We start from the raw sequence: 69576 nt of genomic DNA, 5'->3' as shown, positions 1-69576 counted from the left end.
CTAGCAGATTTAGTGCAAATCAGAGACGAAAAATGAAGAAACACCATCATTTTACAATGGTTTTGGTGCTTTCTCTTCTGTTCAGGATGCAGATAACACAGAACATGGCTGATGTTCTGGCAAGACATTAGTAATTGTCTTCTACATTTATAGCCACAGAAACAACAGATACCAATGCACCTTAGGTTGCATTGGTTGCATAATGCACTTGACCAAAACGTTTCTACCATCATTACCAATATTAATGTTTCCACTTATCCTTGTGGATACAAGCTGTGGGTCATCTTGTGCACTTGATTGCTAGAGTCTGCACTCATGAAGAGTCCCAAGACAAATGTTGTGTGGGTATATGTGCGACTTTGTGGGCTGCAGATATAAATAACAGGTAGAGTTTAGACTCTGTGGCTTAAAACTTGATGCTTTCACATATTGGCCCAGATAAATCTTCATTCCTTGCCCTTAAAAGGCCAGATCCTGCCTCCGATAAGAACTTCCCCTGCCTCCCACTTCACACCCCACCTCCTTCCAAACCTTCCCCACCTCCAAGTAAGTGTAACTGTGCCCTCCCTCTGGTTTCACTCCTGCCTTTTCTCCTGGACTCAACCCTCACTTCTCACTATTTCACTTCCATCTGCTTCAATTCATTAGGTTGGGGTCTGAAGGAAATTCCCACCTCGGCACAATGGATTAGAGTGTGAGGGATTGAACAGACGTGGGAAAGGTTAAACAAATATGCTGAAATGAGTTTGCTGGAAGGAAGAGTTCAGGTTCTTTGTTACTTTTTTGTTCTGTCTCACAAATGCCTATTTTGGGTCCCTTTTCTTTCCCATGCTTCCCAGCTATATTGGACAGTGAATGTTGGTTACAGTAATCTTGAAACTTCTTATAGGATCTCCTTATGACAGGCACCAGGAGCAAGAGAAGGACAGGGAGAAAACAAACTACTTTGCCCAAAGCGGGTGATGAGCTTACACAGTGAAAAAGCCACCTGTTGATCTTTGACTCAGTCAACAAAGAAGTCACGTCTAATACTAACCTGAAAAATTCCTGGTAAGTGATTAAGCCCTGAAACAATGGCGTATTTCTGCCTCTTGACGCTGTCAGAAACCACAGGTACACTCACCGAAATTCTCCTTTTGATGCTTTGAGATCAAAAGTAATTTTGATGAAAAGCCAGAGGAATTACCCCAAACATATTCATGCTAGAGGACATTCTTTGTTTTGGTCTTTAGTTACTCGCAGAACCTTTGCATACTGTTTGAGATCTCAAAGACTTATGGATAAATTAAAATAAATGCATTCCAAATTTATTTAATTACAAAATCACACTGATTTGGACAGAGAATACTTTCATGGAACTTGTCCCAGTTTAAACCAGAACAAAACTCTGGTCACGTTGAGCAAACTTGGACAGCGAATAGATGTGGGTTTGTCTATTTTGCAGGTCTGCATTGGGCAGAGATCACAGCTGATGACAACCTGCCAATACTGAAGGTTTCTAAACCTGTAAAAAGAAATAGCTGATATTTCATCTGCCAGCAGCAGAATATTTAATCAAATATCTTCTACAGAAGGTCAGCATTTTTAGGCTCAGTGTTCACATTTCTGCTGTACGTTTTGTATGTAACTCTTTCTGTGTATGATGGAACTCCTTTACATACATTCTCACAGTTTGATTTTCAGAATCCTCTAGTGATCTTTTATGCTTCATTTGTTGGGTGCTAGCTTGAGATACCTTAAAAAGGGATCTGATTTTCAGAAAGAGCTATGCAAGAAAACAAAGAGAGTACTTTGCTTCCAAAATTTTGTCCTCTTTATGATTTATGAGTTGGATTCTTAAGAAATAACTAGTCATTCTTGGAAAACTAGACCATTCAAATGTGGTCTTTCACATGAAACTTGGAAAGTGAAGAACACTGGAAATTTTCAAAACCTCTAGACACAAATTACAACTGGACAATGTTTAGGAATTGTTTTTTTCCCACAGATGTGTGAGTTCTTTTGATTAGTGTTGATGTGAATGCCCACGAGGAGCAAGTGGAGCACCCAAACATGGTCCTTCATCATTTCTGTTTCTGTATGTCCTTCAGTGAACTAGTGCCCTTCTGTGTTCAGAGGGACATACAGTCCCTGCCCAAAGTGATGTCCTGAATGATTTTGAATTATGTCTTCCCCTTTTGCTTATCAGATGCTTATCAGTCATCAAGAAAAGAGTAATTCATGTCACTCATGCAATAAATTGATTTAGCAAGAATGTTGGCTATTAGTTATGCTGATTATAGCTGTGTTCATTTTCAGAAAGGTCACATGCCAGATTTTCACCAGCTCACAGCATCCGACTGCATGAACGTATATGGCCCAGGCTTTCTAAAGGAGTTTGACTTCTCACTTCACCTGTAGTTCTGAATATGTCCATTTAATTTGATTCCTAAATAGCAGTTTTTAAGCCAAAAATGCTTAAACTGAATGTTTCTGGCTAAAAACTGAATAATGCTTGGCTTTTGGATGTTATGTTGATTTTATTGTCTTTGAGTTTGGGCAATTTTCAGCCTGAAACATTTTTTTCTTGGGGGGGGGAAATGTTTTCAGCTGAAAACGTCAGCCAAGCCCTCTTCCCCCCAACACTCTGACCAGCCCTGCCAGGAACCTTGCTGATGTTGTCACCATGACTCAGAAAAGCACTTTGCAATTATATAAACAGGTTCTATTATTATTCTAGCTACGTGGTGAACCATGAGTGCATTGCAGTGCTAGTAAAGTGTGCTGCAACCCACCAGACAGTGTGGAGCGCATCTTGACCACTATTTGTGTGTTGATCTTTGTGGGTCCCAACAGTCACATAGTCATGAGGCTAAAATGAAAGGCCTTGTGCAAGGGCTGTGGGGATTGAAACATGGCAAATGCCAAATCTTCAGTGCATTAGTTGCTAATCAAAGTGAAACAATTATGCCCTTCTTTACCATTTTAGGGTAATCCTGTAGAGGTGATGGCTTATCAGGCTCAGTGCTGGCTGCTCCTTCTGGCCCAGCTTTCTGTTAGGTGGGACCTAGGTCCTGAGCAGTCTGGCAGTGAAGCATTTCTGAGTGGGATCCTTTCTCTGCTCCTTCCCTATCCATCCTGTAGAGCTGTCATAACAAGTTGTCTCCTCTTGACTCTACAAAGTAGTTTCCCAAAACTTAAGTTAGGCTCACAAGGTGTGATTCCTCTCACCAGACCTAAGATGCCTGCAAGGTCTAAGTCAGAATTAGTCACTCTGAGCTCTCTTACAGTCAATAGGCAACAGTCCAGGAAGCTCAGATGATCAAATGTAAGTGACTAGTCCAGGGTAAGATATATGTCATGCCAAGCTCCCTCACTAGGTCTCTGTGAAGTATGGAGGGTGTCTGAGGTGACCACATGCAGGTGCCTACTTCTAGACACTCACATTAGATCAGCACAATCCCTCCCAGTCTGCCCAGAGGCAGGAGGGCTGATGTGGTTTTCCTGGAAGATTGCCATGTTACAGGAAGCTTGTAGCTTAGGTGGGGATGCCTGGAGTGTGATCTCTTATTAATTTAATTCACAACTTAGACTGCATCATTGGTCTTCTCTGCTGGCTTCTTCCCATAGTCAGGAATGTACCAATGGTCATTGTCTTCAGATGGATACTTCTGTGCCAACACTTGGTGCCATACTGCTGTTCAGCACCTGCCGTGCAAGTACTTGCAAGCTCCTAGACGGCAGTTTTGTAGTGTTCATCCACATTTGCTTACAGGCCTTTCAAAATCACAAACTTCATCAAATCCTGCTTTCCAGGGATTTTAGGGAAAAATGGGGACTGAGTAGATGCAGTAAATTTGTAATCCTGCTTCAGCTGCTAACTAAGGTATGTGACTGAGGTAAATCAGTTCTTCTCCCTGCGCCTTCCTTATCTGTAAAACAGGGGCAATGAGACTTATTTCCTTTGTAAGGCCATTTGAGATCAGTGGGAAATAAGTAGTATGCGAGAGCGATTTTTGTTATCCTGATTGAAGTTAGTTAAGCAAAGTGTTTGTGATTGTTCACTGAGTCGGCAAAATATGTCCTTTTTGACTCTGCTCAGTCATACACACTTTTTTGGTACCCCTTGATGGACTTTGCAGACACTGGTGAGATGTGAGTGCATTGATGTGCTGACCGTATTTTGAAAACGTGGCTCCAAAATGACAGAAATAGCTGAGAGAAGCTGTTCTCAGTTTATGTGTGTATACAGTGCTCTACTCAGCGTTCCTGGTGTGACTGCAACAGAGAGAAAACAATCACATGGCTATATTAATTTATTTGTTGGTATTAATTAATAGCACCTTTAGTGGTAATAGTTTTATGTTCTAGTTCTGGCAGAACCGCGGCTGTATTCACGACCATGGAAAACTTCATGGCACCGCTGAGCACTGTCAGTGAGCTTGCGCTTCAGAAGAGCAAAGCTAAGCTCCTCCACAGCAAGGTGAGCGGTCCCTCCCGGCGCAAGCGGGAGTTCATGCCGGATGAGAAGAAGGACAACATGTACTGGGAGAAGAGGCGCAAGAACAACGAGGCAGCCAAGCGCTCACGGGAGAAGAGGCGCCTCAATGACTTCGCCATGGAGAGCCAGTTGGCTGCTCTCAGTGAGGAGAACGCCATCCTCAGGACAGAGCTGCTGTCCCTGAAGCTGCGCTTTGGGCTCATCAGCCCAGACACCAGCACCTACCAGGGCCAATCCCTCCAGGACTTCCTGGGAGTTTATTTCAGAGGGCACAGAGTGGCCTCCCCACTCCTTGAGGCTGAGCCCTTTGCTGGGGAGTCCTGCTTCTTCACAGCGAAAAGCTTTGTGCCGAAGGTGCTGGAGCCAGCTGACTTTTCCTGCAAAATCTTTGGCCCATCCAGAAACATCCTCGACTGTGACTCAAAGCCAGCTCCCATGGACACACCTGGCCTTCAGCAGCCGAAGAGGCTTGATGCAGCCTTCAGATCCACAGTTTGCTCTCCAGTCCTCAGTTACCACTGCCCGGACAAATATGCTTTCCATTTGCCTTTGTCAGGCAGTGCCTGCTTCTTGTGCCCTTCCCCCTGTCCAACTGAGGTGAGCAAAGAAAGCACCACAACTGTCTCAGATGAAGATGATGAGCAACAAGTGCCCAAAACTTCTCCTCTACCCCCATGCAGCCTGCCCTGCCCTTCAGAAGATCATTCGAAGGGCCGAACCTATGCTGCCCTACCTCACAAGCTCCGCATTAAGACCAAAGCCCTCAGCAGCTTGGAGGACAGTGGCCTGGAGTCCCACTGAGGCAGCTGTGGGGCCAATGCAAGACCTTCCAAAGACACGAAGGGTTTGGAAGGAGGGGTTGGGGGGGAAATGCCTTACACTTGAAAGAGGGAAGTCATTTTCTCTGCTTTGCATAAATGATAAGGGAGTTTATAGGGCTGGGCTGCATCACTACAGCATGACTGCAGCTGGCCATGTTGTTCATCTTGCTGGGTGAGACCTGCCAGTCCCTGTGGTCACAGTGTGAGTAAGTCTTGAGTTTCACCTGGCTGCTCTGCTCACACACCAAGCTAAAATTTGAGGTGTGAAGGGACCAGGCAGGAAGAGGGATGGTGTCCACACCATGTAACACAACTACAGCTGCTTGGGGTGGCAACCATTTTAATTACCTTTGCTTCATCATCGCCTTCACCCTAACGAATGTGCCTGAAGTCTTAATTGCTTGACATGGGAAACTGTTTCAGACCCGCCAGCTGTCTGGAGCGGGAAAAAGGGATAATGATAAAAAGGCAGTGGATTTACACTGGCATGAAATGAGAGCAGAACCTAGTCCATTTTATTCCCAGTTTATCATAATTTATCTTCAGAGAGAATGAACTCTTTTTCTCTTTGACCAGACACAGTGTGGTCCAGAAGATAGTTTCATTTATCTTTGCAACGATTATTTTGGAGGAGTAAATATTTGTTTTTTACTGAAATGCAAAACGTATTCTAGCTTTATTTCCTTTTTAAATAAGGCATTTTCAGAGATGGTATTTCTGTATTTGGAAATTGCCTTTATAAAACATTCTCTCACCTTTAGCTGAGTTGACTGAACCATTTCCTTTTTTGGAAATGAATTTCTTATAAAATAAAATAAGCAAAAAGACAACTTATATCAAAATTGTTAATTAACTGGGTAAAAAGCATTTCAACACTTTAGATTTTTTATTATTTTAAAATTATTTTACCAGCTTTAAATGCAAGTGAGCAACTCAGTTAACATCTGGCTGCTTATATTAATCAAGGTAAATCTCGCCTGGCCCAATGCTGGACTCACATTGGATGTACTCATCGATTATTTCTATTTATCAAACTGTGCAAGCTGGAGCGACTGAACTGGAGACCTAGCACTGAAGGTTTCTCTTGAGTTTCAGTGCCTGACATATTTGCAGCACTCAGAAATAATAGAGGAATGTAATACTCGTAACTGTAGCCTTTTGGGTCCCTGCTGTCAGTGTGCAGCACCACTGGATGAACTGCAGGTACGGAACAGAATGGGCTGGACTTTGCAAAAACAGTAAAGGTCACATTGCTCCTTCAGAGATCTCCTGGACATGGAGGCATTGATTTCCATGCCTCTGTGAAGAAGGGAGGAGACTTAGAAACGTACGGTGCCCAGGGCAGCGAGAGAGATTTCCCAACATGTTCTGCAGGTGGGTCCCCTTAACGGATATAAGGCTACCAGCTCACTCCCCTCCCGAGGCTTCACCCATGTCAGCTGGGCAGCGGGAAATGCTCCCTCCCAACCGAATTTGTACAGTGAGATGTGTTGGGAAGCTTCAGCAAAGCATTGTTGTTGGAAACCTGCTCTCAGGCTGGGTAAGCTGTTACTTGGTTCTCACGTGGTGCTTCTGCTCCATCCCCAAGCATTCAAGGAGCGTCCATGCTAAGACATTTCTAGCATTGTCTCCACATTGGTTTTAGCTATTCCTGGTGACAGGGGTTTCCATCGTGTGTCTCAAGAGACTGCTCTGTTCCAGATCTCCAAACTTTGATTTTATCTAATGCATTTGGGTTCAGCCCCTTTCCCCTTTTAAAGCATTTTGCTTCCTTTTACCTATGCACATGCTGCATATAGTGTATGTATTCTTTGGGGTATCTGCTTGGACACTTTCGCTGTCCATCCTGCCTTCTGACTGCTTAGCCTTTGGGAAAGCCTGTGCTGCAGCCCTGGCAGTGAGTGCGGAGTACGTGCGATACAGCTGGAGAACTTTAACCCAGCCGACCACGTAGCTCAGGGCTTAGTTGTAAGGCAGGAGGCATCCTGAGCTATAGCTACGTTGAGCTGAAAGCCAGCTGAGCCTCAGTGAGCAGTAGCCTCATGAAGGTCTCTAAAGCCTACTTCATGCTGTTCCTCAGTCACCTCAGTTTACAAGCCAAAGATAATTCTGAGAGATGTATTCCAGGTATACCTGTACCTTCTTGTCCTCAGTTCTCCTTTCATGTTTTGTCTTTTTTCCTAAGGAAAGGAGGCTAATGCAGTTCTGATATTTCTGTGTCTGTCTGTCAGCCCTAAACATTTTTTGACATGTTGGACAAATACAGCCCAATCTGATGGAAGAAGACTGATCTCAAAGAGAATAACTTCAGATTGTTCTCCTCTGCCCCAACCATACATTTTCATCTACCATGTCCCTACTGATAGAAAACCTGCATTGCCTGCTCAGCCCTACTGGAAGCCAGAGATGACAGTGGGAGCCCAGCCTCCTAGCTCAGATCCCTGGGAGTCTCCGCTTCACCAGTTCTGCTGCTCACAAGACTACCCTGTTCCTTTTCATGTTACACTGTTCTCACTAAAATTTCAGTCTCTGGAGAATAAGGACAATGGTCAAGAGTATTTTTCTAGAAATCATTTTATAGCTAATAAAGAAATGCACCAATAATAAGACTGTGTAAAAGGACAAACCTCGCTACCTGACATGGGATGTAATAATCCCTTGAACTGGTTTGGAAAAGAGGGCCCTTAATGTGGGCTGTACATAGGGTCATCTGGACTGTGGAGGTATATCAACGTGTTGTGCCTAATAAAACTCTGTTTCCAGAAGCTGTGAAAAATGTATTGGCCTGTCTGTTGGGACTGTATCTGCATCGAACTTTTCTCCTCAGGAGCGGCCAGCATGATAAATATATCCTGTGGAGAAAAGTCCTGCTCAGCAGGAGCACAGGTAGCTGCGATGAAGGGCACAGATTAAGCAGGTTGTGGGGCACATACCTTCCTGATTCCTCTGTCTATAAATGTGTTTTCCCCCTGTCTGTGTCTATGTTCTCACAGCAGGACCCGCAGTTCTCCACTGCAGAGTCCTCCTGCAGCTACCGCACCGCCGGTGTGCTGGCAGAGGGGCTGGTGCAGTGGGGCTCAGACAACTCACCACCATTTATAGCGATACCCCACAAGGGTCAAACCCGCTGACTGCCCACCTCTGGCACTTTTGTGCTGAGATCACTGCAGAGAAATGGGGAGACCTTCACGCTCGCAGCTGCCGAGGCTGGAGCCCCCGGGCTGCAGCACGAGGGGGGCGGCTTTACTGTACTCTCTGGCATGAAGGGAAACCAAAGCGCTGCAACCACTCTTCAGGTGTGAAACTTGACACAGTGATGCTTTCAGATTAAAAGAAACCACAAGTGGTTCGATTTCCTGTCCTATTCCCCCTGTCCTCTCTTCCCCTCAGAACAGGTAAGGACAGCCCATAGCAAGAAGGTGGCTTAGAAATTATTTTGCTGGAAGAAATTGCTTCCCCCCTACTCCTGCCCTTCCCCGTCACTGCTGGACCAGCTTTTCTCACCGCTGTGCAGGGCCCTTCTCTAGCTCCATGCGCCTGCAGCCATTTCAGGACGCAGCAAGCAGCTGTGAGTGAGCAATGTGGGGTGCAGGCAGCAGCCTGGCCATGGCGGCAGAGCTGGCGGTAGGTCACCTCACCCTGCTATGTAGGATGGATTCGGTGCTCGCAGGCAGGGAGCTAGCCCCCAGGACCTGCCTTCCCTCCCAGCCCTGCTGCCTGGGGCCCAGGGCGAGACTACCCTGAGAGGTTTAAACCTGCAGATGTCAAAGGTGACTTTTTGTAGGGAGCAGGCACGGTTCATCTGAAGACAATGAAGAAATGAGTAACGCTTCCTGTTTGTTGTGTCCCTGCTGTTGCACAAACCGAGGGAGCTGGGGTTCACGGTGGTGTAAGCTGCCAGGCCCCCGCAGAGGGAGCGGAAGGGTGCGACAGCAGCAGGAAAAGCAGCAGGAGAGCATGGAAGGGGGTGAAGTAAGCCAGCCCTGGCCCCACACCTGGCTCATCTCACACCTTCTTATAACCCCTTCGCCACTATTTCTCTTGCTCCAGGTTTTGCTTTTTCTCCCCTCCAGGGCCGCTCGCCTGGAGAGGATGGAGACCCCTTCCTCCACACTTGCATTTCTCCTTTGCTCCCTTGTCCTAGAGAGTTCCTACCGGTACCCAGGGGAGATCCAGCCATCTCTAATGATTACCCCATCCCCAAGTTGCACATCTAATAACATCTTCAAATAAGAGCCATTATTGTACTAATCGTTTCAGATGATAGCTGCAAGGCTTGCCTGGAAGGGAGCTGACCTATTTCCGCTCCTGCTCAGGCTTAGAAGTTAATTCATTAACGAGTCTTTGTTCCAAAGTAATCTCAGGTAGTTTTCAAGCTGGTTAATTACCAGGGTGAGTGTTATATAATAAAAAACTGTGCGTGTGTCCTAAGAGGGGGAGGGGAGGAAGATATTTCTTGCCTGTATCTCTTTGGAAACCTATTCTGGTATTTTTTTATCTGTCTACCAGAATATAGAATCATAGAATCATAGAATCATTAAGGTTGGAAAAGACCTCTAAGATCATCGAGTCCAATCATCAACCCAACACCCCCATGCCCACTAAACCATATCCCTAAGCGCCTCATCTACACGTCTTTTAAATACCTCCAGGGATGGGGACTCCACCACTTCCCTGGGCAGCCTGTTCCAATGTTTAACCTCTCTTTCAGTAAAGAAATTTTTCATGTCCAATCTAAACCTCCCCTGGCGCAACTTGAGGCCGTTTCCTCTCGTCCTATCGCTTGTTACTTGGGAGAAGAGACCGACCCCCCCCTCGCTACAACCTCCTTTCAGGTGGTTGTAGAGCGCGATAAGTTCTCCCCTCAGCCTCCTTTTCTCCAGGCTGAACAGTCTCAGTTCCCTCAGCCGCTCCTCATCAGACTTGTTCTCCAGACCCTTCACCAGCTTCGTTGCCCTTCTCTGGACACGCTCCAGCACCTCAATGTCCTTCTTGTAGCGAGGGGCCCAAAACTGAACACAGTATTCGAGGTGCGGCCTCACCAGGGCCGAGTACAGGGGCACGATCACTCCCCTACTCCTGCTGGCCACACTATTTCCGATACAGGCCAGGATGCCATTGGCCTTCTTGGCCACCTGGGCACACTGCCGGCTCATGTTCAGCCGGCTGTCGACCAGCACCCCCAGGTCCTTTTCTGCCAGGCAGCTTTCCAGCCACTCTTCCCCAAGCCTGTAGCGCTGCATGGGGCTGTTGTGGCCGAAGTGCAGGACCCGGCACTTGGCCTTGTTGAATCTCATACAGTTGGCCTTGGCCCATCGATCCAGCCTGTCCAGGTCCCTCTGCAGAGCCTTCCTACCCTCGAGCAGATCAACACTCCCGCCCAACTTGGTGTCGTCTGCAAACTGACTGAGGGTGCACTCAATCCCCTCATCCAGATCATTGGTAAAGATATTGAACAGAACTGGCCCCAAAACTGAGCCCTGGGGAACACCGCTCGTGACCGGCCGCCAACTAGATTGAACTCCATTCACCACAACTCTCTGGGCCCGGCCGTCCAGCCAGTTTTTGACCCAGCGCAGAGTCCACCTGTCTAAGCCGTGAGCCGCCAGCTTCTCTAGGAGAATGCTGTGGGAGACGGTGTCAAAGGCCTTACTGAAGTCCAGGTAGAGCACATCCACAGCCTTTCCCTCATCCACTGGGCGGGTCACCTGGTCATAGAAGGAGATCGGGTTGGTCAAGCAGGACCTGCCTCTCATGAACCCGTGCTGGCTAGGCCGGATCCCCTGGTTGTCCCACTCATGCCTTGTGAGCGCCCTCAAGATGAACCGCTCCATCATCTTCCCCGGCACCGAGGTCAGGCTGACAGGCCTGTAGTTCCCCGGATCCTCCTTCCGGCCCTTCTTGTGGATGGGCGTCACATTGGCAAACCTCCAGTCGTCTGGGACCTCCCCCGTTAACCAGGACTGCTGATAAATGATGGAGAGCGGTTTGGCAAGCACCTCCGCCAGCTCCCTCAGCACTCTCGGGTGGATCCCATCCGGCCCCATAGACTTGTGAGCGTCCAGGTGGCGTAGCAGGTCATTGACTGCTTCCTCTTGGATTACGGGGGGCTTATCCTGCTCGCCGTCCCTGTCTTCCAGCTCAGGGGGAAACAGAAAGGTCAAAGGCAACAGCCTAATTTGGTACCAACTGGCATTTAAGATTACACTGTTGATTCAACCCGTGGTTAAATATGTAAACCAATGCTACAGATTTAATATCGTCGTTATTTACACTGGCAAATACAGGCCTGTGTTTATCAGTACCACTTCGTGATGTTTATTCTTAGGGCAGAGGTGAAATTTAGAAATTACATGGGGCAGGACATTTGAAGGCAGAAGCTGTTAAATCCGGCTCTGCACTGTGCACTTCCACCGTTTTGCAGCTACCTCAGGCAGAGATGTTTTATTTATAAAATCAAAAATGTAGCTTTTCTTGCTGTGACAGCTGACAGGAGAACATCCCCCTGCGTGTGGCCGCTCACTCCACACCTCCGTGCACAAGGGATTTCGCATCATTACTGAGTCCCAGGTGCAGACTGGCAGCTTTTCGGGGCAGGAATAGGGCTGAGATGCGGGGCTTCTCCTTTGGCACCTGCATCCGTGACTGAGCCTGAGAGCATCACCCTCGCACACAGAGAGCCCGATATCCCCTGGGAGCCGAGCCCAGCCCCTGCTGCAGTTCTCCCTTGCTCCTTTGCTGGGGTCAGGAGCACGACTGCAGTTCCAGCATGGACCTTCTCTGGCGAGCAAGTCCTGGTGCACATGGCTAGCCTGGACTCCCCCGAGCGGCACAGCCTCCCCGAACACTTTCATTCGAAAGCACAACCAGCGAGGAAGAAATGGTATATAAATATCAGCCTTTTGTTTTGCATAGGAGCTGGTGGTTTCAGCACTTCCCCAGGAGATGAGAGACATCGCTTCGATTCCCTTCTCTGGCTGCAGGGATTCAAAACTGCTTCCCAAGAGAAGGGAAACTGCCTGGGCGGGCAGCTCGAGCAGAGTGGGGCAACCTCCTCCCTCTGCCGGGATCAGCGATCCCCCACGGTTGGGAACTCGAGGTGCTGAGGGCTGGAAAGGGAAAGGAGATGGAGCCAGGGACTGTGGCATTCCCCTCCTTGCAGTGGAGGGGAAGCATGTTGCAGCATTTAAACATTTCACGACATTTGCTTTGCTTTCAGAGCTTAATGCTTTTGTCAGTCACAGGTGAGTCTGGCTTTCTGACTCCTGATGTTGTTTCAATGTGTATTTTTAAAGCAGGCTTTACCCCTCTTCGCACCTCCAGCCTTCACAATCAATATATTTTTCTCAAATTAAAAAATATAGCCATATTTCTATAAAATTTTCAGGTGACAATTTTGCTGATTGTAATGAAAAGTGCTCAAAAGCCCCAAACAGATTCCAGGAAATTCAGCTTAGGTGTTAATTTGAGAAGCACCATGGTGGCATCTGTTTTCTAGTCAATGCATTTAGTAAGCGGTTGAGAAAAAAAAGCGGGAAAGAGTGAAATGAAAAAGGTGCTGGCATTATAAAGTTATTCAGGCTGGCAAAAGCTGAAAATGACAGTGACGCTCAAAGACTGCAGAAGATAATGCAGGGGCAATTTAATGATGATAAATACAAATTAATGCAAAAAGGAGAAAGCCATGACCTTAACAAATCACATTGTAACTGGTAAGTAACAACTCGCACTCTCCAAGGCAGCTCTGCTGTCCTGCTGAGCTCACATCTTCAATGCTGTTTGCCATTCTGCTCCTCCTGCCTCCAAGAAGAGGCAGCAAAGAGAGGGCAACGACAGCGAGCAGAAATGCAGAATGGCTCTGGTATGGAGCCTGGGATTTTGAGCTGGGAAGAGAGGGACATGCTAGAGGTATCTAAATATACATCATGGAAGACCTGCAGAATTTGAACAGGGAAAAATTGCTCACTGGTTTCCGTAACGCAGAGCGAGCTGGCACTGAGTAAAAGTGGGCAGCGGCTTTAAAAAAAACCCGAAGGAAGTATTTTTTCACACAGCACATGGCTAAACCATGCAACTTGTTACCACAGGATGCTGTGGATGTAAATGAGGTCAAAAAGCAATAAGACCGTTTCAGGGAGGATTAGTCTGTCAGGAGTAATTGGACACCGAGTGGTGGCGAGACCCTGGCTCAGGGCATCCCCGAAACACAGCCAGGGGAGCTGGGAGGGCAGGCGATGCTGCCGCTGCTCTCACAAGTTTTTGCTAAGCATCCACTAGCTTTGGAGACAAGCTGCAAGGCTGGATGGAGCTGAAGTCTGATCCAAATGCTTCTCCATCCCTGTCCATACCATTTACATCATGCTCAGGTCCCACACTATCCAATACAACCTCATTAACCACCACCCCCCTTCCCATCCTTTGATATAATACACAGATATCATTCCCTTGGTCTATGGACACCCCTGTAAAATGGCTATAAAATGCCCATAAAATGTCCACAAATGTCCACAAAATGTCCACTGAGTTCATTTAGTCCGTGACTTTGGGCTCCATCTGTTATGGTGGTCACTCAGGACAGGAGAGGTGGTGTGCTGCGTGGAGTTACTGGGCACCAAAGCCAGCTCAGGTCAGGTCACTGTATATTAGAGTCTAGTGCTCGTTAGTGGCTGCTTTTTGCTTTCGCTGCTTGCTGTAGTGCCGTACCGCTGATCACCTTACTCTGCTGGGCCTGGGAACATTTTGATAACAGCAGTGGCCACGCGCCTGGGCTGGCAGATGGCCAGGGCATCGCTGCTGTTCCTGTGCTGCTGTACCGGCCAGGCTGGAACTCCAGCGTGAACTCGAGTCGAAGGGACTGTGACCTGTGGACGAGTCCACATGGGAGCAGGACACCCCAAAGCGTCTGTGGCCGTGAATAAGTCCACACCGGAGCAGGTACATCTCGAAGCGTCTGTGGCCGTGGTTATGTCTGTGCCACAGCAGGTACGCCTCTGAAGGGATTGTGGCCCAAGGATAAGTCCACGCTAGAGAAGGCGCACCTCAAAGCATCTGTGGCTTGCGGATAAGTCCAGGGGTGGTCCATAGATTAAAGGAATGATATCTGTATTATATCAAAGGATGGGAAGGGGGGGGGTGGTTAATGAGGTTGTATTGGATAGCGTGGGACCTGAGCATGACATAAATGGTATGGAATAAGGGGTGGAGAATGTGCTGGGTTTGGCTGGGATAGAGTTAATTTTCTTCCCAGTAGCTGGTATTGGGCTGTGTTTTGGATTTGTGCTGGAAACAGCGCTGATAACACAGGGATATTTTCATTACTGCTGAGCAGTGCTGACACAGGGTCAAGGCCTTTTCTGCTCCTCACCCGACCTCACCAGCAAGCGGGCTGGGGGGGGCACAAGAAGCTGGGAGGGGACACAGCCGGGACAGCTGACCCCGACTGACCCAAGGGATATCCCACACCATATGACGTCATGCCTAGCATATAAAGCTGGGGAAAGAAGGAGGAAGGGGGGGACGTTTGGAGTGATGGCATTTGTCTTCCCAAGTCACCGTTAGGCGTGATGGGGCCCTGCTTTCCTGGGGATGGCCGAACACCTGCCTGCCCATGGGAAGGAGTGAATGAATTCCTTGTTTTGCTTTGCTTGCGCAAGCGGCTTTTGCTTTACCTATGAAACTGTCTTTATCTCAACCCACGAGTTTTCTCACTTTTACCCTTCCAATTCTCTCCCCCATCCCACCGGGGGGGAGTGAGTGAGCGGCTGGGTGGGGCTCAGTTGCCAGCTGGGGTTAAACCACGACATTCCGAAAAGAAAATTCTCTGCTGCCAGATACTGCAGAAAACCCCAACAAATCTCACACATTTCAGGCACTATTTTTCACACCTTTGTAGCGTTAGGTGGAGAGATGACTACAGAGTCTTCCCTTAAGAGCATGAGTTAATGATGACCTTTAGCTTAGGCTAAGGACCAAAACTGAATCATTACTGAAGTAGGAAAAGTCAGCAATGACTTCTGGAAATAGATGCTGAATTCAGAGTACCCCACTGCCTGACAGACTCTGTAGCCCCTGGGTGTATCTGTAAGGGCAATGGCATTTCAAAAATCTATTTTAGATTTAATCTTGGCTATATTTCCATCATTATAAAATAATTAGAAGGGAAAATTCCAAACCATACACAACTAGCAGTATCAATCACCTGTGAAATGAACTGCTCCCTGCATTGCATCGTGTCCCCCACTCACATAGGAGACCAGACACTGCCATGGGCAGCTAAGACTCAAACTCAAACTGAATTCCCCCATTCCCATCCTATAGGATTCTTCTAATTTAATCTTGTGCCAATCCTAGAAGGTTATTTCTAGATAAGTGGGTTGGGGTTTTTTTTGTGGAAAAGAAAATAATCGTCATGTTTCTGGTTGGCATTTCCGCCATCAGAAATCCCAGGTGACCTTGGCAGTGTCAGTGCCTGCAACTCCAGCTTGCACGGATGTAGCTGGTTTGCAAACCCCCGAGGGCAGAGGGCTCAGTTTCTTTACAAATGCCAGTCAGGGGCTGATGCCCAGTGTCTGGGGGGCTGTTTGCAGTGGGAAGGTGCTGGCATCCAGGTTAGCAGCGGTCAGCTGGGCAAGAGTTGGGGAAGGAGGATGCGACATCGCTTCTCTGCATTCCTAGTGATGCTCTGACCCTTGTGGTGAGTTGCAGGTTCTGGACACTGGAGTTAGGGCTGGTTTTTATCATCTCCTATGCAGAGAGATCATGTGGGGCTAGATTGAGTGGCTGTGGGCAGCAAGAGCATTTCTGCCTCTTATCTCTTGCTGGTCTTATCAGCTGCACGAGAGCTACTTGTCGCATGATCTGAGCTGCCTGGATTGTACCCCTATTTCTTTCCTGCTGAACCTAGCCCTTATCTTTATATCCAGGTGCCTTCTTTACATGCTCTCCTGCAGTGCTCTGTCTCTGCACTTCTGGCAGGCAGCCCTGTGTGTAAATCCCCTGACCACGCTTTGCACATCTTACCACTTGTGCCGACTGGTCCCAGTTCTCTTCCTAGCTTAGCTGCCCCACTGCTGTTTGGGCACCATCTGTGCAAACACGGAAAAGTATTTTGAAAAGCTGGGTTTTACAGAAATGGTATTAGAGGTTGTTTATGAAATACCACCAGGAAAACATACAGGTTTTTTCATGCCCACCTGCAGCATTTTCAGTAGGAATAGGCAGAAACTGATCATCAGAGCCTCAGTAAGAGTTTAGTGCATAGTAAGTTGGACAACACAGTGTCTTGGTGCCTGTGAGCTTGGGCCTCCAGGGGACTAAGTCCTATGGTGGAGATGTGCATGACCATGGGCTTTTGACCTGATTTATCCTATGGGGATTTAGGGATGATAAACTTTAAAATGTCTGTCAGGTCTGTCCATCCTTGCACAGCAAGGTCAGGCTGAAATACAGCTGGAAAAATGGTCTTGAGATACCCACTGACCATCATCTGGGGCACTCTTCGGCCTCCTGTGTCACCTTAACTGGAGCTTCATCCTGTGGCTTGCAAAAGGACAAAGCAGGTTGTGCAATCTAGCTCCCTTTAATGCAAAACACTGGGAGCTGCTGTCCAAATTCCTAATGCCACCAAATATCCTTGTTTATGTGAAATAATGCTCAGTGGTGTGTTAAGATGAAGTGATTATTAGAGGTATCTTGGGTGTGTGGGAGTCAGTATTTATGTAGCTGCCTTCCAGCTTATATCTTTCTCTTATCAGATACTCAGTCTTTCAAATTCATGCTCAACTATGCAGAAAAAAACAAAGAGAAAAAGAAAGTATACACCCTTACATTAGCCTGTAAATATGATGTAGTAAATGCAACTGAAGAAGTGTGAATACACTAAGCTATTCATCTTTAAGCTGGCTTTCTGATATCAGTTCTTCTGAAGACCACAATCTTTCATTTCTCGCATGTAGCGTTACTCATACTTGATAAGTTTGCTAAAACATCAGAGGGAACTGGGGAGGTTTGACAACTCCCTGACCTCAAACAAACTACTCAAACAGCAACACTCTAGGATGAATAAAGCTTGCTTGACTATTTTTTTTTTTTCAGACATTAAAAGTCTTTGCTGTTGTGATGTGTTAGGGCTGGGTGTGGGTAAAATAACAGCTAACCAAAACCTGTGCCCAAACTCAACCTCGAGCCCCAAACCTCTAGCAAGAAGTGGACCAGGTGCCTCCCCCCCAACTTCTCCTGACATCTGGTGCAGCCCTGGCTCGCAGGTGCAGGCACAGCCCCAGTGCCCTGGCGAGGAGGGGTGGATTTTTTTTTTTTCCTGATTCCCCACCCCATGCAGGACGGCTGCGGCAGGGCGGGGAGCTGAGCTCCGCTTCCCAGACACCAAGCAGGGTTGTTGTCTCTATTTTTGCTTCTATCTGCCAAAACCCCTTCGCTTAGTGATGGCTGCATCAATTACCTTGGACTAAAGTGTGAACCAAGCCTTCACAGAACCTCCTGAAATGCCATTTTTCCAGATAAAATCCCCCAAATCTCCCCAGAACTCAAGTCTTACTGTGTTGAGTTAAACCTGGAAATTGTCTGCTATTTCTGTGCGGCTGTTCTATCCCTCTCTTTGCACAGATCCAGAGCTCTGGGCCTGGCTCAGCACTGGTGCCCGCAGAGATCACAACACCCGCCATCACATCTGGTGCACAGCTGGAATGGTTATAAAGGTGTGGAGGACAATATCGGATGCGCAAGTGCTGCTTTGGTCCAACAAAACTCTGCTTTTTTGATGTCCAGCTGTATTCTCTGGCTGTGGTGCTGTCTTCTATGTCCCAGGTGAGAGGGAAGTGCTGCCCAGGCAGAGGAGAAGCCTGACAGAGGATTTCTTGCTTGCAGATGAACAAGTTGCATCGCGGCAAGAGGTGTGAGGAGCGCTGTGATTGTACATGTGTGTCCATATCACTCTGAACGGGAGAAAACACCCGTGTTAACCACATTGCTGCACGAGAGCACCAGTGGTGGGACGCCAAGCACACGAGAGGAGGCTCTGCTTGTTAGAAATTGGATGCCCCAATACATCTTCAGGTTTACCACTTCCCGTGCTTGTTTTCTGCCCAGCCGGTTGGGATGAAGCCGCCATCAGGCCATGGGCAGGCAAACAAACCTATGTTTGGTTTCCACGTCTGTAGCCCTGAATATTTAGTGGTGACACACAAAGTTGTTGCACTGGCTGCCGGAGGTTACTCCTATGGAAGGGATCAGAAGAAAAAAGTCAGAGTTTTATTCATCCTACCTGATTTCCTACAGGATGCAGCCACATGATGCCAATGCAGCAATCCAGATGTAGCCTCTTGGTCACCCCCAACTCCAGATGTGCCCAGAACAAAGGACAGTGTCCAGGTGTGATCAGGCACTAACCACCGCGCTCGGCAGCACCAGCCCTTTTCCTCCCCATTTTCCATTTTCATCAGCACCGGTGCCAGCCGTGCAGGGAACCGTCGCGGTGGGGACAGAGCCAGAGGGGACAGGCTATGGGGGCTGCGATCGGCTGAGTGTGTGCAGGACCAGGCAGCGCAACGGTGCTGCCATCGTCAGTCCTCGGCCGTGCCGCCTCTGCGCCCATCACCCTCCAGCTAAAGGACAGGGAAATCCCTCCTGGGCAGTTTTCCTGTGCATCAGCAATTACAGCTGCTTGGAGAATTTCTTTTTCCTCCCTTGCATGTGAAATATGTGTGATCTGATACTAGTTTTCATTTTGTCAGCATTTCCCCCCTTCACCCCCCAAAATGTCACAGGTTTAAATTTTAAGTTGCACCTATTTGCTTCTTGTTTCTGTAACCAAGATGAAAGGGATGGATCTCTTTACTGCAATTGGTCTGACAAAAAGTTGGGGTTTTTTTTGTGGAGGGTAAAATGTTTCTAGGAATGTTTTGCCATGTACACCCAGGCAGCCAGGAGCTGGCTGGGATTATTTTATTTATTCCCTAATTTCCACTGCCTTTGCTAATCTCCTTCTGGACCAAATGGGAATACATCTGTGGAGAGATAAGGCTGAGGGATACCAGGGACTTAGCCTCTAGCTGACCTGCTTGCGTTAATGCACTAGTTAGACAAAATAAGAAAGTTTTGATATAGCCCAGGCAATTTTCCGCATAGTTTCAGCATTTTTCCAGCTGGCATAAATGTAGATAGTCTTCCTGAATTGCTCAGCGTTTGTAAGTAGTGGGAATAAAAAAGCTTGAAAATGAGGAGAAAAAGGAACAGCAATACACAAAATCTAGAAGGGACTAGAAGATGCTGTTGCATTATTTATTTCATGCATTGAAGAAACAGGAAAAAAACCCCAAAAACTTTTTGGTGAACACCACTGTGAAATTTAAGCGTGATCTGCTCTCACAAGCATCTGCCCACAGCTTGCGCCCCAGGCTGCTGTGAAACCAGGGGGAGACACCTGTGTTTTAGCCCCACTATGGCTCTGAAATTCTGAATAACTGCGCAGAAATAGAAAAGCAGCTACAGAGTCCCAGGAGGCCATGTATTTGTTACAAGATGATTAATTATGTGTGCAGCACAACCACAGGAAAAATCCACTGGGTTCGAAGCTCCTGAGCCCCTAACTATGGTAGCAAGGACTGTCCCCACCAAACTGGGTAGAATTTGTGAGATTTCATTTAAAATCTCGTTTGCCTCGGTGGTTGGAGGATGCTGTCAATGCTCCGGGGATGCAGAGGATGGAGAGTGCAGCTGCACCATGGGAGGGGCAGAGACGGGAGATGGGGAGGCGGGGAGGCAGCTGGTACCCACGGCATCTCACTCTGACCACATACCCACAGCTTGGACATCGCCTGGGAAATTGGGGAATTCACCTCCAGTAAAGACTCAGCGGATTGCTTTTTATTTATTAGTCTAAATCCAAGCCAATGTCCCACCTGCAGGGCCTTACTGTTCAGCCTTTGCTGCAAAAGCTAAAGAAGCTGAGCTGGATTTGGGGTGCAAATATTAATGCTCTGTCCTCTTTGAGGCTATGAAATGTGGATACAGTAACTTGTAAGGTTTAAGTTATTTAGGTTTGTAATAACCTTCATTGCTCCGGTGGGTGGGACATGGGCATCTTTGGGAACTTTCGGTGACGAGCGCTGAGAGCTGAGTCGCTCCGGCTGCCTCGTAGTCAGCAGCGCGGGCAGCTTCCTCTCCTTATTTTCTGACAGTACTTGGTTGGCACTAGAGCAGCAGTCGAAGACTCTTAATGAGTCAGAGTCACTTTTATCAGAAAAAAGCTATTTCTGTTCTTAATGCCTTTGAAGCAGTGACTGCAACTTCAGAAGTTAAAAGGAAGTTTGATAAGAAAAGCCTCTTCTTATTTTTTTTAAAGTGAATAAACAGGGAGCCGGGCACCCAGAGCAGGAAAGTCAGAGTACGGGGGAGCTGCGGCACTGTGGGCAGCCGCAGCGATGCCTCCCTGCCCGGGGGGCTTGCACAGCCCCCTCCCCACCCGCCGGTCCTCCCGCAGGAAGCAGTGGCGGGTTGTGAGCAAGAGGTTGCACAACTCTCTTCCGCATCTCAGGGATCCTCCTCGCTTTCTACACCTCCCCAAGGCACTTGCCCTTCCTCCCCTGGGGCTCAGCCCCTCACCGTAGCCTCCCGCCATGAGCCTGCCTGGCCCGAAGGAGCTTCCTGGGTGCAGGACAAGGCGCAGCTCAGCCTCATCCCGCTTTTCTTTAAATTGCTGTGGATTGGGTAAAGGGTGTGCAAAGACACATTCATTTCCTCTGTACCGTCGCGCTCCGGGGGGGGATGCAGGGGTGGGGTGGGGGCTGCGGTGCTCCCAGCAGCCGTCCCCAACCGGTGCCAGAGCCCCACCGGGGAGGTGCGCTCCTGGGCTGTGATGGACTGCGTGCCGCAAAGCCCTCATTCTCCAAACAGGGACCTTCCTCAACCCTGTGCCCCAGCCTTGTCGCCCGACTTCAAAACACTGGGGAGTGCAGATTAAGGGTGAAGACGTGATGTGAGGGATGTTAAAACATTTTGCGGCACTCGGCTCTCCTTCTCCTTGCAAAGCTGTTTCCACTCCCCGCCGATGAGCATGAGACGCTCTCTGGAAAGTAGCGAGCTGCATTTCCCCCGTCGGCTCTTGCGCAAAGCTCCCACGTCACCGCTCGAGCTTTTGTTGTTCTTGCCCTCGCAGCTGGGACAGGAAGCGATGGTGCAGACGGGAGTCACTCTCCCTTGAGAAACCTCCCACCAGGCTCAGCGCTGGGATGGCCACACCGGCGGGTCTCTCCTGCAGCCGGGAAAAACCTTTCCAAGCAGGGAGGCAGCTCTGCGCGTGCAAGAGCCCGTAACAACGGGGCAGCCGTCTGCAGTGCAACCGGGGTCGATGCTCGTGGCCAGCTCCCCGTTTGTACGAGCGCTGAGGAGGTTCAGCTCTAGCCACCTCCCTGGGAGAGCTGGCCCAGGAATGACAAGAAATGAGGCTTATGTCCAAGCCGCTGGGAAACATTTCTGCCAAATATCACCAGCTGCTGCCTCAAAGCCCGTGGCAGCGCGGGGACGGGGTGGTGGCGGGCAGGGACGGAGCAGCTCTCGGCACAATGCATCGCGGCGCGGTGGAATGCAACAGCTGTGGGCTCTCGATGGGGAAACACGAGCAATTTTGGCAAGTGGGGAGCAGGTGGAGGAGAAAACACAGGAGTGAAAGGGAAGGGAGCGGAAAGGCTGCGTTTAAAGGTTAACACTTGGGAGACAGGAGGCGAATGTCTGTGCTTTTAAATAGCATTTGCTGACGAGGTTGTCTCACAGCTATTTGGTTTGGGTTTTTTCTTAAAAGACCAATTATGTCCCCTTTTTTCCACTGTACTTGCTCACACCCCTGTTGAGTAGGGAGTCTGATGAACATCATTGTGAGATCTCAGGTCGTCACCACCTTCCCAGTGTGGTAGCATTAGTTCACACCTCCCACACTTGTTGCGTTTCTTTAATAGAGCAAGAAAAACCTGGCATGGCATGAGAATGAGATTACAGCAGAAAAATACTTTCTGCTAAATGACCGCAGTGTTTTGACTAACCTCAAAATCGTACCAACCCTTTCTTCCCGGTCCCTTACTTCCCTGAGATGTGCAGATGAGGGGTTTTTGCATCCCACTAAAACACGCACGTGGAGTCCTGGCGTGTTGCTGTGACAGAGGAGCGCAGGGCTCCAGCACCGAGCACGGAGGGTTGCCCTGTCCCCTTCAGGCCCTCAGCCCGTGATGTGCCGGAGGGTGACTTGTTCATGGCGCATTTACTTTATATCACTAAAAAGGACTTAGGAGGTAACCTGGAAGCTACCATCAGTTCTGAGCTGCGCCGATCCCTTTGGCACAAAGAAGCTGTGTCCATCGCTGCCCGGACGAGGCTGCCCCTGATTGCAACCGGCCAGTACCCCAGAGCTAAGCACCAGTCCTTGGCATCCTGCTGGGCTATGCCAATCTCCCAGGCACCCCCCAAATTCACTGGTAGCTTTGCACATCTGCAAAATGTCGCAGATTTGCACCATTGATGTGCACAGGCCGTGTCACCCTGGGCCTCACAGAGCATCGGCAGGCGGGTGTTTCTGCGGCGCTGTGAAAGGCAGATTTTTAACACAGGAGCTTCCCCAGCACTGGTGCAGAGCGGGCAGGGTGGTCGTGGTCCGGGAGGGCTCTGACAGTGCTTTAATTCACACCCTCACCAAAAGCCCCTGGTCAATCGCTGCCGCCGTGGAGCCTCTTCCCAAACACTCAAGCCGATGAAAGGAGCCATCCTCCTCCATGGGAAAAAGCCGATGGGCAACAGAAAGTACCTCTGGGAAGATAAAAGCGTGATGGAGGTGTCTGACTAACTGCCGAGCAATTTCTTCCCCGTGTGGTGGCTGTGCTCTGTGCTGTGCCGGCAGGAGCAAGGTCGAGCGAGGCAGCAGCCAGTGGTGGCAGTGCCCAGGCATCCACAGGGGACGTGGTGGAGCGGGCAGAGGAGCTGCCTCCAAGACCGCTGGCGGGCACGGCAGGATTTCACCATGCGGGCAGAGGTAGGAAAGGGGAGCTGATCCCTGCCTTTCTGCTCTCCATCACTCCGAGCTGCGCTGGGGGTGAGTCGGGAGGGAGAGATGCTGCTGCTCTGGCTTTTTGCTGAGCAGAAACAGGAGGAGGGGGGATTTGCTGGGCTAAAAACGCTGCAGATGTGCCAGCTGTTTTGTGGGCCACAGCAGTACCTGCTCAGAGGGCTGCACTCACCGCAAAGTTAACCAAAGTCAAAATTAGAGTCCTGTCCCTCTGTTAAACCTTAAACAGAAAAAGGGATAGGCTGAAAGCCAAGTGTTCGACGTTTCAGCTGACACCAGGGATGCAGAATAACACCCTTGGTTTGTGCCTGGTCGCCCCGTGTTTCCCCTTTCAGCTCACAGGAAGCACATGTGCAGCTCTCTGCTCCGCAGGACACGGGACTGTGGTTTGCAGCTGCACCAGGCACATGATGCCAGCAGCTCAGCCCCGCAGGTGCAGCCCCGTCCTCGAGTGCATCCCTGGGGAGGCAGCAGCCAGCAGTTGTCCAAGGCTGGGAGCGCCGCTGTTGGCTTACAAGAGCTGCTTGTTCCTCCCAGGCAGCCCAGCATCTGCGGCCTGGGTTTCTAGTGAGATAAGAACTTGTTTTCTCCGGAAAGTTTCAGGGGAAATGAAGTGGCTAGTTTGAGTCAATTTGAGAGCCAAACACTCTTTGCTTGTCAGAGAGCCGTGGGAAAGTGTCCTGCAAGATGCCTCCTGCATCCCTGCAGCATCCCTGCAACAACCCCCCTGCATCCCTGCAGCATCCCCCCTGCATCCCTGCAGCATCCCTGTGGCATCCCTGCATGCCTCCCACGTTCCTGCACCATCCCTGCAGCATCCGCTCTGCATCGTTGCAGTGTCCCTGTAACATCCTTCCTGCATCCCTGCAGCATCACATATCCATCCCACATCCCTTCCACCAAACCCTGTGTCAGCCTCAAAAGGTCAGGGGGAGTTTCTCAAAAGTTTGTTAAATTTCGCACGATTCTCTTGGGGATTGTCTGAGGGAGGATTTGGTGCTGACCTTGACACTGTGATATTATTTCCCGTGGCTTTTGCTCCTCTGCAGTGAGCAAATCGCTGGTGCGCAGGTGTTGGTGTTCACAGGCAACAGCCGCAGGGGGGGACCGAGGCCGCTCCAGCTTGTGCGTGTTCGCAGTGCTGGAGTGGGGAGCAGGCACCTCCACTGCATTAAAAGGAAATTAAATCTGCCATGTTGCTGTTCAAGATCAGTGATTAAACTTGCCACAGTACCCTTAACTCTGCCCACTGGAGTGCATTAAATAAGGGGTCTTCACGGGACATAGAGACCTTGGGGCTGAACAGGCAAGAATGAGGACTGGGAGAGGATAAAAATGTGGGCACAGGTCCCCCATGCCCAGTAGGAGGTGAGGAAATCTTTCCTTGATACAGTGCAGCTGTGGGGAATTTAGCCTCTCCAAGGCTGTGAGCTGACTCCAAGCCCCAGTGCTGGGGCACACTCCTGGTTCCCTGCCAGGGATCACAGCTGAGGGCGACCGGGTCCTGAGGAGCTGTGAAAGGTGGTGGAGGAGCTGCAGCTGCAGCATATAAACCCTCAACCCTATAAAACCCAGAGGGGTAAGAAAAGATCTCCTTCTTGGAAGAGAGTCCCTGGGGTGGGAAGTTGGTACCCTTTTTCCCTGTTGGGCAGTACCTAGCTCGTGGCGGTCTTTTTCCCAGCCTTCTATTCCAGGTATGAAAATACCTTGCGTGGTTTGGGAGAGGTGTCATGATGTTGTGGGTTTCTGCTTTGCTTTCTCTCTTGTGGTTTGATCTGTCCCTTGACAGGCTGCTCCGAGTACCTGTTTTTTGCATGAATATAGGTGTTTATGGCCATCTTTCTGTGTTTGGGAGTGACTGCAAGGGCTGGTTGCTTGATGGGAGCCCTGTGGGGTCATGCATGGGGAGCATAGGACCTTTGCTGGGTACATGGCCTGCAGCCCCAAGGGAGCGACTATGCTGCAACCCACGGCATGAAATTCTGGTGCCAGCCAAGCCATTGCATAAATCTGCTAGAGGTGAGCCTGGGCTGGTGTGGGACCCCCGCATCCATTCCTGCATCTCAGTGAGCTCCTGGCAGGGGTGGCAATGTCACCTTGACGCTGTTGCGGTGGCCCCGATAGGGAACACCATGATCTGTACCGTCAACTTGGCCATGTGGCGTTGCGCGAGGGGTTGTGGAGACAGGGATGGGGAAGTGACCATGTGCATCCAGGGCCACGAGGGTGGCAGGGAGGCAGCAGAGCACAGATGGGGCCTGGGGACCAGGTAGCTTAGTGCAAGGCTTCAGCATCACCTCTGAGCCTTTGCCCTGTGGGGCTGCCTCTTCCCCTGCAGAGGCAGTGCTGTGGCAGATGGTGTGTCCTTAAGGAGCAGCACCTGTTGGCTTCATCGCTGCAGCCTGAGCCTGTGGCTTTTACCTAAACAGCCCTCAGCTGGGGACAGTGCAGGGCTGGGGAGCAGATGACACTTGACAGCACAAAATCATTTATTATTACTTTCTGCTGCCTGGTCTGTAACCATGAGAAAATTGTGTAAGTGCTCCCTGGGCCTGGCATGGGTGTCCCCTCAGTAGCATTTCTGGTGGCCCCTTTTCATTGTACTTGTCCCTTCAGATCCACCACATCTGGAAGTCTTTGAAGGAGGTGAGGATGGACCCCCCCTATCTGTGCTGAGTACTTCTGCAGTGGTGTGGTGGCCACCCTGACCTCGATGTTGGGGGGCAGGCTTCGGAGGACCTTGCTGCAAAACCTCCTCTCCAGCCCCTCAAAGAGAGAGGACCCTCTGTACAGGAGGATGCTTTTGTACATTGTTGACCAGATTTCTTCTGGAAGTTGGTCAAGGCTTCTCCGGGCCATCTCATGGACACCCACGTAGGAAATACCCTACTTTGGCAGAGAGTTGAAGGGCACTTCTGGGTGTTGAAACTTCTCCTTGCTGAGGCTGACGGTCTGGCCATTGGGCAGGGGAAAATCCAGGGTGCAGCTGACTGGCAGGAGCTGGCACTCGTTCTTGAAGTTGGAAGCAATGTAGCAGCACTTGTGCTTGATGTCTTCCACCGTATGGGCCATCTCGTTGTTGAGCATGTACCCCACTTCCCCCAAAAGTGTCATCAGGTACTAGGAAAGGCATGACCCCACCAGATCCATCCTCTGTGTCATGTGCTAAGCCATAGCCCTCATGGACTGGCACGGCATGGCTGACGGCGTAGCCTGCGTCCACCACCAGACTGCTGGTTCTGCTGTGGGTGTAGGTAGAGAGGACAGTCTGGTGGGCGATGAAGAGCCCAGGGGAGCCCAGTGACTCGAACACCACCTCCACCATCTTCTCTCGGTGGGTGGTGGGGCTGAGTGGGGGCTCGGTGGTGAGCAGCACATACTCCTCAGGGGGGAACCTGAAGCTTATGTTTGAACAGATGCTGCCACAGGGTTTCGGCTGCTTCCCAATTGATGATGATGCTGTTCTGCATCGGCTCAATAATTTCAGTGTTAGGGTAAAGCAAGGCTTCCTCTCTGAAAGCCTTGGACCTGTCATCTTCTAACCCTTGGGGCCATGCCACAGGGCAGCCCACCAGGGTGCTGATTTCAGCTACAGGTGTCTGTTGTCCGGAAAACCCTGCTTTACAGCTCCTCGTGCCTGTCTCGGTCACCACTGTTCTTATTCTCAACTCCAGTTCCTCACTCGAGAAGGAGCTGGAGGTGTTAGAGGAGATGGTGCTTACAGACTCCAGGCCTGAGTGGTCCTGGTGACATTTGAGCAGTGCAAACATCGGGGGGTAAGTCCCTGCTCCTAGATGGTCCTGGTCCCCAGTTTGGGGAGCCCCCATCCCATGGTCCCTGCAGAGCTGGGCAGTAGTATGCTCCCTCAGGGGAAACCCAGCTCTGCTGTGGCTTCCCCCCACCCCCCGCCCCCCCCGCAAGTGGGTTTGGGTCGAATAATTGACAAAGGGAACTGTGACATCAGCTGGGTCTGAGGTGGTGGCAGCGGGTCCCCCTGGCTACCGTGTGTCCTGGGGTCTCCCCATGCCACCCTGCCTGGTCTCTGGTCTGCCCCAAAAGGGGCAGAGATCCACCTTGCTGTGGGAGTTCCTGAGCAAATATCCCACCGCCCCGCCTTTACAAACAGGATTGAATTGCTCTGTCTGTCCTGTGCAGCCCCCGTGTCCCTGCGGGTGGGCGTTTTCTCCCAGTGAAATGGTGCCTTCGCCAAAACGCTGGAGGGCCGGGGGCAGTTGTGGCCACTGCTGCTTAGCCTGGCACCCTCCGAATAACGGATTAGTGGCAGACGTGGAGAAATGTCCCTGGGACCAGGGACTGTGTTTGCAGCGCGACACGTCGGGCTTTTTGCTTGGTCTTGCATGAAAACATGGATGAGCGATGCTGTCCCAGGGCTGGGGTCGAGGTCCCGGACTGCAGTGAAGCTCTTCAGACCCGGTAAGATCAACTGGAAAGCAGTGGTTAAAGAGTGGGGAGGCACCTCTGGCCCCTGTGACAGGGGATTTTCTGCCTCCGTGTCCCAAGCAAGTTTAGTAATGCCACGACGCTCGATGGTATCAGCTGATTTTTGGCAAGATTGTGGTGGAAAAACAAATGGTGCTTGCCCAGCTCTGGCTCGTGGCAGCTCGTGTCCTGGGGGGGTTGGTGGTCTGCTTTTGGCCTTTTTTTGTTGTTGTTTCTTGTAATGCTGTTTGGCCAGAAGCCAGCGCTCTGGGGCATCCCTTATCTGGGCACCGTGTGCCCAGAGCTGCTCCTTTGTGGTTACGCACACCCAAGGAAAACCAGCTCCTCGTTTCCTGCAGGGCTTATCACTTCTTGTAAAATCCTGCTTAACGCTCCTCAGAGGCGACAGCCTGTGATGGGCGAGCTGGCACCGCGCAGCCTCTGCCCTCAGCCTGCGGGTGTTTGCCTCTGCTCGAGATAGGCGTTGCCGAGCCACTGTGCTTGAACACCGGGAGTTTTCCTTCGGGGCTGTCTGAATAACGTGCAGGTGACACCACGCAGCAGGACTGGATGGCTGCGTGGTGTAGCTGCTGTCGGTTTGCAGCACGGATCCGGCTCGCTTTCACAGTGGGGAGGCTGCGGGGGGCACTGGGCTGCAAGCGCAAGAGCTGATGAAATGTTGCATTGCCTCAATGTTCCTTCTCTGATGCCTTGGGCAAACTGCAAGCTGAAGCATAAAAATAATTTCCTAATTTTCTTCCTCCTGCTGCCCCTAAATCTGGTGCTTTTTACTGGAAAGGAGCAGGCGCGTTTGTGCAGAGGGAAGAGGAGCCATCGGGCCCAGCAGCGGCTCAGAGGGAAATTTGGATTTGCTTCTTGCAGGCTGGTGGGGGGGAAACAAAATTCAGCAGTTGTGGTGCCAACAAAATAAAGCTTTTGCTCTTGATAAAGCAACCATTTCACAAATTAAATTCCTGGTTGGGCGCAGTGCGGTGGTTCTGCTGGCTGCCCCAGGCTAAGGTCCTCTGTGGAGCAGGGCAGGAGAAAGGCTGATGAGACAATTAGTGATGAACTAATGAGGGGGATGAGCCGAAAGGATGTGCCCTTGCCTAGAGAGCTATAAATCCCAGCGGTGAAGCTGGGGCCGGGTGCTATCACTGTCTGCGTGTGGGGTGGGTGGTCTGGATCCTGCTCTGGATCAGGCAGCTCAGGTTGTTCAAGTTCTCATCTCCATCGAAGGTGGAACAGGATGGAGTTCCGCCATTAGTAAATGGTGCTGGGTCGATGCTGAGAACAGGAGGTTAAAGAGGTGTCTGGATGTGTGTCCTCGCTGAATAGTGCCCTCACTGCACAAAGGGCTTTTTGATGACTATTTCCAAAGCAGATGGAGCATTTTTCTATCTATAAGAGCCAAATTGAATAGGAATTGCTGGGGAGAATGATGAGAAACAGCTGAATCTTTTATCGCTGCAGTTCTGGCTTGTTTCCACTGTTCAGCACAAAATGTTTAAAGAGCTGAAAAGGAGAGTAATAAACTGTCTCTTACTAAGCAGCAATTACCAGGGCAGGTCCACCTAGCCCCATGCTGGGAAAAGAGGTGACTGGGTGCTGCCAGACGCCAGTTTGCACCTTGGTAGCAGCGGGGTGACTGGGCTGAACCACGTGAAGACAAGGACAGAAATGCCAAGGAACGGCCCTGGTGCGTCTGCAGTGCAAGGGGAGAGTAGAGGCAGTGGGAGGCCAAAGATTGTGCTGTGGGGAAAGCAACCATGGAGGGTGGTGCTACAGGCAGGCGTTGATGGAACCCGGTCCAGGGCAGATCCCTGAGGTCAAGCTGAGTCTCTTCACCCGCTTTCTCTGCCCTTCCCCAGCCCCAGTCGTTGCCTGGGGCCAGGTCACTGTGCCAGAGGCTGAGCCACCTGCGTCACTGCCGAGCTGGCCCAGCCCCAGCAGCCTCGCCGGGGGCCCCTGTTTGGAAACAGCAGCTCCATAACAAACGCAGGCAGGTGTCCAACCATAACACGAAGTGCATTGCGACACGGCGTAGGGGATGCTGAGAGGCACCGTGGTATGTGAGGGCTCCTTCCTCTTGGAAAGCAGCCCCGCAGGGAGGCTCGCGGGCACCAGCCATCCCCACAGCGTGCTCGAGCTTGGCCCTTTCTCCCTGCAAGCTGCTGCTGCTTTCTCAGCTCCTCAGCCCCTTTTCCCATCTCAGTTTTCCCCTCTCGGATGTCTTGATGCCCCTTCCTCAGTGTGTTTCAGCTTTGGTGTTGTCTCTTTAGTTTTGGGAGTTGGGTATGGGAGAGACCAGCTGGCAGGACTGGTGGGATTTGAATCCTCTCCCCATGGTGGCAAAGGTGTGTGGGGCCAGACGTACGTGGAACATCCTGGGCTGCCAGTGAGCGCTGGTGGCTGTGCCAGGGAGGGGGATGCTTGGCGTGCGTGGCTGCAGCTGTTTCTGCAGAAAAGCATGTTTGCAACAACCCCTTAGGAAACGGGGTCTCATGGTTTTGCTGGGACGGTTGTCTTGGCTCTTTGGAGCCCCTGCAAGCAGGTCAGACAGAGCTGAGTGCTGCTGTGCTCTATCTAAACTAAAGCTTTTCTAAATTAGCCCAGCTATGTGTGTCTTGCTGTTGAGCAGACACAAATTTGCCCTGGTGCTCTCAGGTCTGTCCTGGGGCTCAGGGTGCTGGCTGGAGCTCCCCTGGGAGGCTGCTGCTGTTTCTGCTTTCCCTTTTGTCCCCGAGGCTGGAGAGGACACCGGTGCCAGTGCAGGGGCTGCTGGTCTGTGCTCTGCAATGTGTGCTGGGCCTCTCCTGTTCCCAGCAAACCCCCAGAGAGAGCCTGGGGGAGGCGGCAGCGGTGGTGGTGTGGCTCATAGTGCTGAGAGGCACGTCTTCTCCTGTGGCCATGGCGTAAAAAAGAAAATTCAACCCCCCTAGGAAACAGCTCCATGAAATAGCACCTTCCTCTCCCAGCTGTCACATCCCCACACCCTGTGCTGTGCTGTTATTAGCATCACTCGTGTGCTTTTTTTGACAGCAAGAGATGGGGCTCCATGGTGAGAGGGGAGCAGGGCACTGGGGTACCAGGATGAAGGAAACGGAGGCGCAGCAGGGACAGTTGGCTGAAGATCCGGGGGTTTGCCCAGAACTGCCAAGGCAGGAGCTGGTGCTCCAATGGCTGGACCCTGCCAGCTCTGCTCTGTCATGCCGCTTTTCTTGAGTGCCTGTGGTCAAAGCCTGAGTCGTGAAGTCCTTTCTGATCACAGTGCTTCTGCCATGGGATGGCTGCTGCAGCCAGGGCACGCTGGGTGGCATGGAAACCTGCAAAGGTCTTTTGCAAGTGACCGTGAAAGCTTTTAATCTGATGTTGCTGACATTATTGTGGGTGCTTGAAAACCTTTGTTTGATTGAACAAACAGGTTTCTAATCCTCTGCGTAAGAAACTCCACTCCGCACTGAGGAACCTGACCTGGGGGACGAACTGGTCCAACCTGCCATTGAGGAGCTTTACTTTGAAAGTAAAAAGCCAGTTTGATTGCGTGGAAACATTGCCTGCAGTGGAAGGATTAATGACTAATCACGGTTTCATTAATTCTAATTCTAGTGCTTTCACTTTCAGCAGAGAGTTCATTTAATGATAGTGTCAGATAATTACCTAGAGATCAGCACCATCTCCTGTGGTCCGCAGAAAACTGAGGCATGCGACAGGCGCTCCTGGGGAGGGGCAGTAAAAGGTCCCGATCTCTGTAACATCAGACCCTGCGCTATGGGATGCCCAAGACAACTGAGGAGCAAAAGCTCAGGGGTTTCAGTAGGGCAAAAGTATTCTCTGATTTGGGAAGAAAAGTGTCGCTACAGACGAAATACAAGGAAATACAGTTTCGTGGCAATAAACCTGGCATTTATTCAACTGGAATCAGTATCAATCTCAAAAGACACAGCGTGACTGTATCGCACTCAGACTTCATGTATCTTTACATAATCCCTTGACATCACTTTAAACATAGGAAATGTTTCAATCGGTTTAAGATGTTTACATTTTAAAAGATAAATCGGAAAAAAGCTAAAATCTAGGTCATGTTTTTGTTTACAATAGTCCCCAAAAATCTATAAATTAAGCCTTTTTCAGAAAACTGACATTAACACTGAAGAGCCTTGTAAACTGCAGTTCCTGGTAGTCTTTATTTTCTGTTGATTGTGTAATATTTGTATAAAATATTGCAGTGCTTTCAAAAAATATTTTCCTCAACGTCTGCATTGTTGGCAGTTTCCCCATAGTATGAAAATAGTTGTGGTAATAGTGCAAAGATTTGGCTCAAGACAAGAGAAAATGCTAAACAATTTATTAATGAAACATTTTTTCCTTCATCAATGGACGAAGAGGTCTGTGAAGACAGACTTCATCTGTTCTGTCAATGCACTTTTCCTGTGTTCAGATGTGGGAAGTACACCCCGTACGTGCCCTGTTGAACCTGGTATAGATGTGACTTTCTTCTCAGGCAAAAGACGACCTGGTGGGAAAAAACAATGTTAATGGCAAAAACCCCAAGTCTGCACTTCGCCCTTCATTGGATGCCCCCAAACCACATTTCCACGTGGGGATGGAGGGACTCTGAATAAGACGCTTGCCTAAAGCTGCACAGGCAGATGCTAGCACAGCCCCCGACTTTGAATCTGAGGTTTTTCCTCTTCTAAATCATGATGACTAACTTTTACTCTTGAACCTCCAAGGAGAGTAATCCATGTTCTCTGTAGATTTAGCTGTTCTCTTCTAGCTGGTGCAAAGCAAACACAGCTGCTTTTGAGACAGTGCTATTAAGATGCTGTCCCCCATCAAATCGGCACCAGAGATCAGAAGGGGATCTGCTCTGCTCTTTCCAAGGGTACGCAGCTGGAGTATGGCCCTGCAAGGCTGCTACAGTCTATGTTAAGAGCATTGAATACAAAATTCCGGATGCGATTCCTGCAAGTTATTAAAAATGTCGTCTTCTGCAGTCCCTTATCTGTAACCGGATAATTCTGCAGGTATCTGAACAGAGAAAAGGTTTAAGAAACGCTGTGGGTGGTCCCCTAATTCAACCTGCTTGTCTTGGTGTTTGCCTAACCTTTGGTTTTATATTTGTCTCTCTGCAAAGGACTCTATCTCATTCATGAGCCACTGCTTCCTTTCCTAGAAATCTACTTAGCTGACTATAAATACCCTTCCTCATCCTCCTGTGCGCAAGCTCTTGAAAGAGTTGGCAGTAACTGAAGGAGGATTTGGCATGCCATTTGCTGTTACCATGCATATCAGGTACTGCTTCCATGGGGCTTCTTGTGGATGCGTCTGAATGTCCCTCCTGCAACTCCCCAGATGGCTGGGCACTGCCGCAGTCAAGTTAGAGGTAGGACAGCAAAGGGGCCACTTACCAGGAAGCATAACAAGATGAGGAGAATGAAGCCAAGCAGGGTGAAAATGCAGATGAGGATAATTGCCCAGTACTGAAGCTCTGCAAATGCAAAATAAGGGCACATCAGGTTTTTGGATCCCTGCATGTGGGACAGAGAGGGAGATCCCACCCTGGCAAAGTTCAAAAGTACTGTACAGCGCATAGGTGAGGCAAAATTGCTGAAAGGCGGGCATCTGGCCTTCCCTGGCTGCAGGGCAAACATGTCCCAGCGATGTCAATATGGGCAGGATGTACAGAAACTTTGGTAAAATGGAGTGAGGGTCTGAGGATCTACAACTTTAAATGCCACCTCAGCGAGTGTCAGAGCCCTCAGATGGTTTCAGGGATGCTCAGAGACAAAGCTCTCTCTCAGCTTCTGGCTGGACTCTTTTGGAGAAGGGGACAGGGCTAAGGGTGTCAGCAAAAGCTGCAGTTACTTTTGCCAGCATGTTTGTGGTGCATGGAAAAGCAACAATTCAGAGTACTTTTTTTTTTTCCTCCTGTTTACTGTTAGTTCTGGGGTTGTGGCTACGCTCACAACATGGTATCTGGATTTTTTTGTAAATACTGCAGTTATCAAAATTTATTGGTGCCAGAGCTCCAAAACAACTTCCCAAATTGCATTGCTTTTGCCTGTCCTTCACTTCCATTTTCCTCAGGCTGGCTCTGATGCTACCTTCTGTTTGCTGTCAGCCTACAAAGAGTCCTAGATTTCTGGGCTCTTGCATGAGTCTAGTCTCCATTTCAAGGTATGTGATGCTAATTTACTTTAGTTCAAGTATTCAGTGGCTGCAGGGTCAATCCCTCCCAAAAAACACTTACCAGATCTTTCAGAGTCCTGTTCATCTGTCTTGAGTGGAGGGTAACCTGGAAATAAAGGGTGGCACACGTGAGAAACAGAGCACTCTAGAGGTGATTAAAACAAAACTAATAAGTGTTCCCACAGAGTCATGGCAGGGTGTCTCACCTTCAACAACCAGACTCTGCTCTTCCAGCTCATAGCCGGGGCCCAGCTTGGTGAACCCTTGCGTCAGGTTTTTCAGCTCCTCATACACCTCTTGCTTCTGTAAAGTCCGTGAGAAGGGGTCCAGTGTGAATTCGCAGACGGCGGCAACATTTGTGTAAGCTTTCCCACGGACAGGCCTGGAGGATGACAGCCAGAGTCGTCATTATGGGAGAAGAGAAAAAGAAGTAGAGCTGAGCAGAGGCAGGGAGAGAGGGATTCAGAAGCAGGCTCAGGTTTGCAGACGTCTAAGCAGTGTTTTATTAGCATGGGATCAGTTTTTGCAGTTTATGCTAGATGAGACAGGAACTCATGCAGCCTTGTGAAATCCACCCACTGATTTAATCCCAGGCAAGGCATTTCTAAGAGGTAAATCAGTTCAGCTTTTTCTGTTCCTCTAAAGAGGTGTTGGAGAAGACACACACAAGTAGATTTTGTTCTCAGGCTGGTCAGTTCTGATGATTGTTTTGCTAATGTGTTTCGGTGGAGTTTTAGCTTATTTGAATAAGCTAAATGAGAGAGTGAATGTATTTGTTTTACTCTGGAATTGTTTATGCACGAAAATAGCTTTGCTAGCATGGAAACAAAACCACCTCTCATTTGGACAGAAACCTTTTGCGGTAAAGGCAAAACTGAGAGTGAAGGAAGGTGCCTCCTATGTGTCATCCAGAGCACAAACGTTGGCAATGAGGCATAAACACCATGCCGTGGCTCTGAATGCCTTTTCTGCTAACTGCTCTTTTTGGGACTCAAGAAAAAACACTTCCGAAGCAGGACGTACCCAAAGCTCTCAACAGTACAACCAGCAAAGTAGTCCTTCAGGCTGCTAGTTCTTAATACATCAAGCTGATGGGAAGAAACAAAACAATTGAGGAAAACTGAGTAAATTTAATACATCTTTAACTTGGACAGGTAAAGCAAGCTATTGCCGTTAGTTTTACCTCTTTCTCAATTTTCTCTTTGTTCACTTGGTACATCTGTGACCTGGAGTCCTGCAGTTCTGGGGAGTAGGGAAGGTTGGAGATTCTGAAGTTTAATCTGAAGTTTTCTTTCCTAGACTTGAGGGGTGTTTTGTAAGTTGCTGCCTCGATTGCTGGTTTCAAGCCTGGAAATTGAGATGAAAAGTCAGTATAAATTCTAGCAGAGAGAAACAGAGGCTCTTCTACCAAGCAGCATTGATTTGCAGACTTTTAGTTGGGAAAACTTGAAGTCTTAATAGATTAACAGAACTTGAGTTGCATTTGGGTCTGGCAGCAAATTCCCTGTCTACCCTTTGAATCAGTCCTTCAGCAATGTACTAGGCCACTTATTTCTTTGGGAAGTTGTACATTTGAAAAAAGCTAAAAGTCTGTTTATCTCTAAATGCTTGAAGTTACGGTGAGTAGTTACCACTTCATTTTCTTATTAGTTAGCATTGAGTAACACCTTAAGCCATTGAGGACTAAGGGGCTACACTGAGCCAGACTGAATGTGGCAAAGGACTGGCCCAGCTCTGACCTGGATTCAGTGATTCAACTTGATAACACAGATATATTTCCACCACCACACGCACACACCCTCCGATAGACCAGAAGTTGGGGAATTCAGAGTATGCCGTGGCAAAGTGGTTGATCTAGGTAGAAACTGGGCGGCTGTGATTTGAGCTCTACGTACTCTCTACTGAGAATCCTTGCAGCTGGTAACTGCTTCCCAGCCATAGTCCGGTTGTGTTCCAAGTTCCGTCCTGAAAAGCCCTTTCAACCACAGTCCTGTTGATGCTGGGCTCCGGCTGGAAGAAGCACTTGCAGTCGACCACTATGGATCCAGTCCTGTGGAGAGAGAAAAAACTTCATGTCTTCATGTGGGAAAGGTTCTCCTGAAGGGTTCCTGCTATTCTGAGTGTTAAGTGTTTTAAGCTAATGTGGTGCTATTGAGAGATGTGGAACAGGCTGCTTTGGGCTTTCCCTTTGGCCAGGGACAGCAGATGCAATACTACTACCTCTTCTCTCTGCAAACTTAGGTTATACTGCATGCATATAATGAATGAGCAGCACTTTATTTTTTTTAAAAGCTTTTACCCTGTGTGAGGGTCCCTTGTCCAAGCCTCTTCCCATCTAGAGTAGGATTCTACAGCTACACCTGAAAGCCCACTTTTAAAACCTAGTGGAGTCCAAGTTGGGAGGAGGAGGGCAGAGGTTGCAGAGTCACCATTTGGTCCTCATCAAGAGGTAAGATTGCTGATGGTAATTACTGGGATATTCAGAGACCTAAGACTGCCTTACAGAAATCCTGATTGAGACTTAGAAAAATGTCAGTCCATACCAAGTCAGGAAAAATTCAACCTGATGAATTCTGGGAAGCCTGGAAATGACTGCTTAGGGCATGAACCAAATAATTTCCAACATGAGAATGGAGGGGAGGAATTCTGCAGAGGACAATGGCACTTGGCCATTGGGGAATGGTGCCAGGGTGTGGCAACCTTTCAAACAAAATCAGATTGTACCACAGACCTCAGCCTTATGATACTGCAGTTCAGGAACTGGTCTCGCAGGTTGCTCTGATGGTATAGTTGATTCATCTGAAATAAAAATGTCATGTTAAATATTAATGAGTTCTGGGCCTCATGGTAGATGCTTTAGGGCAGCAGAAGGGCCTCTAACTTTGGAGAAACACCAGATATTTTTTTTTGGCTAGTTGGATTTCATGGGAGTTGCTTTTTACTTCAGAATATGCCTTCTGGTGATGGAGTCTGAATTCCACCTTGGCAAGCCTTTCTGTCTTATCTGAGCAAGCTGCCAGTGTTAAACACAATCTGCTGACTGACAGCTGTCATCTTGATCCACATTTCACAGTGCAGACTCAGAACTCGAAGTATGGAATGTTATGGCTTCGTCTAAAAAGCAAACCCTACCTAATTAGGGCTTTAGCTGGTTGATATGTTGGTGGATCGGTGCTGAAGAGGATGTGTTGGATTCTCAGCAATGAGTTATGTATGGGCTGATCTCTGAGCTGGCAGATTTGTACACACTTCCAGCAATGGGACTGAAATGCTGAGTGAGCGTGCATTTAACAGATGACCTAAACCTCTTGCACTCTGTAGTGTGTGTCTTTGGGTGGAGATAACTTCTTAAGACCACATGTAACATAAAAGTGATTCAAAGGCCAATCTCATCTTTTAGATTCTAGAAATGTTTGTTCCCAAATGTTGATTTTTTTTTTGATTAAAAAATAAATCTATGGCAGTTGCTGCAAAAATTGACTAGTGCAGACATGATGGTATTTGAGCTGCAGATCCTTACCTTGTTACTGATGCTTTCCGCTGCTGCTTTGTATTCTGGAGACTGAGAGTCTGGGTTAGTTAGATTTTCATTGACTATTCTAAAGCTCAATCTGTAGCCCAGTTTGGCTGGAGCTTCAGTCAAGATAGGCTTTCTGGCAATAGCTTTGTCTGTGAGGGGGAAACCTAAATAAAAAAGGGAGAGTGTATTTATTTTTACATCAGATCTATCCGTACCATGAAAGCAATATAGGTATGTCCCTGTTTAGATTATATAATGTAACAATGAAATTCTCCAGGAATTTGTACAATTTAAGGGATGGAAATGCTTCTAGAATGGCAATATCATGCTGATTGGTTTGTCATAGTGTCAAAACCTACAGAATACCAACAAATCAAAAGTGAAGTTCTTTAGTGCTCAAGCCCCAGTGGAGTGGAAGAATGAGGAGTGATCTCCAAGTGATCCCAAAATCGTATCTTGATAAAATAGATGTCCATGTCCATGGATGCTTACCATTGACGTACAGGCTGTTCTTCTCCAGGCTGTAGTTCCCTAGTTTGGTGACACCATTTGTCATGGTGCTCAGCTCGTGATAAACCTTTTCTCTGTCAAACCTGGCAAGGCTGACATTGTTTTTGTAGCTGCAGACAGCGTCTACGCCTGTGTCATCCCTGTCTCTCCCAGACCTAAGTAAAAATGTCAGACATGTTCTTTAGGACACGGCTGATGCTTACAGAACACCCTGTGTAACTTGTGTATGACTAGGAACAACAGGCACTGAAACCTATCAGTGCAATTGGGCTCCTACATCTTTCAGCAGATTCTCAAGAAGTGTGGCAATGACATTTAGGTACCAAAATGATTTTACCAGCAAGAAAATCACGAACAGGCAGGGAGGTGTCACTGGCTTCTGTTTTCTGGCATCAGAACAACTATAATAACTTACGCAAATTTAAGGTGTATAAGAGCAGGTAAAGAAATGGTTAATTGCACTTTCAGGAATCTTACCTGAATCTCATCACTTTACATCCTGTGTAGGCAGAGCTTATGCTGCTTCTCTTGAAAAGAGGGTCAATCTGTCAATAAAAAAAAAAGTACAACTGAGAAAACTTGAAAGCATGTCCTGAGTTTAATGCAGGCAGATTAAGATCACCACCATAACACAAAATGGGCAAAACCAGAGCCAGACTTACATAATGGTTGATAACTTTCACTGTGGAAATGAATTTGCGGGAACTTGGTGCATCCAGATCTGCAGTGTACCGGAGGTTGGTCAAGGTAAAATTAAGTGTGAAATGCCCGGATGTTGGGCTTGGTGCAGTAGTTATGCTCAGAGCTATAATCAAAGGGGAGAAGGATTATGATCTTACTATACAAAAAGCTATCTTCACTTTCAAAGACATTCCCAATCCTAGTACACTTCAAGGCTACCCTGAAGAATCTCTTCCCCTCTCATTTTCTGAGTGCACCACTCCTTTGATAGCTTTCCCTGGAATGAGTTTGCCAAAACACTTACATGATCTTTCAAGTGGTTCATTGTAACCTGGAAAGGAAATGCAAGAGAAACATTATGTAAGAGAACTACACACTTAAGAGAATGAAAGAAAAGAGGAGATGATTAAATGGATGACTTGGGAATGAATCACCAGAACCAGTCCCGGAGGGTGTGAATCTATTAAACAAACAACCTACTGCTTAAGCAGGAAAAGGTGCTATTATACTAGTGAAGACTACAGTGAGAAAACATATGTGCCACTGTTGAAATTAAATACTGGTGGGATAGAAATCAGGTGAAATGTTCATATATAGGTGAATGATTGAGGTTAAGACTAAAATTAAGTCACTCTTCAATGTAATATAGAAATTAAAATCTTCAAAAATGTCTATGTGAAAATGTTCTTGGAAGCATACACTTCATCTTACACACAAGTTATGCAGTAAACTCCAGTGGGACTACCTTTTCCTTAAGGTCACTGTTTGGTTTTTTTACATTTATGTGCTCCTTAAGGCCCAAGGTAGCCCCAAACTGCTCTAGTGCCTGGAGGAATGAGAAAATCAAGCACTTACCATTGATATAGAGGCTCTTGTTGTCCAGGTTATAGATTCCTAATTTGGTGATGCCGTTTGTCATGCTCCTTAGTTCTTGGTAAACCTTAGCTTGGTCAAACTTGGGCACTTGGGAGCCATTTCTATAGTTGCAGATGGCGTCTACTCCTGTGTTATCCCTATTCCTCACTGACCTGAGTAATTGAATATCATGAAGCTTCTGTTAGTTATTCCAAAAATCTGGGTTTTTTTCAGATGCGATTAAAAAAAAACCCAAAACAATTAAAATCTGTCCACGGTTCTCGGAGATGAACTGCAGAAATTACCGAGAGATGGTTTTACAAAGAAAAAGGCGTTGTAAGATAAGGACCATACAAAAGTGCATAGAAACTTTATTATAATGATACTGACTTCTGGAAAAAGGAACTGTTATTAGTTATTTAAGTGTCAGTCAAATGTAAGGAAATCCATTTGCTAAAGTTCAGAGTTAATCTTTCAGCTGTATTGCTCACCTGAATCCTGTTACTTTGCAGCCAGTGAAATAGGGGCCAATGCTGCTCTTCTGAAGCAGGGAGTCAACCTGACAAGGGAAGGTCTTTGTGAGTATGGAAACCCCAAAATATAGGGTGATTTCAGGGAAAAACAATGTGACTTTGGCTTACGTAATATTGCATTATTTTCTCAGTAGAATTGAATTTAGCAGAATTTGGTGTCCCTAGGTCTGTCGTGAACCTGAGGTTGATAATTGTGAAGTTCAGTATGAATTGCTCTGTTATTGCTCCTGGGCTTTGTGTGGGGGTTGGCTTCACCACTGTGAGAGAACAAAAACCACACAGATAAAATAAGAACAGGATCTTCATAAGACACAGTATTGTTACTATTTTTCTTTACGTTTAGAGCAGAAAAACATATGAACATGATCATGCACTTCGGATACTTTGCAATCTTATGAGCATTGCCAAATCAGGGGGAAACAAAATCAACTTATGCCTTTGAGTAGCTTCAATATGTATCTGTTTTTAAATATACTTACATGACAGACTATGATGTTCATTGTAATCTGAAAAAGAAATAGACAATTATTAGGTAAATATTTCAAGAATGTCTCAGCAGGACTAAACACATGGTTTTTATTACAAAAGATTCAGGATCATGGTTACTAAATTCATGACTGTGGTAACTTAGTGACTCCGACGGTTTTTTGCCCTTTACTTTTTGTTAGCTGTTTTGAGAGGTGTATTTAATCCTCTTAATTCTCATTCCAAAATAGCCTGTGTCAACATATGGAATAATGTCTTGAGGTGGTTTCGTTACCATTAATGTAGAGGCTCTGGCTGTCAAGGCTGTAGTGTCCCAGCTTGGTGATGCCATTTGTCATATTGCTCAGCTCACGGTAAACTGTCACTCTGCTGAACTTGGGATGTGAAGGCTCATCTTTATAGCTACAGATGGCATCTACTCCCGTGTTATCCCTGTCCTTCTTTGACCTAGGAAATGAGGCATTGTTTTAGGATGTTTTAGTCATTATTGAGAAGTCCCTCTTAACTTTCAGTAGATCAAGGATGTGTATAAGAAAACCACTCAGTGACATTACATTAATGTGTTGAATGCTGAGAAATGGGAAACAACTTTTTAAGAAGCAGGTAATGCAGACTTAGAATCATAGAATCATAGAATCATTGAGGTTGGAAAAGACCTCTAAGATCATCGAGTCCAACCGTCAACCCAACGCCACCATGCCCACTAAACCATGTCCCTAAGCGCCTCATCTACACGTCTTTTAAATACCTCCAGGGATGGGGACTCCACCACTTCCCTGGGCAGCCTGGTCCAATGTTTAACCACTCTTTCAGTAAAGAAATTTTTCCTTACATCCAATCTAAACCTCCCCTGCTGCAACTTGAGGCCATTTCCTCTCGTCCTATCGCTTGTTACTTCGGAGAAAAGACCAACACCCCCCTCGCTACAACCTCCTTTCAGGTAGTTGTAGAGAGCGATGAGGTCTCCCCTCAGCCTCCTTTTCTCCAGGCTAAACAACCCCAGTTCCCTCAGCCGCTCCTCAGCAGACTTGTTCTCCAGACCCCTCACCAGCCTCGTTGCCCTTCTCTGGACACGCTCCAGCACCTCAACGTCCTTCTTGTAGTGAGGGGCCCAAAACTGAACACAGTATTCGAGGTGCGGCCTCACCAGTGCCGAGTACAGGGGCACGATCACTTCCCTACTCCTACTGGCCACGCTATTTCTGATACAGGCCAGGATGCCATTGGCCTTCTTGGCCGCCTGGGCACACTGCCGGCTCATGTTCAGCCGGCTGTCGACCAACACCCCCAGGTCCTTCTCTGCTGGGCAGCTTTCCAGCCACTCTTCCCCAAGCCTGTAGCGCTGCATGGGGCTGTTGTGGCCGAAGTGCAGGACCCGGCACTTGTCCTTGTTGAACCTCATACAGTTGGCCTCGGCCCATCCATCCAGCCTGTCCAGGTCCCTCTGCAGAGCCTTCCTACCCTTGAGCAGATCAACACTCCCACCCAACTTGGTGTCGTCTGCAAACTTACTGAGGGTGCACTCAATCCCCTCATCCAGATCATCAATAAAGATATTAAACAAGACCGGCCCCAGTACTGAGCCCTGGGGAACACCGCTTGTGACCGGCCGCCAACTGGATGTAACTCCATTCACCACAACTCTCTGGGCCCGGCCATCCAGCCAGTTTTTGACCCAGCGCAGAGTCCACCTGTCTAAGCCGTGAGCCGCCAGCTTCTCTAGGAGAATGCTGTGGGAGACAGTGTCAAAGGCCTTGCTGAAGTTTTCCCAGACATGACTCTTACCTGAATGCCAGTACTTTGCAGCCAATATAATCAGGGCCGATGCTGCTTTTTTGGAGTAAAGAGTCAACCTATAGAAATTTAATAATATTTAAGTAAAATGTCATGGCAAAGGTAAGAGATTAGAGGTATTAAAAGAACTGTGCCCAAGCAGGGCACCGTTTTGCCAGACTTACGTAATAGTACATGACTTTTTCTGTTGACTTGAATTTTTTAGAATTCGGCATTGCCAGATCTGCAGTGAACTGGAGGTTGGTTATAGTGAAATTCAGTGTGAAGTTCCTCACTGCTGGGGACAGAGGTTGTGTAGTTTGATCAACACCTGTAATAAGCAAGGCAAATTATTGCTTGAAAATACAATTTATGATCATCACCCCTAGAGGAAATGCTATAAGAAAAATTCTCAGATATTCTCGGTGGCTTCAGAGTCATAGCAGCTGTGGTTCCCTAACAGGCTCCCAAATTCTCTTAATGTTGTTTTAGTCTAGTAGTGCTCTTGGTTGGTTAGTCCAACCTTCTTTTTTGGCTATTGCTAACTAGCAAAATCTTCTTGCCCTTTCAATTGCTATTTAAAGGTGCTTACATAGTCCAGGCTGCAGTCCATTATAACGTGTAGGGGGGAAGAAAAGGGAGGGTATTTGAGAAACTGGCTTACAATTTGGAAGGTCTGGCACACAGTGGAATACAGAGCTTGAATTGTTTTTGTCTGAGAGATTCTGTGTAAACATTTACTAGGAGAGACTGATTTGATGACTGTCTAGGCATAAATGCACATTCATACTGCTGTATGTTGTTGGCAAGCTGCTGCTTTTCTTAGAGAGCAGTGCACAGAATTCTCCCTCCCTTAGGGGTGTTGAGAGGGAATTCACCCATTCCCTAAATCCAATTTAACTTCTACACTGACAATTTAAGGAACGACATTTGTCAAGTGGTGTCCAGTTCTAGTGCTGTTCCTCTGCAGGGGAACACGTTCCATAGTGCACCTTGAGAGGTCAATCCTTATATTTTCTGGAGAATGACCTATGGTGTATTATGATAGGGATATATTGTATTTGGCTAAACTAGGTAGTGCAAAGCAATAACAAGGTGCAAAGGCTATGAGTGACGGTGGGTCCTCTGCTTTGGTTAGCATTTGCTCTTGCTCTCTCTGCGGGTTTTATTGCTTCTGTAGTTACGTAGTAACTCAATTCCTCCTAATATCAAATTAGCAGTCAGGAGAGGAGTCCCTCCTGACATCAGCCCAGCCACTTACCGCTAACATAAAAACAGGTCTCCTCACACAGTCTCCTCTGACCTCCTATGTAATCCTGATCTAATTCAAATGCTTCATGAGACATTGATAGCAATGGTGCTTAGTTAATTCCTCTCACTGTTAAACGTTTGCACTTTATTTTTACTTGTAGTTCCATTAAATGCTAAAAAAGAGAAGATATCTGAATAGGCGTTAATCTCTATCTTGTATATTGACACTTAGGGCATCATGGCTTTTTAATTACTTAAAAGTACTTACGAGGCATGAGATGGGCTTCATGGTAATCTGGAAGGAGAAAGGACAAAGAAGTAATGAATTATGCTACTAAAGAGACAATAATTGAATCAGATATTTGTATAGGTGAACAATGCCACTGAAGGACAATAGATTTGCTGTTTCTGAGCAGTCACTTGATCTATGATAGTGTAGCGAGGTGTTATTTTGAAGAAAGCTCCATTGTAAATGGTGGAAGAAGGCTCTGAATTTATGCTGAAATTAGTTTCCTTTACTTCTTTTAAGATTTATATGCTGCTTTGCATGTTTTGGTAATTTATCAGATGTTATTTAAAATAAAAAGAAAGCTGCAACTGACTGCAAAACCTCTGAAGGTAAATGGTGCTAGCTTGAAGAGAATTTGTGTAGGTGATGGAGCTTTGTGAATTATCTAGCACATAGGTTGAGCCCAAGTATACATGTTGCAAATGCTCTTCCATCTGCATACTAGTCATTACTGTGCTTTAACTACAAGACAGCTATGGACTATTAGCCAATTAATATCTCCACATCCACATGGAAATCAACACTTTACCATTGATATACAGGCTTTCCTGGTCCAGGCTGTAGGGGCCCAGCTGCATGATGCCGTTTGTCTTGTTGCTCACTTCATGGTAAACAAGCACTTGATCAAACTGGGAAGCAGCAGAATCTGTTTTGTAGGTACACACAGCATCTACTCCAGTGTCTTCAATTTTTTGTGCAGGTCTAGGGAAATTAGGATATATTGTGTTCTGTTCCAGAGTTCAATATTCATGATACATGCTGATGGGTTTTTTATTTAATTCAACCATATTGCCAGGTAGAGAAGAAAATAATTTTTTTTTTCCCCATGATGAGTCTTTCAAGTGTGTTATCAAAATGGTGAGAACATACTTGACCTTTCAGATGCTGCAAGCATGAATTCAAGTAAATTTATAAAGACATAGTTGAAAAAAGTGTAATGATTTCTTGGGATTCTTGAATCAGGTGATAAATTAAAAGGTGTAAAAGTGAATTAGGGGACTAGGATCCGTTTGTGTATCATACTACATCATGAAAAGGAAAAATATATATTTTCTAAATAATTATGCTTACCTGAAAGCTGTCATTTTGCAGCCTGTGTACACAGAATGAATACTAGTCTTTTTGAACAGCTGATCAAGCTGAAAAAAGAATGTGTTTTACAAGTTAACCATATTTAGATGAGCACAATATCACAAAGAAAAAATAGATAGGAATATGTTGCACTAACCAGAGCAGTCAGGACTCTTGCTGTAGCACTAAACCTGGCAGAATATGGATTTCTGAGACTAGTAGAGTACTGGAGATTAGTTATGGTGAAATTCACTGTGAACTTCCCAGTTCTTGGGAATATAGCTGTAGCTGGAAGCGAAACCCAACGAAAAGTGCATGACAAATTGGAATTAATGGATTTTATCTTTCTTCTACAGTCAAGGAGTAAGATAATCATATAAAAAAATCAACACAGCCGTACTGTACTTTTTTTGGAAGAAAAACAATGTCACTACTAGACAAGGTATGGTACATGTTGATATTTACATGTGGTATTACTGGTTTACATTCAGATTATAAACAATGTTATAGATTTACCTGGCAAAAGATGTGCTTCGTTGTACTCTGAAAGGGAAAGACATGTTCATTAAAGGTAAATATATACAAAGAAGGGGGGGGGGGGGGGACCCAAACCAAAACCACGAAACAGTGGAGAAAAAGTTCATAGTTAGAATACTTAAAATAAGTGTAAGAAGTAAAGTATACTTGAACAAGCTTAATTTTCCTATTTTAATATTAAAATATATAGAGGAAGATGGAATTATATACCCATGTATGACGTACATCCTGTAAAACCCACCAGAAAAAATTAAGGATACTGTGGAGTCAAAGCACAAATAAAACCTTAGGAAAAAAAAATAGAATTCCTTAATGAATGAGTATGACAAGAAATGAAATCGTATCTCTATATAGCAACACATGAAAAATACAGGAAAGAAAAAGGTTCACCGTTGATGTAGAGGCTGTCTGTGTCCAGGCTGTAGGGGCCCAGCTGCGTGATGCCTCTGGTCTTGTTGCTCACTTCGTGGTAAAGGCCCACCCTGTCCAAGGGCATGGCGGAGGGCTCCTTCCTGTAGGTGCAGATGGCATCCACCCCTGTGTTGTCCCCTTGCCTCGCTGGCCTGGAAAACATAGCGCCATGCCTGAGCACCCCTCCTCTGTGTCCTCTCACTGCAACGCCAGGCCTTGGGGCTTCTGCAGCCATCCCTGCGTGGGAATGCAAGCAGCACTGCCTTCCCAACCCGTGTGTGCGTGGTGGTCGGCCACTGCTCTCCTGCCTCCATGAATAGCTCGGGGCTGTTCAGGAAGCACGGGGCCAGGCAGGACTTCAGAGTTGTCTTGGGGCCACACCATCAGTGCGCCGAGGCGAGAGGGCAGGCAGCGAGGGGAGTCCCTAAGGCAGGAAGGCATGAGGAGAAGGTCCTGCCTCTGTAGTCTAGGTGGCAACAGAGCAGGAGCGTGAGAGGCCCTCTGATCTCACTGTGGGACCTGCAAAGGCACACTCGGGCGCGAGCCATACCTGAAGGCTATTGTTTCACATCCAAGGAAAGTGGGGCCAATGCTGCTTTCCTTCAGAAGGCGGTTGAGCTGCCAAGGAGAGAGGTTTCACAGTTAAGCCCTGGCCATCTCCCTGCACTCCCCTCAAGCTTATGGGGGCTATGGGGGGTGTGGCCACTGCTTTGTGGTGGGCCGCTTACCAGGGTGGTCATGACTCTCCGTGTAGTGTTGAACTTCGCTGAGTCAGGAGTCGCCAGGTCAGAATTGTAGGGGAGATTGGTGATGGTGAAGTTGATGGTGAAACGCTCGGGGCCTGCAGCTGTCGTTGGTGGATGGCTGTGAGCTGCAAGAAGCACAGATGGGGAGTGACAAGGTGCAGAAGACAGGGTGTCAAGGCTCTGAGTGGGCAAACACAGAGGTCTCCTTCCAGCTATGCCCCTGTTTTGGCCCTGTTATGACTGCTTTCATGTTGTGTGGCACTACCTGATCTTGATCACGAATTTTTATTTGGTCTTTCCACAGTTTAAGAAATGATATGATTGCTTATATCTTAATGATATTTTTAATAGTGATGTTATACCTACACACATGGAGAGAGAGAGAATAATGTGTGTGTTGAACCTTAATCTTGATATACCTTTTGTACGAATATTTCTTTAAATATCCCCAGTGATGTTATATATTTGACCTGGGTGGATAATTTTGAGTTTCACAAAGAGGGCACAAAATCACCTAAGTATTTCCATGCCTTTCAACATAGAGATTTAGTTCTATGTGCAATATTCAGGAAGTGGCCTTCAGTACATAACACAGAGGCTACAATCACTCCAGGAAATGAAAGAAAGGAGAGCCACGTTCTGCATAATGCTGTTTCTTGACAGGTATGAAATGAAGTTCCTTTCTCAAGGAAGGAGGGCAGTTTTATAGAAAAGCATACAAAACTGTATTGAATATTAAACATGTTAAAAAAAGGCACTAATGCAGTGATAGCGATGGAAATATTTCATACATATTTCGCAACAAAGTTGTATATTTTAGTGGAATTTACTTAATTTCACAAGACTTAATTGTTTTTGGCACACTAGTAACTAAGTACATCTGCTGCTTCTGGATACACTGCACTTCTAAGATCATAAAAAGTAATGAGTGATATCTGTCTTGTACCTTGAGTTGTAGTGATGAAAAGAGCAGGAGAGGATGTTGCAGCTGGGCTGGATGTGACTGCAGTGGTCATTGCAGCAGCTGGGCTGGAGGTTTCAGCTCTGGTGGAGAGGAGTGTGGAGGTTGTCTGAAGAGCAGATGTTTGTGCTGGAGTGGGAGAGGGTGCAGCTGTAGTCTCAGGAGGAGTGGTGGCCTGGGCGGCTGTGCTGGAGGTGTCCAGCATGGTGGAGGAGATGGCCACGGTGGTTGCCTCAGGGGTTGATGTGCCCGTAGGGGTAGCAGTGGTGGCTGTTGGCAGAGAAGAGGTGGGTGTAGCTGTGGTCAGGGTTGGGGAAGTGTTGTCCAGAGCAGGGCTCGGGGTAACAGCCGAGGTGGCGGCAGGAGGTGGGCTTGTGCCAGGAGCAGAGGAGGATGTTTCTGCAAGGCCCATGGTGGGAGAGGCTGTTGTCTCCGTAGCTGTGGTGGTGACAAGGGCAGCAGTGGTCGTTGCAGCAGCTGGGCTGGAGGTTTCAGCTCTGGTGGAGAGGAGTGTGGAGGTTGTCTGAAGAGCAGATGTTTGTGCTGGAGTGGGAGAGGGTGCAGCTGTAGTCTCAGGAGGAGTGGTGGCCTGGGCGGCTGTGCTGGAGGTGTCCAGCATGGTGGAGGAGATGGCCACGGTGGTTGCCTCAGGGGTTGATGTGCCCGTAGGGGTAGCAGCGGAGGCTGTTGGCAGAGAAGAGGTGGGTGTAGCTGTGGTCAGGGTTGGGGAAGTGTTGTCCAGAGCAGGGCTCGGGGTAACAGCCGAGGTGGCGGCAGGAGGTGGGCTTGTGCCAGGAGCAGAGGAGGATGTTTCTGCAAGGCCCGTGGTGGGAGAGGCTGTTGTCTCCGTAGCTGTGGTGGTGACAAGGGCAGCAGTGGTCGTTGCAGCAGCTGGGCTGGAGGTTTCAGCTCTGGTGGAGAGGAGTGTGGAGGTTGTCTGAAGAGCAGATGTTTGTGCTGGAGTGGGAGAGGGTGCAGCTGTAGTCTCAGGAGGAGTGGTGGCCTGGGCGGCTGTGCTGGAGGTGTCCAGCATGGTGGAGGAGATGGCCACGGTGGTTGCCTCAGGGGTTGATGTGCCCGTAGGGGTAGCAGCGGTGGCTGTTGGCAGAGAAGAGGTGGGTGTAGCTGTGGTCAGGGTTGGGGAAGTGTTGTCCAGAGCAGGGCTCGGGGTAACAGCCGAGGTGGCGGCAGGAGGTGGGCTTGTGCCAGGAGCAGAGGAGGATGTTTCTGCAAGGCCCGTGGTGGGAGAGGCTGTTGTCTCCGTAGCTGTGGTGGTGACAAGGGCAGCAGTGGTCGTTGCAGCAGCTGGGCTGGAGGTTTCAGCTCTGGTGGAGAGGAGTGTGGAGGTTGTCTGAAGAGCAGATGTTTGTGCTGGAGTGGGAGAGGGTGCAGCTGTAGTCTCAGGAGGAGTGGTGGCCTGGGCGGCTGTGCTGGAGGTGTCCAGCATGGTGGAGGAGATGGCCACGGTGGTTGCCTCAGGGGTTGATGTGCCCGTAGGGGTAGCAGCGGTGGCTGTTGGCAGAGAAGAGGTGGGTGTAGCTGTGGTCAGGGTTGGGGAAGTGTTGTCCAGAGCAGGGCTCGGGGTAACAGCCGAGGTGGCGGCAGGAGGTGGGCTTGTGCCAGGAGCAGAGGAGGATGTTTCTGCAAGGCCCGTGGTGGGAGAGGCTGTTGTCTCCGTAGCTGTGGTGGTGACAAGGGCAGCAGTGGTCGTTGCAGCAGCTGGGCTGGAGGTTTCAGCTCTGGTGGAGAGGAGTGTGGAGGTTGTCTGAAGAGCAGATGTTTGTGCTGGAGTGGGAGAGGGTGCAGCTGTAGTCTCAGGAGGAGTGGTGGCCTGGGCGGCTGTGCTGGAGGTGTCCAGCATGGTGGAGGAGATGGCCACGGTGGTTGCCTCAGGGGTTGATGTGCCCGTAGGGGTAGCAGCGGAGGCTGTTGGCAGAGAAGAGGTGGGTGTAGCTGTGGTCAGGGTTGGGGAAGTGTTGTCCAGAGCAGGGCTCGGGGTAACAGCCGAGGTGGCGGCAGGAGGTGGGCTTGTGCCAGGAGCAGAGGAGGATGTTTCTGCAAGGCCCGTGGTGGGAGAGGCTGTTGTCTCCGTAGCTGTGGTGGTGACAAGGGCAGCAGTGGTCGTTGCAGCAGCTGGGCTGGAGGTTTCAGCTCTGGTGGAGAGGAGTGTGGAGGTTGTCTGAAGAGCAGATGTTTGTGCTGGAGTGGGAGAGGGTGCAGCTGTAGTCTCAGGAGGAGTGGTGGCCTGGGCGGCTGTGCTGGAGGTGTCCAGCATGGTGGAGGAGATGGCCACGGTGGTTGCCTCAGGGGTTGATGTGCCCGTAGGGGTAGCAGCGGAGGCTGTTGGCAGAGAAGAGGTGGGTGTAGCTGTGGTCAGGGTTGGGGAAGTGTTGTCCAGAGCAGGGCTCGGGGTAACAGCCGAGGTGGCGGCAGGAGGTGGGCTTGTGCCAGGAGCAGAGGAGGATGTTTCTGCAAGGCCCGTGGTGGGAGAGGCTGTTGTCTCCGTAGCTGTGGTGGTGACAAGGGCAGCAGTGGTCGTTGCAGCAGCTGGGCTGGAGGTTTCAGCTCTGGTGGAGAGGAGTGTGGAGGTTGTCTGAAGAGCAGATGTTTGTGCTGGAGTGGGAGAGGGTGCAGCTGTAGTCTCAGGAGGAGTGGTGGCCTGGGCGGCTGTGCTGGAGGTGTCCAGCATGGTGGAGGAGATGGCCACGGTGGTTGCCTCAGGGGTTGATGTGCCCGTAGGGGTAGCAGCGGAGGCTGTTGGCAGAGAAGAGGTGGGTGTAGCTGTGGTCAGGGTTGGGGAAGTGTTGTCCAGAGCAGGGCTCGGGGTAACAGCCGAGGTGGCGGCAGGAGGTGGGCTTGTGCCAGGAGCAGAGGAGGATGTTTCTGCAAGGCCCGTGGTGGGAGAGGCTGTTGTCTCCGTAGCTGTGGTGGTGACAAGGGCAGCAGTGGTCGTTGCAGCAGCTGGGCTGGAGGTTTCAGCTCTGGTGGAGAGGAGTGTGGAGGTTGTCTGAAGAGCAGATGTTTGTGCTGGAGTGGGAGAGGGTGCAGCTGTATTCTCAGGAGGAGTGGTGGCCTGGGCGGCTGTGCTGGAGGTGTCCAGCATGGTGGAGGAGATGGCCACGGTGGTTGCCTCAGGGGTTGATGTGCCCGTAGGGGTAGCAGCGGTGGCTGTTGGCAGAGAAGAGGTGGGTGTAGCTGTGGTCAGGGTTGGGGAAGTGTTGTCCAGAGCAGGGCTCGGGGTAACAGCCGAGGTGGCGGCAGGAGGTGGGCTTGTGCCAGGAGCAGAGGAGGATGTTTCTGCAAGGCCCGTGGTGGGAGAGGCTGTTGTCTCCGTAGCTGTGGTGGTGACAAGGGCAGCAGTGGTCGCTGCAGCAGCTGGGCTGGAGGTTTCAGCTCTGGTGGAGAGGAGTGTGGAGGTTGTCTGAAGAGCAGATGTTTGTGCTGGAGTGGGAGAGGGTGCAGCTGTAGTCTCAGGAGGAGTGGTGGCCTGGGCGGCTGTGCTGGAGGTGTCCAGCATGGTGGAGGAGATGGCCACGGTGGTTGCCTCAGGGGTTGATGTGCCCGTAGGGGTAGCAGCGGAGGCTGTTGGCAGAGAAGAGGTGGGTGTAGCTGTGGTCAGGGTTGGGGAAGTGTTGTCCAGAGCAGGGCTCGGGGTAACAGCCGAGGTGGCGGCAGGAGGTGGGCTTGTGCCAGGAGCAGAGGAGGATGTTTCTGCAAGGCCCGTGGTGGGAGAGGCTGTTGTCTCCGTAGCTGTGGTGGTGACAAGGGCAGCAGTGGTCGTTGCAGCAGCTGGGCTGGAGGTTTCAGCTCTGGTGGAGAGGAGTGTGGAGGTTGTCTGAAGAGCAGATGTTTGTGCTGGAGTGGGAGAGGGTGCAGCTGTAGTCTCAGGAGGAGTGGTGGCCTGGGCGGCTGTGCTGGAGGTGTCCAGCATGGTGGAGGAGATGGCCACGGTGGTTGCCTCAGGGGTTGATGTGCCCGTAGGGGTAGCAGCGGAGGCTGTTGGCAGAGAAGAGGTGGGTGTAGCTGTGGTCAGGGTTGGGGAAGTGTTGTCCAGAGCAGGGCTCGGGGTAACAGCCGAGGTGGCGGCAGGAGGTGGGCTTGTGCCAGGAGCAGAGGAGGATGTTTCTGCAAGGCCCGTGGTGGGAGAGGCTGTTGTCTCCGTAGCTGTGGTGGTGACAAGGGCAGCAGTGGTCGTTGCAGCAGCTGGGCTGGAGGTTTCAGCTCTGGTGGAGAGGAGTGTGGAGGTTGTCTGAAGAGCAGATGTTTGTGCTGGAGTGGGAGAGGGTGCAGCTGTAGTCTCAGGAGGAGTGGTGGCCTGGGCGGCTGTGCTGGAGGTGTCCAGCATGGTGGAGGAGATGGCCACGGTGGTTGCCTCAGGGGTTGATGTGCCCGTAGGGGTAGCAGCGGAGGCTGTTGGCAGAGAAGAGGTGGGTGTAGCTGTGGTCAGGGTTGGGGAAGTGTTGTCCAGAGCAGGACTCGGGGTAACAGCCGAGGTGGCGGCAGGAGGTGGGCTTGTGCCAGGAGCAGAGGAGGATGTTTCTGCAAGGCCCGTGGTGGGAGAGGCTGTTGTCTCCGTAGCTGTGGTGGTGACAAGGGCAGCAGTGGTCGCTGCAGCAGCTGGGCTGGAGGTTTCAGCTCTGGTGGAGAGGAGTGTGGAGGTTGTCTGAAGAGCAGATGTTTGTGCTGGAGTGGGAGAGGGTGCAGCTGTAGTCTCAGGAGGAGTGGTGGCCTGGGCGGCTGTGCTGGAGGTGTCCAGCATGGTGGAGGAGATGGCCACGGTGGTTGCCTCAGGGGTTGATGTGCCCGTAGGGGTAGCAGTGGTGGCTGTTGGCAGAGAAGAGGTGGGTGTAGCTGTGGTCAGGGTTGGGGAAGTGTTGTCCAGAGCAGGGCTCGGGGTAACAGCCGAGGTGGCGGCAGGAGGTGGGCTTGTGCCAGGAGCAGAGGAGGATGTTTCTGCAAGGCCCGTGGTGGGAGAGGCTGTTGTCTCCGTAGCTGTGGTGGTGACAAGGGCAGCAGTGGTCGTTGCAGCAGCTGGGCTGGAGGTTTCAGCTCTGGTGGAGAGGAGTGTGGAGGTTGTCTGAAGAGCAGATGTTTGTGCTGGAGTGGGAGAGGGTGCAGCTGTAGTCTCAGGAGGAGTGGTGGCCTGGGCGGCTGTGCTGGAGGTGTCCAGCATGGTGGAGGAGATGGCCACGGTGGTTGCCTCAGGGGTTGATGTGCCCGTAGGGGTAGCAGCGGAGGCTGTTGGCAGAGAAGAGGTGGGTGTAGCTGTGGTCAGGGTTGGGGAAGTGTTGTCCAGAGCAGGGCTCGGGGTAACAGCCGAGGTGGCGGCAGGAGGTGGGCTTGTGCCAGGAGCAGAGGAGGATGTTTCTGCAAGGCCCGTGGTGGGAGAGGCTGTTGTCTCCGTAGCTGTGGTGGTGACAAGGGCAGCAGTGGTCGTTGCAGCAGCTGGGCTGGAGGTTTCAGCTCTGGTGGAGAGGAGTGTGGAGGTTGTCTGAAGAGCAGATGTTTGTGCTGGAGTGGGAGAGGGTGCAGCTGTAGTCTCAGGAGGAGTGGTGGCCTGGGCGGCTGTGCTGGAGGTGTCCAGCATGGTGGAGGAGATGGCCACGGTGGTTGCCTCAGGGGTTGATGTGCCCGTAGGGGTAGCAGCGGAGGCTGTTGGCAGAGAAGAGGTGGGTGTAGCTGTGGTGAGAGTTGGGGAAGTGTTGTCCAGAGCAGGGCTCGGGGTAACAGCCGAGGTGGCGGCAGGAGGTGGGCTTGTGCCAGGAGCAGAGGAGGATGTTTCTGCAAGGCCTGTGGTGGGAGAGGCTGTTGTCTCCGTAGCTGTGGTGGTGACAAGGGCAGCAGTGGTCGTTGCAGCAGCTGGGCTGGAGGTTTCAGCTCTGGTGGAGAGGAGTGTGGAGGTTGTCTGAAGAGCAGATGTTTGTGCTGGAGTGGGAGAGGGTGCAGCTGTAGTCTCAGGAGGAGTGGTGGCCTGGGCGGCTGTGCTGGAGGTGTCCAGCATGGTGGAGGAGATGGCCACGGTGGTTGCCTCAGGGGTTGATGTGCCCGTAGGGGTAGCAGCGGAGGCTGTTGGCAGAGAAGAGGTGGGTGTAGCTGTGGTCAGGGTTGGGGAAGTGTTGTCCAGAGCAGGGCTCGGGGTAACAGCCGAGGTGGCGGCAGGAGGTGGGCTTGTGCCAGGAGCAGAGGAGGATGTTTCTGCAAGGCCCGTGGTGGGAGAGGCTGTTGTCTCCGTAGCTGTGGTGGTGACAAGGGCAGCAGTGGTCGCTGCAGCAGCTGGGCTGGAGGTTCCAGCTCTGGTGGAGAGGAGTGTGGAGGTTGTCTGAAGAGCAGATGTTTGTGCTGGAGTGGGAGAGGGTGCAGCTGTAGTCTCAGGAGGAGTGGTGGCCTGGGCGGCTGTGCTGGAGGTGTCCAGCATGGTGGAGGAGATGGCCACGGTGGTTGCCTCAGGGGTTGATGTGCCCGTAGGGGTAGCAGCGGAGGCTGTTGGCAGAGAAGAGGTGGGTGTAGCTGTGGTCAGGGTTGGGGAAGTGTTGTCCAGAGCAGGGCTCGGGGTAACAGCCGAGGTGGCGGCAGGAGGTGGGCTTGTGCCAGGAGCAGAGGAGGATGTTTCTGCAAGGCCCGTGGTGGGAGAGGCTGTTGTCTCCGTAGCTGTGGTGGTGACAAGGGCAGCAGTGGTCGTTGCAGCAGCTGGGCTGGAGGTTCCAGCTCTGGTGGAGAGGAGTGTGGAGGTTGTCTGAAGAGCAGATGTTTGTGCTGGAGTGGGAGAGGGTGCAGCTGTAGTCTCAGGAGGAGTGGTGGCCTGGGCGGCTGTGCTGGAGGTGTCCAGCATGGTGGAGGAGATGGCCACGGTGGTTGCCTCAGGGGTTGATGTGCCCGTAGGGGTAGCAGCGGAGGCTGTTGGCAGAGAAGAGGTGGGTGTAGCTGTGGTGAGAGTTGGGGAAGTGTTGTCCAGAGCAGGGCTCGGGGTAACAGCCGAGGTGGCGGCAGGAGGTGGGCTTGTGCCAGGAGCAGAGGAGGATGTTTCTGCAAGGCCTGTGGTGGGAGAGGCTGTTGTCTCCGTAGCTGTGGTGGTGACAAGGGCAGCAGTGGTCGTTGCAGCAGCTGGGCTGGAGGTTTCAGCTCTGGTGGAGAGGAGTGTGGAGGTTGTCTGAAGAGCAGATGTTTGTGCTGGAGTGGGAGAGGGTGCAGCTGTAGTCTCAGGAGGAGTGGTGGCCTGGGCGGCTGTGCTGGAGGTGTCCAGCATGGTGGAGGAGATGGCCACGGTGGTTGCCTCAGGGGTTGATGTGCCCGTAGGGGTAGCAGCGGAGGCTGTTGGCAGAGAAGAGGTGGGTGTAGCTGTGGTCAGGGTTGGGGAAGTGTTGTCCAGAGCAGGGCTCGGGGTAACAGCCGAGGTGGCGGCAGGAGGTGGGCTTGTGCCAGGAGCAGAGGAGGATGTTTCTGCAAGGCCCGTGGTGGGAGAGGCTGTTGTCTCCGTAGCTGTGGTGGTGACAAGGGCAGCAGTGGTCGTTGCAGCAGCTGGGCTGGAGGTTTCAGCTCTGGTGGAGAGGAGTGTGGAGGTTGTCTGAAGAGCAGATGTTTGTGCTGGAGTGGGAGAGGGTGCAGCTGTAGTCTCAGGAGGAGTGGTGGCCTGGGCGGCTGTGCTGGAGGTGTCCAGCATGGTGGAGGAGATGGCCACGGTGGTTGCCTCAGGGGTTGATGTGCCCGTAGGGGTAGCAGCGGAGGCTGTTGGCAGAGAAGAGGTGGGTGTAGCTGTGGTCAGGGTTGGGGAAGTGTTGTCCAGAGCAGGGCTCGGGGTAACAGCCGAGGTGGCGGCAGGAGGTGGGCTTGTGCCAGGAGCAGAGGAGGATGTTTCTGCAAGGCCCGTGGTGGGAGAGGCTGTTGTCTCCGTAGCTGTGGTGGTGACAAGGGCAGCAGTGGTCGTTGCAGCAGCTGGGCTGGAGGTTTCAGCTCTGGTGGAGAGGAGTGTGGAGGTTGTCTGAAGAGCAGATGTTTGTGCTGGAGTGGGAGAGGGTGCAGCTGTAGTCTCAGGAGGAGTGGTGGCCTGGGCGGCTGTGCTGGAGGTGTCCAGCATGGTGGAGGAGATGGCCACGGTGGTTGCCTCAGGGGTTGATGTGCCCATAGTAGTAGCAGTGGCAGCTGTTGGCAGAGAAGAGGTGGGTGTAGCTGTGGTCAGGGTTGGGGAAGTGTTGTCCAGAGCAGGGCTCGGTGTAACAGCCGAGGTGGCGGCAGGAGGTGGGCCTCTGCCAGGAGCAGTGTATGTTTTTGCAAGGCCCATGGTGGGAGACTGATTATGTCAATCATTGGTAAACCCTTGATTAAATGCTTAGTATAACTGATGGTTTCCCTTTGGCTGAAAGGTCTTGTCTAAAAATGAAATGAGGTTGGGGTGACACTGTGTGTTCTTTCTTAACACATCATTTTGTATGGCCTTGTTAATTTTTAATATTGAGTTCTACTGTTCTGATTATTGTAATAAAGATTATTAGCTGGGAATTCTCAAAAAACCAAATTTGTTCCTTTCCAATGAGAAATCATGTTCTTACCCATCGCCATGTCGTTTTGACCTCCCCAGTTTTCCGTAAGCCATGGAAAAGAGCATCAAAGGCTGGCTGTTCAGAGATTGCTAAAATAGCTTCTCGAGACCTCTGCGCTATTTCAAGATTTTCAGTTTATTTTACTTACTCTTAAGTTATGTCTATTATTCTCAGATTTCAAAACAGTAGTAGATACCCAATGGGTCATTAAAGGGGTCAAGAAAAAAACAACTTCAAGCTGCTTTTTATGTAAGCAATATATATTAATACTATAATTTTTTACAGGTTTTCTGAGTTGTCAGCACCTGAAAAATCTGCTATTCATCCCTATCAGCTTCATTGAACGACAACACAATGCCTGGTTGTCAGCCTAAAAGTATTACCCTCTTCCCTTGAGGGATATGCAAATGTTCGAAATCATCTCGATTGTATGTTTCTAAGGAGGGGCTCATTCTATTCATAATCCTTTACAGGAATCACACCCCATGCCTCCATGGTCTCTCCCCTGTCAGGTTAGTTGTCTCACCTCAAAAGATTCTCCTCTTGTGAGGCGTACCAGCCTGGTTAGGTAACGCTTGTGCTTGACACCCACCAGGAAACTAATAGGGCTGATGTTCTGCCTCAGTTAGTGCCGTTAGAGAGAAGGGATGGGGAAAGGAAGAGATACTCAGACCAAGCTATTCAAAATGTAAGGAATCACTATCATATCCCAGCACCCTAGCAAACAATTTCTTGTCACAATGCGCTAGATGGAGAACCGAAGGGAAGAATTTGTGTGGACTTTTGCATGCAGATGTTTGTTCTGCTTGCACTGCTGGAAGGTCTGAGCTTGCTGTGCACTCACCTGGAGCCACTTGGCTGTGAGCCACCTCCAGTCCAGAGCCTGTATTGCCACATTAACATGCTGCTCAAAGCAAACTAACAAACGCTCCTTAGCATGACCTGTTAGTTCTGATCCAGTGCTAAGCACAGCTCTATCCTTTATACACAAAAATAATGCCCTTCCCTGTTCCTTTATCTTTGTTGTCTTTTTAGGTTCCAAACTCACTCAAGTGAGGCTCTAGCATTTTTGTGTATGAGGGGGCTTGGGAGGCTGCAGAATATTAAAAATAACAAGCATGGTAATACTAAAGCTTACAACAAAAATAAAGCCTCCTAAGTTCAGAGGCAAGAGTCAATGAAAGTACATCGCTTATTAGGAGAACGGGTGCAGCTCTCTATAAACAACAGGAATACCTTTTTTAAAATGTGCAATACTGGGATCCCTGTACCCTGTTGTTTATGAATGTATTTTTTTATATATAAATTAAAAACCAGGAAAGTTCTGCCTTTTTTTCCTGTATTATCTGGTCATTTTAATCCATTCCTGACAACGCCTAATAGATCTGCTGTGGTTTTTTCAGAATACCGAAGGAGGGGACCAAACACAATGAGCTAATTTTTTTTCTTGCATTCTTCGTTTAGTGTAGCTGCTAGGCAGTGTATCTGTACCTCGGTATCGGTATCTTTACAATGTTCCTGTAATGTAGAACAATGTTTGCTCTCTGTACAATGGGGCTGACAACATAGGATGTATGATTTGCTTTCAGGCTACGCAAGCAGCTCCTGGCAGAGAGGTCCAGTGATTCACAGAGACTACCTCTCTATATCCCAGACAAGTCCCCTAGCCAGCAAACTGGAAGTGCATGTTTGTCTAACAGTAATTGGATATATTTGTATTTAAGTTGTAATTTTGCATACATTGAAATATTGAGATTGAATTGCAAACTATAGAACCAAGGACATGATTACCTGTTGTCCCGGTTTCAGCTGGGATAGAGTTAATTTTCTTCCTAGTAGCTGGTACAGTGCTGCGTTTTGGATTTAGTATGAGAATAATGTTGATAACACACCCATGTTTTAGTTGTTGCTAAGCAGTGCTTGCACTAGTCAAGGACTTTCAGCTTCCCATGCTCTACTAAGAAGGCTGGAGGTGCACAAGAAGCCGGGAAGGGGCACAGCCAGGACAGCTGACCCAAAACTGGCCAAAGGGACATTCCATGCCATGGGACGTCATGCTCAGTACAGAAACTGGTGGGAGTTGGCAGGGGGGCAGTGACCGCTGCTCGGGAACTGGCTGGGCATTGGACGGCAGGTGGTGAGCAGTTGCATTGTGCATCACTTATTTTGTATATTCTTTTGTCATTATTATTATTTTCCCTTCCTTTTCTGTCCTATTAAACTGTTTTTATCTCAACCCATGAATTTTACTTTTTTTCCCTGATTGTCTCCCCCATCCCGCTGTGGGGGGAGTGAGCGAATGGCTGTGTGGTGTTCGGCTGCCTGCTGGGTTAAACCGCAACACCTGTCCTTTAATGGAGCAGCATTCACAAAGCATTCGCCAAAATACCCAAGTCTCATCACAGTACGCACGCTACAATGCATCATGGATTTCCTGATCCTGGTCAGAAATTCGTAGGGCACTAGAGCGATAGTTTTCATGCTGTAAATCAAAGCTGGCATTTTTTTGCGATGCCGTGGCTAAAGGCAAATATTTTTGCATCAACTGGCAAAATGCTGCCCATTTAAAATCTGGCTCTGGGCCGAAATCCTTGTGCAGATTTCTGTGCACCAGCTAAGATGAAAACAGCCAAAAGGCTACTGGGAGAGATCTAAATTAATACAATTTTTGTATTATGCAAGTTTTTGGGAGCCCATATCACTTAAAGCAATGTTTAGCTCCTGTATTTCCCCTCTAATTCAGAATTAAAACAGCCTTAATTGCCTTTATTTTAAAACTAACTAATATCAGTTAAGCTCCTGGTTGTGTGAACAAAGGGATTTTATATGTTTTTACCAGTGCACCTGAAACAACTTCTGCATTAATTTGAATTAATTTTCCTGAGTACCTGTGCTTGGACAACTCTGTAAGTGACTGGGACTTAAACTCCTAATTGTCTTATTTTAGAAAATGAGATTTATACTCCTTTGAGTAACCACTATCACAAAACCGCTTTTCCATATAGAAATCAAGTAATTCAAACTTGAATTTAAAAAAATTCTTGACTTTTTAGATGATTAAATGCCTTCTAGATCTTAAATTCAGAGGTAATTACAGTGCTAATTTTCATTTTATAAGAAATATTGTTTCAGTGACTTGAGCATTCCAGAGCCTCAGACCTATGTAATTTTGTTGCCATTGAAAACATCGTTCTTGATTTTCAGACACCACTTTTTCATGGGTAAAAAATACTCAATTTGAAAGCATTATAAAATTTTAAAAATTTTTCTATCTTGATTATTTTCTAGAAACATTTATGCTCTGGACTTTTTTCCTCTTTTTATGAATTAAAAACTTAGGATTGTACATGAGCAGTTTATAAAGTAAATATTAACATCTCGTTCTTTTAATAAAACATAAGAAATTAACTTTGGTTGCTAAAAACAAATATAACAGTTTATATTCTGGCTTTGCTAAATGAAATTAGATGAGCTCAGCTTTTGTTATTACCTCCCCATTTATATTCATTAAAGCTGGAAAACCATGTGTCTTCCTCTCTGTTATTTTCTCCTTTTAACTGATGAAAACTTGAGTAAATGTGAGTGCCAAAAAATGACAAGGCAATGAGCAAGATAATCGTGCCACTCAAAAGTGTATGGCAAAGGGTTTTTCACTTGTACTACAAGGTAAAAGCTGAATAAATTTAATCAACGGTATTGTTTGAAGTACTTACAGATATGAATAAAATGTTATCTTTGGTTATAGTCTTTAGTGGTAGTAATTTCATCTGAAAAATATGTAAAACTTTACAGAATATAATGACAAAATTTTTCTGTCAAAGTAGCAAATAAATTAAACTTACCTGAAAAGCAGCATAATGCTATGGTAATATATATAAACTTCTGCTTATATCGAGATAAATTTGTTGTCCAAATCATCTTTTTTTCTTACAAGATTATACCAGCTGAGTCCAAAATTCCCTTCAGTGTCTGCTGCGCTCTCGGTAGCACGGAAATAACTCTCACAACCAAGTGAAGAAGATGAGTCTGATGGTCAAGGTGAAACGTTCTTGAATTAAAGCACCTTGCACAATGCCGGCACTTTGTGGAGGGTTTTGATGACACACCTGTTTGTACCTTACAGCCCAAGGATTTTAAAATTAGAATATGGTACTTCCCCTCTAGGTAAGGTAAATAAGAAACTTGCTGCTTGAAAAGGTCAGTGTGTGTTAATCTGAGCATGAAATGATCAGGAATGGGGACTAGTTACGCCCTTAAGAAGGCCACAATAACAGTTTAGTTTGAGGAATAAGGACTGCCACATCCATGAATTCAGATGACAATTAAAAAGCTTTTCAACTGTTTTGGACCATTGCCAATATTGAATGAGTTTGATGCTTTGTGCCCCTTGAATTCTTTATCATGATTAATCTACAAAGGCTATGAAAATCTACAGGTGTAAATTACACCACAGACTCTGTTTGGCTTTGGGTTCCCTCATGCCTGAAGTCCTGTCCGTGTTCTCTTTCCAGAGCCCTTTCCTCACGCTTCTTCCAAAACTGAAATTTCTTGTTCAAGATGGACCTTTTCTGGTCCATCCGATCTGCAACCAATCTTAGCTACATTTTCTGTTAGATTCTAGTTAACAATTCTCACTAAACCATGTGTTTTGGCTAGGGAAAGGGCCAACACCTTTTTAATGCCTGCCTCCTGATGGAGAGGCTTCATTACCAACGCGGTTCTAGGTTTAGAGTCAATTTTCAAAGAGTAACCAGCAATGCCTGTAGAACAGTAGATGTTTGTCTGTATTATCTAAAAGTCTCTAGCATACAATTATAATTCAATCAGCTCGTGTATGAGCATTAGTGAAATGTTTAGTTTGATTGGATTGAAAAATCATGTTGTTTGCTGTGTTGTACAACTTGCAGGGTACAGTTCTGCTTTGAATAACCAAGGCTTTTCTGTAAATGCTTGAGAGAGTTTACATGAAAAATGCCCTTTTCACAGTTAAAGAACTAGTAAACACTGGCTAATAGATTCATGACAAAACTAAAGTAAATTCAGTTTTCCTACTTGAATAATTAAATAGTTCTTAGAAGCCTGGATTCATTCACATAAATATTATTTCTCTGTAAAATGCAACTTCCATTTGTTTGTGATACAAAGACATTCTAATTGCTTGGTTTGCACTGGTTGGATAACATAAAAATTAAAAGTTCCTCCCAAAGTTTCTGAAATTACAGCAAGCACGTTATGTCATGGTCTGAGGGACTGATGTGTCTGTGTTCTTGCCTGGTTGTGCAAGCAGTTAGGTAAGTTGAATGCACATCCTTGACCTTTCCTCAAGTGTTAGTAAGGGAGAAACAATTTGTGATTCACAATTCATTTCTGCTTGGTTAGCCACTGTCTTTAACACTATCTTGCTTTTGCTTTATCTTTATGCATCTAAAAGGTTAAAAAATTGGAGGGGAGGGGAATCATCCCAGCTTGCTGTAGAGTCATTTGGAGAGAGAGAGAGATGTAGTATTAAAAAACATGGAGGTAAATAAAATTGAAACAAAGGAGCTTTGGGAATAATTCTGAGAATCTTAAAGCTGTAAGCAAAAAGACATAAAAATTCTGTTTTCACTTTGAATTTTAAGTACAAATAGCCAGGGGAGTCTGCTTATTGTTTCAGTCCTCTGAGTATTGAAATCCTAGATGGGAGAGCTACACAGACACATACACCAAGAGGCAGGCCTCATACTATTAAAAAGTAATAGAATTTGCAGGCAAAAGCCACTCATGGAAATAAGTCCTACCACAACCATCTTTGTGATATAAAGGCAATGCTTGCTAAATGGGATGACAAGAGATCCCTTAAAAAAACCTGTTATTTTCATGAGGTCTCTCCAACATTTGCAAAAGCCACCATCATTTCTTTTTAAGCAGCACTCAGGTGTTTGTACCTGCCTGGTAGGAACACCTAGTTGTGTACGCTCCTTATTTTGCACAAGTAAATGAAACTGAAAGGAAAGGCCTGACTAGTTTGGAAAGAATGCAGCACCTCCAGAAAGGCTGTTGATAATTTCCTTTTTAAGCCTGCCATTTTAACCAGGAACGAACTTTCTTAAGAGAACTTCACTTCTGAAACGGGAATAATTCTTGCACTTCTGCTGGCGTGGCAAAGGAAACCTTAGTGGGAAATCATGAGTACTTTTCTAAATAGCTTGAAAAGCAATTCATAATAGATTTCATTCTTTGACTGTCCTGTGCTAATGAATACTCACTAGAGTAAACTGTGATTGATTTATCAGGTTTTACCATTCTGTTTTGTAACTGAATACTTCCTTCTGCTGGTATTAACGAAGAACTGCATTTTGAACACAAAACCAGGTAAGGGCTGCGGAAGGAAGTGATTTCCCCTATTTCCATACTATTTTATTTTAATTTACTTCTGGATTAGGGCATTGTTTAAGTTTTTTTGCTATTGTCTGAGCAGATATCCTCTCAACAGCTCCTTTGCCAAGCTTACCCTCTACCCAAAAACCAACTCTGATGCAGGTAACTGCCTAAAAGCAGTAAGAGAACGTGGCGCAAGGTTGATGGACTATCAGGTTAAAAGGGCGAATATAATAGAGAATTTGAACAATGCTTCCTGTGAGTGAATGCTCAAACAAAAACCTTTCTGCTGTCAAAGGGCAGAAATCTGCAGCCAAGTCACTAACTCTGCCCTGCAGCCCAAACTCATTCCCTGAAGGCCTGAGTGACCGGAGCATTGCTTGACATCTGCACAGAGGGAATACTGCGTCTGCAACGGTGAACAAAAATAATTCCGCAGCACAGAGAGAATTTCTAAGGGGTAAACAGACATATAATGCATCACACAGGAAAAGTTTCCAGAAAATTATGCAAAAATCTCCCTAGCTTAAGGGATATTAACACACTTCAGATGATGCTGGGGGAGGAGAGAAAACATTTCTGAAAGAAGATGATCTGACCCAAAATGAACTGTTTCAAACTACTAAATGAGAAGAAAGAAACAGCTGATCACTCTTACCAAATAAATCTGTAAAACCTCTTACCTGCAGTGATGGTGCCCAGCCATACCATGCCGGCTGTCCCCACGGTGGCTATGGAGGTCTGAGTCCTGCCACAGGCAGCCCTCATGGAGCGAGGGAGGCCAGACAGCCCCGTGGGGCCAAGAACTGAGGGGCTCCCTCCAGGCCCCTCCGTGTCCCCCACACAGGGCGCCACAAGATCTGCCAGAGCCAAAATGGTGGCTGTGGAAGGGCCCCGCAGGCTGCTCCTCTCAGGCAGAGGCATGGTGGGGTCGGGTGTGTGGTGGAGACCTGGGTCTGTGGCACTTGAGGAACCGTCCGGGGCTGGTGGGGGAGAGCGGCCTTCGGTGTTGGGGGCTGTCTGGGGGGAAGTCTGTGGAGAGTTTGGGCCTTCACCCTCGTAGAGGGGGGACAGCGATGTGTCTGCTGCTTGTGTCATGGTGGGCTTTGGGGTGTGGGTCGAGGGCTCCGTGGGCACCGCTGTGGTGTTGACGGGTCGGTGGCCCATGTCATCTGCAGCACCTTGCCTGAGGAGAGGTGGCCTGGGCAAAACTCTGTCAGCTGGGGTTGTCTTTCTGCTTGTACCCGGGCTGCGGTTCTCCTCTGAAGCTGTCGCTAGTCCCAGCGCTGTGGGTTTGGCCTCTTGCGACGTTCCCCCCATAGCTGCCGGTTCATTTCTGCCGTGCGCCACGCTGCTTGCACCTGCTGATGAAATAAGCAGGTCTCAATACTTAGCAAAAATTAAGAAATGCATCTTCTGGGAATGAGATTTTTATAATTTTTTTAAACCCTTTTTTTTCTGTGAGATTTTAGCATACTTCTTACTCTTTTGATGTCTTTTCTGAACCAGGTCTCCTGATCCATCTGCTCCAAACAGAGCCACTGTGTGTAGCAGAGCCAAGACTCTTCCAGCCAGAGACCTACAATCCCTCCCTGCTCAAGCAATCCTCCAGGATGCGGAGTGGGCGGCGCAGCGAGTTCTGCACGCAGGACCCTCGGTGGAGGGAGCGTTTCCTCTGCAGCCCCCAGAAGGCAGAGGGTTTCTCTGCAATAATTCCAGTATTTTAACTTTCTCTGCTCTAAAACTCACGTAAAGAGTTTCTCTTTTTTTTTTTTTTAATCTGAATTTCTACCTCATGGTTGTTGCTTTTGTTGCCTAATTCCAGCAATTTAAGATGTCAGATATTGGTAGAATGTTTATTTGAGGGCAATTTGGGGGTTTTTAGCTTTAAGGTTTCCTTTAACGATCAATGGATACGTACCAGTTTTAATAAGGGACCCTCTGGACTTCTGCAGCAGTTCTACAGATGCAGACGAGAGCATCTGTAAATGATGCAACGAATATTGAAACCCTTTTTTCTAGAAGTTTCTTCTTATACCACAAACTAGGTTTGTATTCTTAAACTCGACTGCGATTTTACCTTTTAGTGCTTGCACTGGGCTGAACTGGATTAGGACAGGTTATGTGTGCAGAAATTGCAGACGCATTTTCTTTCTTGTGCTGAACTCTCAGATACAGGATATTTGCAGTCTGGGATAAAAAAAATCACTGAAGGTGCTGGACCTAGCTTTTCTCTGCTTACCAATATAATGGAATTTGGGCACAATCCCATCGAATGTTAAAAAAAATCTCTCACTGAATTATTACTAGAACTTGGACCTTACTGCTACCCGAGCCAAGTAGATTCAGGTATCCTTCCTCTTGATATCCAGAGGGAACAATAGTAAGAACAACTTCAAATTGCAAAAGGTGCAGCTTTGATCAAGTGCGTACGTGACTGTATCGGTCACCATTTGTGACAACACCATTTGTCCCAACAAAGGGACAACTCCTTTGCAGTTACTGTCCCCTATCTACAGGTGGTTAACAACACGCAGTAAACCTTACCTCTCATCACAGGGTATATGCCACAGGCTGCTCAAGTTTTAACTATTTTGGACTTTTTTTCCTCTCTTCTTCATTCCCAGAATAATACACAATTACGAGAAAGTATCTCAATTACTTTCTGCCTTGAATTCGTGCCTCTGCACCGTGTGCACGTTAGGTACAAATATTTTCCAGGAAATTTTTTAATACGCTCTGCTACTATTAGTCCTAGCTTAAATATAGTTAGACATAGACATAGATTTGACATATAAATACACATTCACAATTCCCTTTAAAAAAATCTTCCCCCTTCGTTATAAAAGCTTACAATTTCCCTGGAACATTCTATGAAATAATTAATATAAGGTGCATCCTACCTGTTTCGCACATGTTGAAATAAAATGCCAAGCCTATGAATATATTTTGTATAAAATATTGCATAGAGCAACGGTTCCAAGTCATTTTGTTGCCTTGAGACTACTTGTCCAAATGAGAGATTGCTTCAGGCTCCTTGCAACTCTGCTACCTCTGCAAGCAAATTCCAAATGTTATGGAAGTAATTCAGGTAATGCAAGCATGTTGCTCTGTTAGCTGAGCAGCTGACACACCTTAAAGTCCTGCTTAGTTTAAGAAGCTGTTGTTGTCTGAGCGAGATGACTGTGAACCCAGTGTGTTGATTTATAGTTACAAAAATGCAGTTATGTTTGTGCATCCATTTAAAACTTTCACGAGGACCCATATCGCCTCGCTAAGTCTTTGTATGGAAAAAATGGATTTGTGGCAACACTACTGAAAAAGCATTTGGATTTAAAAATGGGGTTTTTTAAATGGGTTTAGAAAGAAGAATGGGTTCTTCTTTCTAAAAGAAAGAATGGGTTTATTGTGCTGAAGTTTACTTATCAAGTTGGGAACAAGGGAGGTCTCCAAAAGCAATGTTACCATTATTGACCATGAGAAAAATGTGTCGACGACACACAACTGCCTGGACTGTGGAAGGAGAGGCAGGCAGTCACTCAGGGGGTCCCTTACCCCCAAGTCTCTCACAGAGCACGCGGAGAGGATTTGGGTTTGCAGGAGCAATTCCTCACACCACCTTTTGCTCAAATAAAGGAAACAGCTACTTAAAAAAAAAAAAAAAATCACTCCTGTGTGGTTTTGTGATTATCAAATCAACCTCAAACAGTGCCCAGGCTTCAGGCAGAAATGTGCTAACCCTACGATCCTAGAAGAGATGAGATGCATGTCACCTCTTCTTCTGCTCCTATACTGGCAATAGAGGGATGAACTGAGATTATTGTTTCACGGATATGAACCACGTTGCCTCCTGATTTCCAGCGTTGTTGCAATTAACCTCATGGACTGTAACTATCCCTCTGCTGTTGCTTCAGATGATGTTCATGTACCTAGAGAGCTGAATGTCCTAGCAGTGGACTGGAGATGTTCAAAATTTTCCTTTGGGGACTAGAATGAGATCACTGATCTCATTTCATGCCAAAGTGATACCACTAACCACATACCTTAGACCTGATCAAGTCCCTGCTGTCCTAATTAGGCAGTGGTTTTGCAAAAGCAGCTTTCTTAGATGAAATAAAACTGTAATCTGGAAAATACTCTGTGTTTGTTTCCAGAATGAAAAACGCATTTTGTAAGTTAGTATTATATTTACTGTTTGATGTGGGGAAGGAGCTGCTGTCTGGAGATTGCTTAGTAAGTCTGCTCTGTTTTCTGTGCAAGGCCTGTGTTTGCCTCTGCACCCTCCTTATGTGCGTGCCCTGCTAAATCAAACAAAGCAGGGTCTCTCCTTGTGCATCGCGTGGGCCACTAGAGGCCATCCTAGACCTCATAAAATGAAGTAGCAAAGCATATAGGAAGAAAGGACAACAGCAAGGATTCATAAAAGATTAATTAAAGTCTAGATATTTTTAAAGCAAACCAAGCAGTTTGTTTCGGGAGAGGTTGTTCTTTGCTTGCACCCTTATGAGTTTGGTGTGTTTTTTCCTGAAGTATTTGCCTACTGATGGAGCAAGGGTGCTGCACTGCACTAGATTGTGCTCCCATTAGTAGTATAAATTCAACGGTCTTTTAGTTGCACCTGATATTGTTGCAGTTTCATAGGACAGTATTTAAAACCTTTCCCGTCTGACCATGCCATTCGGTCTTTCTGTTTAACTACAGATTAAATTCTGTATTGAATCTATTCCTTCTTGTAGAGGCTGCCAAAGGGTAAAGACTGAGGTCATACAGAGCACCTTGGGGCGTGAAGGAGGCGAAGGAAAAACTAATAAGGTACGGTCCTTCCATGTCTTCCCTCCTAGCAACGTGTAAAACACAAAAGCCTTTGTAGTGGGAGTAGAGGGAGAGGTCAGCCCTTGTCACCATGCAGCAATAAAACACAAGGTATTTGGGCTTTCCTGGAGCAATTCAGAATGAAAGGGGCAAACGTTTACCATAAGGAAAAAGCAACAAGGAACCTAAGCTCGCTCGGCTGAGTTGGACTTTATAATGAGGTCTTCTGGTAGCGTTTTACATCCAGTTTTTACAGGCTTAACTAAAAATTCAAGGGACTTTGCAAACCCCATGTTTCCTTTTGAAACCAGAGCTTGTTTTTTGTTTTCCCTAATGCACGGCTGGCACGATGGCAGACGCAGGTAGGCTGGGGACGAGGCAGAGCACTGCGCTTGTGAGTGTGCCTGTGCCAAAGCCCAGTCTTGAGCGTGCCGTACTTTACTTCAGTGAGGCTTTGATACCTACCTAATTAAACATCTAAACATCTTTCAAGTGCTCTACAAAAGGCATCCATTTGCAATTAGGATCCTACTGGTAATTTTATAATTAATAATATTAAGTAAAAGTGAGAAATGTGGACTTACAGAGAAGAGAGAATTCGTGAGGCGGGGCGGTTCCCCTCAGTGCATTTAATGTGGTGATTCCTTAGCTCACGGCAAAACAGACGGTCTGATTTGATAGGAAAAAATGTCTTCGTTATACTGAAGATACAAGTCCTATAGTACGGAGATGATGGGATGAATTACAGCTTTAAATACCAACCTATGCCTGGCTCTTGCGCGCAGTGCCGAAAGGCGGAGTGCCAAGGTACAGATTGGGTGACATGCATGCTGGCATGGAACGGGCTGATTTTCACACCACCCCCTGGAATAAGCTTCATGTTTGAGGGTTTTTTCCTAGCATTTGTGGTATAAATGTAGGTCTTGGTGAATTTGTTTGGAGAAAATATAATGTGGAAGAGCAAAGGTTTGTTTACTTGAAAAACCTCAATGTAAAATACAGCCTTATTATTGTACAAGCGGGGGAGGCTGGGTTTTTGTAGGTGCCATCTTCAATTCTTAAATCTTTAATTCTTTTTATTCATTTAATATCAAAACTTCTGTCATATGGATGTTTTTTTCCGCTAGCAGTTTTTCTCCTGATTGAATCATTAACTTTGACATCTTTTGTATAAAATATTAAATTATTTTTTTGCCATAATCTGGAATAATTAATGTAAGAACACTTTGTCTAATGAGTTATAACAGCACAGTTCAAAAATGCAGTCATTTGCGGCATCATTGTATGAGTTGAATCCTTCCAGTCTGTTGCAGTGAAATATAAAATACCAGGTTGTAAGAGCTGATGCAGTAGCAATTCCAGGATTAGTCTATACCTGACGAGGATGCAATAGAAAATTCAGTTCTGTTCTGCAATACAGTTTAAAAGAAGGCTGGGATGCTCCAAGTTGACAGGGGAATCGGAGAGCTGTCTCCTCTGTACAGTAGTGCTGTCGTTAGGAATAGGTCTAAGCATAGCCCAGTCTCCTCTGAGTCAGGCTTTTAGCCTCTCTTTAGGGAGTTTCTGGAGGTGAGTTCTTGTATATTTTCCTCTGCAAATATGCTTATATTAAAATGTTGATTTCTATATATTTCACGTTTTCTACAGCTTTTGCAAAGGAAATAATGGAAATTAGCCCTAAAAGTTAACAGCATAATTTGTAAATAGTACATAAGGAATAACATGCTTGGAAGAGGACTGCTTTATGGCTACAGAGGCAAGAGTTACCTGCCTTAACATCCTTCCATATAGGCATTTGGCAGAATTGAATTAATAAACATATTTTTCAGGACAACTGTTCAGCTCATAAGGATAACTTATTGCAACATCTATTTGTTTTTGTCTCATAGAATCATAGAATCATTAAGGTTGGAAAAGACCTCTAAGATCATCGAGTCCAATCGTCAACCCAACACCACCATGCCCACTAAACCATGTCCCTCAGCGCCTCATCTACACGTCTTTTAAATACTTCCAGGGATGGGGACTCAACCCCTTCCCTGGGCAGCCTCTTCCAATGTTTAACCACTCTTGCAGTAAAGAAATTTTTCCTCACGTCCAATCTAAACCTCCCCTGGCGCAACTTGAGGCCATTTCCTCTCGTCCTGTCGCTTGTTACTTGGGAGAAGAGACCGACCCCCCCCTCGCTACAACCTCCTTTCAGGTGGTTGTAGAGAGCGATGAGGTCTCCCCTCAGCCTCCTTTTC

At 48.0% G+C, this 69576-nt stretch overlaps 3 protein-coding genes across 3 annotated transcripts; all 3 read right to left on the bottom strand.

Annotated features, from left to right (window-relative positions):
* Window positions 1–25860: 25860 nt before the first annotated feature.
* LOC143170960 (actin-like protein 9) lies at window positions 25861–27135 on the bottom strand. Its single transcript, XM_076359681.1, is given in 4 exon segments — window positions 25861–26028; window positions 26030–26528; window positions 26530–26756; window positions 26758–27135. Coding segments are annotated over 4 exon segments (1272 nt in total).
* A 4920-nt stretch (window positions 27136–32055) lies between these two features.
* On the bottom strand, window positions 32056–50727 carry LOC143170959 (uncharacterized). Its single transcript, XM_076359680.1, has 29 exons — window positions 47610–50727; window positions 46646–46788; window positions 46468–46535; window positions 45897–46069; window positions 45486–45512; window positions 45127–45257; window positions 44970–45037; window positions 44428–44600; window positions 43878–43904; window positions 42544–42689; window positions 42371–42438; window positions 40860–41032; window positions 40579–40605; window positions 40208–40356; window positions 40058–40125; window positions 39567–39739; window positions 39016–39042; window positions 38693–38835; window positions 38508–38575; window positions 38013–38185; window positions 37521–37684; window positions 36732–36799; window positions 35896–36050; window positions 35184–35347; window positions 35024–35088; window positions 34207–34382; window positions 34062–34106; window positions 33220–33299; window positions 32056–32321 (listed from the first exon to the last, which is right to left on the bottom strand). The coding sequence occupies exons 1-29, from the start codon at window positions 50725–50727 to the stop codon at window positions 32223–32225; spliced, it is 6159 nt and encodes a 2052-aa protein (XP_076215795.1). The 3' UTR covers window positions 32056–32222.
* Window positions 50728–51583: 856 nt separating this feature from the next.
* On the bottom strand, window positions 51584–63838 carry LOC143170958 (uncharacterized). The gene is made up of 3 exons (XM_076359678.1): window positions 63202–63838; window positions 51997–53303; window positions 51584–51721 (listed from the first exon to the last, which is right to left on the bottom strand). Exons 1-3 carry the CDS (start codon window positions 63836–63838, stop codon window positions 51584–51586), a joined length of 2082 nt encoding a protein of 693 aa, XP_076215793.1.
* Between the last annotated feature and the right edge of the window lie 5738 nt (window positions 63839–69576).

Source organism: Aptenodytes patagonicus, chromosome 25 (assembly GCF_965638725.1).
Source record: "Aptenodytes patagonicus chromosome 25, bAptPat1.pri.cur, whole genome shotgun sequence".
In the NCBI taxonomy this organism is placed as follows: Eukaryota; Metazoa; Chordata; class Aves; order Sphenisciformes; family Spheniscidae; genus Aptenodytes; species Aptenodytes patagonicus.
Note: the sequence above shows the minus strand (reverse complement) of the source record. Positions and strands in the feature narration are given on the sequence as shown.

Bases quoted from the DNA above. Each gene is read 5' to 3' on its own strand.
- LOC143170959 (XM_076359680.1), bottom strand. From the start codon at position 50,727: ATGCTGGACACCTCCAGCACAGCCGCCCAGGCCACCACTCCTCCTGAG. The intron at 46,536-46,645 runs GTAAGCGGCCCA...TCTCCTTGGCAG, and splicing joins GGAGAGTCATGACCACCCTG to CTCAACCGCCTTCTGAAGGA. The intron at 45,513-45,896 runs GTGAACCTTTTT...TTTCCCTTTCAG, and splicing joins AGACAGCCTCTACATCAACG to AGTACAACGAAGCACATCTT.
- LOC143170958 (XM_076359678.1), bottom strand. From the start codon at position 63,838: ATGGGGGGAACGTCGCAAGAGGCCAAACCCACAGCGCTGGGACTAGCG. The intron at 53,304-63,201 runs GTAAGAGGTTTT...CTCTCACCACAG, and splicing joins GCTGGGCACCATCACTGCAG to CTACACCCACCTCTTCTCTG. The intron at 51,722-51,996 runs GCAACCACCGTG...TCCTGGCACAAG, and splicing joins CGGGCACATCAACCCCTGAG to CCCACCTCCTGCCGCCACCT.